General features: G+C 42.3%; 1 protein-coding gene across 1 annotated transcript; it reads right to left on the reverse strand.

The window, feature by feature from the left end:
- Positions 1 to 2,068: 2,068 nt before the first annotated feature.
- CXCL14 (C-X-C motif chemokine ligand 14) lies at positions 2,069 to 43,226 on the reverse strand. The gene is made up of 4 exons (XM_082255442.1): positions 42,929 to 43,226; positions 42,372 to 42,477; positions 9,834 to 9,944; positions 2,069 to 2,759 (listed from the first exon to the last, which is right to left on the reverse strand). The coding sequence occupies exons 1-4, from the start codon at positions 42,990 to 42,992 to the stop codon at positions 2,744 to 2,746; spliced, it is 297 nt and encodes a 98-aa protein (XP_082111568.1). The 5' UTR covers positions 42,993 to 43,226; the 3' UTR covers positions 2,069 to 2,743.
- Positions 43,227 to 72,089: the final 28,863 nt, after the last annotated feature.

Here is a 72,089-nt window from a genome sequence, read left to right on the forward strand (position 1 = left end):
CCTTCTAGGCCTTTTGGTGTAGTGGTTCTTCCAATCTACACCATAACTGGTCACGATTTTTGCCTTACATGTTGAAATTATTAGACTTTCAGTGTACGACGTTAATCTTACATGTTATTCAATTCTTGTGCTGAAATGTCTATATATTTTTTTTGCTGATGCTTCACCTTATTGTTTACATCATTATTTGTCACTGTTGACTAAATTTCTCAATAAAGCTTTTATTAAAAAAAAAAAACATTAAGTTAAAAAAAAAAAGAAACAACTGCAGTTTTTTTTTCCCCATTTTATTTTAAAAATGAATAAGAATCCAGTCCAACATGCATTTTCTACAAACTGAATGCATTTAAATAACCAGATAATGTATCCATACAATACATTACATATATAGATAATATACATATATTGATACAAACCTTTCTCATCATAGTTTATTTAAATATTATAAAACATTGATCTAACCATCTATGTTCTTTAAAGAAGAACTATACCCAACATTTGATGCACTACCATATCTTTATTGCTGTTAATGACAGGGAATGAGCAAATTGATTCACATAGAAGGTGATTTGCAAACTTTTTGATATGCCTAAATATATTCATGCAAGCTTGCCAAATCTTCAGAGAATCATTATAAATCACAATCACTTGTCTTTTGAATTGTTTAGTACTTTGCATCAGACAGATCTGCATAAAAAAAATCAGGTGTACCAAAATCAAAATAAAAAAACTGAATCCAGAAATTGTGGTTCTCTGCAGATTGAATATGACTGCATTAATAAGTTTAAGCAAACTGATATAAGTTTGTAATTTGTTTACTCTTTGCTCATCCTTATTCCGGGAACTCTCAATCCTTGAGATTTTCCCTTGCAACCTGATTAGGTTTTGGAAGAGACGTCTCTACCAAGGTCAATGACGACAACAAAGACTCAATTGGAAACCTAACTTCTCGCTCCATCCCAAAACTCCACAATTTGTAGGTTATATTTTGCTTTAAGAAAGGGCATTTATACTGTTTTATCTTTAGTGAAATACTGTCTATAAATCATTTACATGTAGCAACTGTGTATAAAGAGTAATAATCTGTGTACTACTGTATACTCATAGTTGATTTCTCTAATATGAAGTTCTGGATGTAGTGTTATAATAATTATGTAAGTTATGATAGGATATACTTAACAATAATTACACAATTTGATATTCTAGGATTCTAAAAAAGTTATTACTTTTTAAATTGAAGTCACATTAATAATAAAAAGTGGCCCTATTATGGAAATATATTTTATCCATATTTTCTTAAGTTTATACATTTAGTAATTGGTGCATGTTGAAGCACAGTAAAAGTAGATTGGTTAAAAAAGGTAAAACAGAAAGAAGAGGTAATAAAACCAAAAGGTTAAGGTTTATATATAATGGATTTAATCAGGTGTAGGGTAACAGTGATGTTTTCACTGCAAAAATTGGTTAAAAATGTTCAAACATGAGTTGGGGATATGTCTAGAACAGTTTAAAATTGAGTAGCCTTGTTGGGAATACATACTTTCCTTAAAAAGGAAGCAGTTTTGACCTTTTATAAACAGTGCCAATATTGAAAAACTTAAATTATAAAAACATAGAAAAATAAATTAAATTAACAATTTTGATAATTTGCATTGTCAGATTCAGCTTGTTTATGTTACCTTGCAATGTTAAAAATTGATACAGAATATGAATTTAAAATAGTATTATTCATTTATTTATTTTTTATAAAAAATAGTATTTTTTATATGAGCAGTGCAAGTGGCATAGTGCTTTTTATCCCAAATGGACCATCACACTTACAAAGCACTAAAGAACAATTGTTGTAGTATTCTACTGTAGGCATACAGAAAGAAGTGTCCTGATTACTAATTTATAGGACATTTTTTTTTTCATGGTTATAAATGACACCGTAGCTACTAGGTACATTTCTGTATACTGGATAGTGTTGACAGAATTAGGAGAATTCATAGATTAGATAATTTTTTATTGGCCTTAAATATCTGCAAAATTGCGGTATCTGTGAAAATGTCATGATTCAGAAAAGTCAGGTAATTGTGATACATGATTTGTTGGATTCTATGCAGATAAGACAAATATTATAAACTATAAACGTATATTCATTGGGAAAATGGCAATTTGCTAGTTGGTTGGATTGCTTAAATGCATCACTCATTGTTAATGCTGATGTCTGATGGGGATTTCTGATGGTGGCTAACTGCCTTCTGATAAATGTATCAGACTATGGTTATTACTGTTTGAAATGATAACTGAACACCTATTTTGTGACACTTAAAAAAATAATTCATTTTATTTATTTTTTTATTTTTTTAAAAAAGGACAAAGAAACAGGTATATACAATAAAATTATAATGCCGAGGCAGAAGAATAAAAGTAATTAAGGTCCCTTATCTATGATCTTTTACTTGATGAACTTATAAAGCTCATATGTACTGTTAATCTTTAACTCAAACACACACAACTTCTCATATAAAATGGCACAAAAGCTTTCCATTTTCAGAATTAGACAGACAATTAAATTCATGAGAATATGTAAAGTTATGAGTTTTAAGGGACATTTCATGCTACAAAACATAAAAATACACACCTCATAACAAGTGCTTAAATAGTCATAAATTTAGTCCCTATCTTAAAAAGTGGGAAAACATTTTTTGTCTTTTTTTTTGACATTCTTCATATTGATTGCTGTTGTCGTTGCAGTGTCTTAGTCTTCATAGACTCTATAAAGACAAAATAAAAAAAGAATATATTAACATTATCAACATTTTGGTCTGTACAAAACAGAGAACTGATCTTCAAAGCGAGTATTAAAAACTGGTCATTTGTAACAGAGGATTATAAAATGTTAAGAAACATATGCGCTGTATAGTGAAAATTGTTAGAGCACAGCATAAGCTGTGAACAGCAGGATGAAAAATATATTTAATACTTACACAGCTTTTCAATTAGGCTGGCCATTGGTGGAGCAATTTTCTTTCCTGCAACCATGGGTTGCAGGAAAGAAAATCGCTTGATTCCCCAAACAACGCAGTATTGAAGGAGGAATTTTGCTATTTTGTTTCCCCGGCAGGGAGGGGGCGTAGCTGTCCCCATCTGAAAGAACACAAAGATTACTGCTAGTGGCTATAACAGCCTCTAGCAATACATGTAAATCTGACAGGCTGGATGTACCCAAGTTGATCCATCGACCAAACCTGGGTACATTCAGCCTACCGATATATGCTTCGAATCTCGCCCCCTGCTAAAATGGCCGAGATTTGCACAATCTATGGCCAGCTATACATTGCAACAAAAGGTCTGAGTATGTCATAATTATATACTTTGTCAGATTGTCACATGGGTATACATAACTTAAAGCTGAACTCCAGGCACAAAAACTCTCATTCAAATATACTCCTCAAAAGCAGCAAACAATACAAATCTACTTTGTTTTCCCCAAATACCTTTGTAAACCCAGTTATTATCTTGTAAAATTAGTGGTGACATCATTACTGAGCTGTACATAGCCTTTGCAGGGAGCAAAGCTGTGGGAGGAGCCCAACTGGTCAACCTACCACAGGCTGTCTTAAGGAAACTACAGGAGGTGGCAATACAAGACCTGCACATGGAGAGAGCATCGGTGACTGGCCTTAAAAGAGGAAGCTCTTGCACAGAGGCAAAAGTTTAGACTGGATCCCTGCACAGATCAGGAAGAATCATGCAAAGATTCAGGTATGAATATACATGTCTCTTTTATTTAGACAATACTTGCTTTCTTGGAGTTCAGCTTTAAAATAAGGTTAGCAATATTAGTGTTTTTTTTACAACCATTTGTACAATTAGTAAGTGGAAAATTATAGTAGCTTATTAAAACTAGGTTTCAAGAATATTTAAAATGCCCTATTTATGTAGGGCTTTCTAAGGAGTTTTTCATCTGTAAATTATACCAATTTGTTGCATATTTATTTGAACGTAGGTATAATGAGATTAACATAATTTCAAATTTACATAAAAGCCTGAACATGTAAATCCTGAGTCAGACTGTTCAAGGAAGATTATTTTTGACAGGGGAGAATTAACTATTAACCCCTTAATGCTGTATGAAAGTAATTGATCAAAGTATTTATTATACCACTTCATCAGAGTTTCCAGTAATATGGGCTTAGAAGTTAGAACCTTGGCACTTTCCTTTACTTTCCTAGTGTCCTTCTTTATTACAAAAGAATGTGTTTCACAAGAACAGGGTTGTTAGAAACAAAACAGAAAACAAAAATGAATTGTCTCTGACAGTTATAATTTAACGTTTGAGGTATATATTAGAATTAAAAATCATTGCCAGTACAAGATTTAGAAGGTTGCAGAAGTATTCTGCCTAGTAGTTTAATCCCATCTTTGGGATGAACTACAAAAAGTTTTTAAAAATGGGTAGACTTAGATCAAATCCGGTGTGAATGAAAAGGCAAGAATTCTGTAGAATTTTAAATGGACAAGGCTCCAGAACAGTGGTTTGAAAACCGAATGCGGCCCTCGGATTGCTTTCATCCAGCCCTTGGGGCACAATTTAATTTATTGACACCAATAAAGGGGACAGAATTCCTTCCAATGACACTAACAATGGAGCCAATGACATCACCTATGGGACTTAATTCCTCCCAATTACACCATTGATGGGGCAGAATCTCCACCAATGACACCAATGATGGGGCAGAATCTCCACCAATGACACCAATGATGGGGCAGAATCTCCACCAATGACACCAATGATGGGGCACCATCTCTATCAATGGCACCAACAATGGGGCACCATTCCTACCAATGACACCAATGATGGGGCACAGTTCCTACCAATGACACCAATGATGGGGCACAATTCTTCCAATGACCCAAACAATGGGACACAATTCCTCACACTGACATTAAAGATGAGGCATTTTTTACTCCTACTGGGACATGATCTACTCCCACAGTCCGGCACAGTCCAGAAGATCTAGTATATACTCTATGTAGAGGGTTATATTTAGAAATAATGCTTCCTGCTTTTTTTCTGCCTTGTCAGTTTGTGAACTCAACAATTAAACAGCCAAAATGCAGCTCCATTTAATAAATAAACATTGCTTCTTGTAAAATTGGTTCTGGTGGTCTTCTGTGACCAAATATGGATGCAAACCAAATAATAGGGATTGTACATGAATAGGAGCCTTTTTTGGTCTAAAGAGACCAACATGCTTAGCAATCCCTAATGAAAACTGACTGAACACAATAAGATGTGGTCAGAAGATGGCTACCAACATTAAGTACTGGTCTTAGTCTAAGATCAATACACAACCTTGTAACTAGCATCTCATTTTTTTATTCAACAGGGGGGTCAAATGGTAAGTTCCTATCCAATGTGGCCACATAGATGTTACCAAATAAACAAATTATCCTCTCAGGTGGTGCTTATGCAAAGCAGAAGATTCATTTCTAAGGGACCAGCATTATGACCCTATTTTTTTATGTGTAACTATTCCTACTTACTGTATAGCTTATGATTATAGACCACACAATTTGTCCCAATTTAAAAATGCACAGAGCATGCTTTTAGATGTCAAAAACTATGCATATAATATATATCTAAAAACAGCTATATATATATATATATATATATATATATATATATATATAGCTCTTTGCATGCCTCAAAATTCCCGTCCACCATATTTTATTGATGTTGTACTATTGGTGCTACTCGCTGATGATCTAAGCTGTTCTTGAAGCATTGATACTCACAAGTTCATGACACAGACTAATTCTGCAGTGATTACTACTGCAGGTTTCAAGCACAGTGCCTCTGTTAAGGATAGATAGGTAGTCCTGCCCTAAGCTCTACAACAGCTGCATGAAAAACACAGTGGTTGTTTCAGCACAGCTTGACATTCTATAAACTATTAGATCTACTACTAATAGAAAGCTGCCCATTTTAAGTTTCTCTAATTTGGTTTAATGCAAAAGATCTAATTTTTTTGTGACTGGATGTGCAAATAATGTGGATTCTCAAGGGAAATTTACATGCTTACAGCTGGGGCTAAATGATGGACTGGCATATGCTTCCAAATAAAATAATTAGTATTCATTTTCTAGTCTAACTGGAACTTGCTGCCCTCAAGCAGAAAGTATGAAGTCTGCTGTAAGGTTCTATTAATAGATGTCAAATGCATCACATTATCGCATTCCTGACAAGGTTAGAATAGAAAGTGTCTGAGTAAAAGGATTTCGGTAACAAATCCAGTTACATTCCTTTTCCCTCCCTACAAATAATAAATATAACAGCAAAGTAAATGTTTCTCAGTATATCCAGGTACATTAACATGATCCAGCTAAGCTAGGTATTTCATAGAAATCTGTCAATCTAAGGGTCTCATATAATTACTGCAGCATTAGTGTCAAGTGTTTCCTAAATACCCCAAAAAGTGTACAGACTCCAACTCCACAAGATTTCATTGTATTTAAACATCACAAGCACACCATAGTAAATAAATGGACAAACATCTATTCTTGTTACAAACACTGAGATGTAGGGGTTTATTTACTAAAACTCTACAGTGCAAAATCTGGTACAACTCTGCATAGAAACCAGTCAGGTTCCAGGTTTTATTGCCAAAGCTTAATTGAACGATGAAGTTGGAGCCTGATTGTCTACCAGGCACAACTGCACCAGATTCTGGGTGCACCAGTTTTAGTAAATATACCCCATTATGTTTCCGGCCTTCAAATGAGCCCCCAGGGCGGCATTGATAGTAACATACAATATTATAATTCAGTATATAGAGTGGATGAAGGTATCTTGAGGCCTTGAACAGTCTGTGTCTGTGACAAGAATAAATGGTTGTACTTTTGATTTACTATGGTTTGTTGGTGACATATAGATATTAGGATACAGCTCAGCATATAATAGGACAGTCAGCAGATTTTCCAAATGTCAATTTTTCACCAGCAAAACCATTTTTTTGGACAAAGTGATAAAAGATGTGAACCTCTGTCAGGTTTTAATTCTCACTGTGTATTTGGGAAGTTTATGTGTGGATACTAAGTCAGGAAGTAGGCAACATGTTTCCAACAGGGGTCCAGTGAGTAATTAAACATTTTTTTTTAGAGGTGGGAAGAGTGAGAACCTCAGTCAAGTTGTCACTGTTGTCTGTGATGCTATAGGTCAATAGGACAGGAAGTGAGGCAAAATCTACCCAAACAAAATGCAGACAGCAAAAAAACCTTAAAGATGTTATAACCCTTCCTTACTCTAAATTATATTTTGGTTGGAGTTATGGTAAAATTAAAAAAAAATTCCTTTTCAACTGTTTACCTCTTTTTGCTGCAATGGACATAAGTACTATAAACCCTGTAAATGTAATCCTGGCTATAGCAGCTATAGCAGCCTGGAATCTATATCTCTTCAGCTGGCTGTTGGCTTTCTAGCCAAAGCGATTTAGATGACTGTAAGCCACCCGATCACGTCCACACATGATGCAAGGTGTTAATCCCCCCATCCCCACTGGACCCTGCCACTATGTGTCCTAGGCTCCATTGCCCCTTCTTGGCACCCAGGATTTACATGGCAGTTGTTGGCAGAAAGAATGGAGGACTTTCAAGGAATATCTGTTCTCTGATCCTCTCTGCACTGAATGAAGCTGGGAGCAACAAGTTTATTGTCAATTCCAAGTTTAGTGCTGTCATTTCTCAGTTGGTGTCACCGGGGAAGAAGATGATAAAGCACGATCTATGCTTATTCATCTTTGGGGTGCAAAGGTGACATTAGGGGTCTAATATAAAGTCTTCCTAATGAGGACTTGACAAGTTAAGTGAACAAAAATGTTTAAAAAATAAAAAAGGTACAGAAAATCAATAAACCAAATTATCAAAAAAATGTTTTTAAAGCCCTCCATCCACTCGTACACACACATACGAACATAAACGCATACATTGAGTATGCCTGTGTAGGAAAACAGCATTGTGTCACACATTAGTTATTTCTGTGAATTTCTGAGTGAGACCAATAGATCTGGGGACATCATTCATGGTTAACTCTAAATTGATGACCTGTATGGGCTTCAAAATGTCACCTATGGAAAAATGTTTGCACCGAATGTTAAACTAATGCGGTAAAATCACGTGGCATTTAAAATTGCAACTACTACTCTTTTATTCTCCAAAGTCTCTGCTTCTAGAAAATATATAATATTTAGGGACTTTAATCTTCAGGCCTAAAATGTACATTTAAAATGTGTTTAAAAAAATGTGAAAATTGCTGTGGCCAGTAAGCAGAGTTAAAGTGTATGTAAACCCATAAATAATTTTTCAGTTTAGCATCATGCTTTACTGTATATAGTTATCTTAAAATAGTACTAAAAGCTGGACATTTTTTTTACCCTAATGCATTTACAGCATTTAGGTAAAAAAAGCCACAGAACCCCTGTCACCACCAGACACCTGCTGTCCTTGTCACTGCCACCACCTCAGTGGAAGGATCATTGCTCTCCCACAGACTGTCTTGCTCCAGTGAAGACATGAGTGCAGTGGAGCATAAGTCAAATTGCTGGGAGGAGGAGACGGCAGGGAAAAGGCTTGTTGGGTCTTGTGTGTGTCTGTGAAAACGCACAGCCTGGCTCATGAACCTGACAGGAGCGCACACACACATGGATGTCTCCTTAGCACCCAACTAGTTAAAGGAGATACCTGCAAGCAGGGAGAAGGAGACAGTGGCCATGCGACAACCAGGATAAAGAAGGCATTGAGTTTAAGGCCCTGTTCACATCTAGGCGTCACAGATCGCGGGCAGAATCGCCGTGATTCTGCCCGCAATCCCGAAACGCCGCAAATTGTGGGACGCGCTTGCGATCCCTGTCACTTCCAATGGCACCCAGATCGCGATTGCTGCAATTGTTGCTTGACAAATTGGGGTAAAATTGGGATAAAATCGTGCAAACAGAATTGCAGGAAGCCTGTTGTCCAAAAGAAGTTCCGGAACTATGGTAAAGGCTCTTTTGTGGCACATCCTAATTAAATTAATAATGATTCAATATGTATTTACAAGTCTTTTCGGCAGAAATGTATTCAGATTGCCAATATCAAAAATAATATTTGCATTTTCCTTTTTAAACCGATAAATAATGGACAATGACCACTGCTGTGAAAAGTACTGTGGACTATTGGGTGAATTATTCACATGGCCTTCCAGTTCTTGTCACTTTATGGAATAAACATGATGCTTGAACAGATCAGTATTGGTATTTGTTCAGATAGCAGGGAGTGGTCCGAACATACACAGTTGGGTAAAAAAAAAAAACGAATTTTCAAATTGCACATGCAATCAGAGTGGAATGGCACTCACAGGACTTGCAAGGAACACAAAAGCAAGTAGGTCCATTTATTGTGAGACTAACATTTAGGTGGGGCATAGCCCACCTTTTTCAGACAATACAAATACGATGACTATTCTATGCCATCATTGTACATCAACATCATTCATATAAACTATACATTTATCAAAAATGATTTGTTATTTTTGGTCTATCCAAACAAATCAAATATATTTATTCGATTTTACAACAGCTTTAAACTTTTGTTTTGAAGCATAAAACACGTATATCAACATTGCTACCTCTAAGGCAGAGAGCTCTTCTCTGGTATTAGATTTGAAAATACATTATTCTTCATTCATGTACCTGTCATACCATATTTAGGGCATATTGAAAACAACTTGGAATGTGTATAGATAAAACAAATTATACATGTGCAATAAATATCTTGGTATTGTTTGATATTCATTTTATTACCCATACCTGCTCTTTTCTTTCCATATTGTATACCATTTAAGGAACTTCTTAGTACTGTGTAGTTTAGGATGCAAGCAATACTGTTGTCCTCTAAGTCGGGAAACATGCATGGTCACACTAAAAAAGAGAAAAAAGAAACAAATAAATATGGGATTAGTTATTGTTATTCAATATATTTTATATACAGTAAGTTGACAGCTTTTTACTATAGGAAATCACAAAGGTTTAAGTGGCAAAAAAAACCCATGCAGTTTGTTAATATTATGTTAGATATAAAAAAAACAAATTATTACAGCTCTGTAAACTTGAATGCTACACCATTAAGGGCTTGTTTCCACAGTGCATTGGATGCTGCTTTGCAGTGATAAGAATAAATAACTGAATGTGACGCTTCAAATGGAGTTAAGAAAAAAAAGTAATCAATGTGATGCTGAAACATAACTAGCTCTAGACACTCTGTTTTACAATGCGTCTAAGAAGTGTAAGTACCAGAATCTGACCTGGTATCAGTCTCCTGCTGTTCCTGTTCAGCAGGACTGGAGAATACGCTATAGATGCCGTACAAGGAGCCAATTAGCTTTTGTGTTGACAAGATCCTCTAAACATGCTGATAGAGGAGCGAGCAGAGATTAGCTTATCGCTGTGTTTTTCTTTCACTGCCCAGTCACAAGCTTGGGCATATCTAAGACAACCAAGGCTCAGGGAAAGTAGGTTGAATGAGCTGGCTGTCAGATTAAAAACATCTAGAGGCAGAAAAAGTTATTGCACTGGACATCTTTGGATCAAAGGTGAATATTGGAGCAAAAGTTGGTTTTGTCTTGTTAATTGGCTACTAATTTTATCCTGTTGTTTTCTGATGAAGTTCTACTTTATTGTCCACTCAAAAGAGGAAACTAAGCTGTGGTGATGTGAATGGACTGTCTTCTGGCCCCCTTACACACACCACAAGCTTGAGATGAGGAAGGGAACAGCCAGGAGCTAGCAGGGTTATCATGATTCCAACAAAATGTACGTTTTTTAACAAGAGAAGCCTTTTAATGAAAACAAATGTAGAGAGTTAGCCTGGGGTAGGTTAACAGAGGGTTAACTGAAGAGGGCAGATACCTTATCTTCAGACCTAAAGGGTTATTCGGGTTCAGTGCTTTATCCTGGATACTGCCATCATCCCTCTATGAAATGTAGAGCAAAAAGGGTTCCCCTGGGGGTGGGATTTTAAAGGAAGAAACCAGGACTTGAGTCATTCAAATAGTAAATTTTATTAGTATAGTTGACAGGTGATTGACACAAACTAAAAAATAGTGTTACATGTAACAAAACCACATGGAAAGCTAATAAACATGAAAGAAAACATGGTCATAGATACGTCTTTGGCAGAGGAGAACTGTCTGAGATGGCTGGAGAGGACCAGACGCGTTTCGGTTTTGCCTTTTTCAATAGTCCAGTGAAGAGAGCCAAATCTCAGACCGGATGGAAAGTTCTCTGTATGACAGATTGTAACTGACCATGTGGAGTGTTAAAATCCTATCGGAGTGTGGGCACATAGTGACAGAAGGCCGCCATTTAGTCTGTACTTGTTTGTGGTTGTCTAAAACGATGGAGTTGTTGGAAGAGTCACCCAAAAATTAAGTTACTGAGCAGAAGAAAAGATGAGGGGAACAAAAAAGGGGCCCCCCATGGGACGGTTCCACAATTTCCAGTCCCCAATCACCACAAGGATCCCAAAATAAGAAGGTCCGCAATATGGGGTATCATGGTTGTAGAGGGAGTAATGCTTATCATCTCATGGTTCTTGATGTGGTGGCGCCGCCATTATCTGTGTACCAGAGACCAACAGGAACACGTGCCCTTTTGGGGACCACCAATAGGAGTAACCCCATACACTCCACCACATCAAGAACCATGAGAAGATAAGCATTAATCCCTCTACAACCATGATACCCCATATTGCGGACCTTCTTATTTTGGGATCCTTGTGGTGATTGGGGACTGGAAATTGTGGAACCGTCCCATGGGGGGGCCCGTTTTTTGTTCCCCCCATCTTTTCTTCTGCTCAGTAGCTTAATTTTTGGGTAACTCTTCCAACAACTCCATCGTTTTAGACAACCACAAACAAGTACAGACTAAATGGCGGCCTTCTGGCACTATGTGCCCACACTCCGATAGGATTTTAACACTACACATGGTCAGTTACAATCTGTCATACAGAGAACTTTCCATCCGGTCTGAGATTTGGCTCTCTTCACTGGACTATTGAAAAAGGCAAAACCGAAACGCGTCTGGTCCTCTCCAGCCATCTCAGACAGTTCTCCTCTGCCAAAGACGTATCTATGACCATGTTTTCTTTCATGTTTATTAGCTTTCCATGTGGTTTTGTTACATGTAACACTATTTTTTAGTTTGCGTCAATCACCTGTCAACTATACTAATAAAATTTACTATTTGAATGACTCAAGTCCTGGTTTCTGCCTTTAAAATCCCACCCCGAGGGGAACCCTTTTGCTCTACTTCTCTTCAGACCTGGTTATTACTCAGCTGGTCTGAGTGTGAGTAGAGATGTTTGCTAGCAGCGAGGAGAGAGCTTCATGCTGTCTGAAGGCTCCACTTGTGGATTGTGACCTGTTGGGTAGGCTGGCATGTAACTGGGACTTGGTCATGTTTGTTTGGCTGGGATGCTAACATGATTTAAAGGATTGTGTTATAACTGATTAGCAGAGCACCTTGTGCTGTTTTGAACTGCCCATGAAGACAAAGTCTGTAATTTTTTTTTGTTGTTGCTTTTGCAGAACAAAACCTTTTTAAGTTGAATGAACTGTCTCACAGCTGCCTGTTAACCCCTCAGATCCCGACACCAAGTATAGAATTGTGGAACATCACTGTGCACAACAACACATATATATTCTTTTGTTTAAAACCTGAACTCTGGGCACAAAAACTTAATATAAAGGATTAGTTCACCTTTATCAAAAAGCCACTATACTGTCCCATATGGACAGCAGTGTGCTAAACTTGCCTTTCAGCCAGGGCTCCCTTTAGGTTGAATGACTGTAGGCCAAAACCGTAATTCTTCTACAGCTTGTGATGGTCTGTCTCGAGTTATTTTAAAGACAGAGAAGTCACTGGATAAAGCACCTTCTAGTGTCATGGGAGGGAGCCATCACAGGCTGTTGAAGTTTTTAGGATTTCTTTTTAATGCAGTTTTACAGTAGCATTAAAAAGAAGCAGAAAGCTGGCTGGAAGGTACCTATTGAAAATTACATACTTTTTTTCAGCACACTATGCTATACCTATATGGGACAGCATAGTGTGCTTTTTGGTAAAGGCGAACTTACACTTTTTTTTTTTTAATTATTATACAGGATATATATATATATATATATATATATATATATATAGCACCATCAATTTGCATGGCGCTTTACAAAATAAGGGGGGAAACAGCACAGGTACAATACAATACAAGAGGGATTAAAGAGCCCTGCTTGGTAGAGCTTATATATAAAAGAACGGAATGAGCAGATGGAGAAAATAAAAGTTTATTACTTAGAGAAGGGATAGGCCTTTCTGAAGAGTTGGGTTTTCGATGATTGCCTAAAGAAGGGTAGAGTAGTAGATAGTTGGATGGATAAGGAGATCCAAAGGATGGGAGAGGCTCTGAAGAAGTCTTTGAGGTGAGCATTGAAGGATTTAGGGAGCAGGAGGATTTGGGAGGAGTGAAGAGAACAGTTTGGTTGGTAATTTAAGATGAGGTTGGTGATGTCGCTGGGGGCAGAGTTGTGAATGAGATTACTGTTAGTATTTTAAATTGTATTTGTTGTGTGAGCAGAATCCAATGGAGAGAAGGGTAGCAAACACTAAATGTTTGCTAAGGTGGAGAAGTCTGACAGCAGCATTCATGATGGACTGAAAGAGGATAGCTTATGTAAAGGTAGGCTAATAAGGGGGAAGTTGCAATAGCCAAGGTGAGAGATAACCAGGGAGTGAAATAGTAGCTTTGTGGTGTCGTTGGTTAACCCTCCTCTTGTGTTAGGGTCAAAACTGACCCGTTTTCAGGTTTTGAATGTCTATAAGTATCACATAAATTTGTTTATTGCATCAAGATTTTTTTACTTTGTCAGGAACCTCTATTTAAACAATGTAATAGAAAAATAATCCTTTTCACTAAATTATAAAATACTGTGGTGAAAATTAAGACGTTCATGGTGTTAGAGTCAATTCTGACCCAGTTATAATATAGGATTTTAGGACACTAATAAGTGCCAAAACTGAAATCATAAACACTCTCTCTGCTTAGTAAAAGTGACAGCCAATCCCCTCTCAACCCTGTGAGCTGTAGTTAGGGAGGGGCCTATCTCTTTTCCTGCTTGTCTGCTTCTCTAAATAAAGTGAAGAAACATAGGACAAATTCATTTCAGAGTTGCTGACTTTATTTTACCATTTTTTAAATTTGACAATGAGAGGTATGCTATCAAAAGAAAGGTCTAGGGGTCACACCAAAAATATTAAAACCAATCTTTTCAAGGTAACCAAGAGGTAAGAAACACATTTGATGATAAATAATTATTCAGAGGGTATTTTATGGCTGATTTAAAACATGGGTCAAAACTGACCCTAACATCATGGATAGTAACGGAATTCTAACATAAGAGGAGGGTTAAGAAGGGGCGTGTTTTGGAGATGGTATGGTGGCAAGATTTGGACAGCTTACATGGACTCTTTAAATTCATCATTCATATACATGTGCCAAATGTCTTTGCAAACCAGTTAATACCCTGTGACATCATCGCTGCACTACATATATCCTGTACAGAAAGCAGAGCTGTGGGAGAAACCCATCAGACCCACCCACTGCAGGCTTCCTGCAAAAGCTACAGGGATAGGGGGTAAATACAAGACCAGATATCCTGCTCAAGAACATAAGCAGCATTTACCAGTCTTTATAAAAGGAAGCTCAATTATGGAGGCAATGTTTTACATTGGATTAATGCACTGATCTGGCATAAGTATAAAAAGCACTCCAAGATTCAAATATGAAAATGCATGCTTTTCTAATGAAAACAACTTTACTTATCCTGGAGTACAGTTTTAAAGGATAAGTTCACTTTTAGTAATATTTAGGATGTAATATGTTAGTAAATCACCTGCCGCCACCCCGATCTGATCCCTCATTGTGACAGCAGGCGAGGGATCCTATGCCCACACCGACTGTCACAATTCAAAAACAGCATGGCCATGCAGGGCTTTGCCCACACGGCCACGTCGTTTATTCACAGAGTACAACTACCATCCTCCTTTTCTGCTGCATGAACTGCTGGTGAATGTCCTCATAGTTCATCCGTTCTTTCTGGATTTCAGCAACTACCTGCCCCTATCAGAGGTATGGGCAGACAGTTTACTGCCAGTCTGCAGGATCCTTGCATTGCACTCGCGATCTGCTGATCACAGGTGCAATGCATTACAGGCTCTTAAAAAAAAAAAAAAAAAATGCAAATTTTTTTACCTGCCAAAAAATGTGCACTTTTTTTTTTTTAGGTGAACTTCTCCTTTAAAGCAGTTGTAAACGTCACACATGAAAGATGTACAAAGCAGATCCCTCTATAGTGTGTATTAGCTAGAATCCAAACCACCAAGATTTGTTCCTCTTTGATCCCTCAGCTATTTGCATGTGTAGCAGGATTTCCAGGCATTGGGCCTGATATGGGTCTGCCATTGTTACCGGTAACACTTCCAACACATTTAAGTTGAAAACCCAAGTGTGAGAGCTGAGACAATGACCATTCCAGCATCTTTGGTTTGTTTTGTTTATTGTGTAATGGGGATGGGAGAAGGGAATGAGTGGGATACTCCTCCGACTCAACTAGGTTTCACTGGGACACTTTGTAGAAAAATGCCTGTTAGCGCTGTCCTGACATCAGCTGAATGCCGACCAACGCTCCCTGGCACTTGAAAATACTGTTTTGCTGAAATGTGCTGAAACTCCGACTTTAACTCCTTGGTTAACTCAGAAGATCCAGGACTGTAGTAACAATTGACTTTTGACAATCTGTATAGCTTAAAAGTCCTGCGACTGGCTCCCACCAGCCCTTCACTGACTGAGGTAGCTCCTTGTAACTGCTTGTGCTGCTGTAACCCTTAACACTGTACTCTTCAGGGCCCAACCGCTGGCGCCCCTCTACACTTCTGGGTCCTCTCACTAGGCACCCCCTTTGACACTAGCTGGCTCCTGGATCCCTGGGATCTTCTCCGGAGTGGTCCCCTCTACACTAGGCAGACCCTCAAGGGCAATTCAGAGTACTCACAAACTTAGAATGCTTTCCTGGAACTGAACCCCTCTATCTCCACTGGTCCTCGGCACACCGGATCCTGTCTTCAGCTCAGCTCTCTCTCTGGACTCTCAGGCAGCCACCCAAGACACCCGATCCTTCTGACAGGAGGAGAGACAGCCATATCCTCCCTCCTGGGACTCTGCTTTCCGCCAAAGATGCTGCGTCATGCGTTCCCCTCAAACTTATACCCACTCCCAGAATCCTCTGCAGCAGAATTTACCTTCTGGGGTAGATACAGGCCTGAATGTGCCTCTGATTGAGTTTCCTCCACTACCCAATGAGAATCCTCTCATGGAGCCAGTGGGGAGACTCCTCTCTCAGCATCCACACCTGGGAGACATGACAGCCCAGCTGAAAATCATGGTGCTGCTGTTAGGCAGCCAAGGCCCACTATACTTCGCCTAGCACCTACCTTGTAGGGTGCTACACATGTGTCACTGAAAAAACACATCGGCCTCAAAAGGAAGACAGCCCCCCCCCACCAACACACATCAGATAACTCATAGCCTCAGATGTGTGTTTTTCTATGAGCATGTTGGGGAATAAGGGGTCTCTTCTCTCCCCTGCAATCAGTTATCAGATTTCACTAAGCTATTTGATCTAGGCTCTGCAGTATGTGTGACATCAGATCCCCGCACTGCTTAGTACGTCTTGAAAAAATCCTTTTATCTGTGTATTGTACAAGGCTGTACAGAAGAAATAGCTGCAGACAAACATTATCCAACTTATGTAAGAGGATTTGCTTTATTTCCTGAGGCTTGTGACGTCACTGGGTATATATGTAACAGTTTACAACTAGTTTAGAGTAGTTAGTCTAACTAAAGTACAAGGAAAGTACAAAGAGAAGAGAAAGTTGATCAGCTGACAAGATTTTTGGCAGGACTAACAGATATTTTTTCATGTATCAAACAAATATAACAAAAGGCTTTTAATGGTATATTTACAGGCCAAAGGGACCAAATAAGAGGTTAAAGGGGAATTCTGCCTCCCCCTAAAAATTAGCTGTAGCTGCTGACTTTTAATATTAGGACACTTTCCTGTCCTGGAGTCCAGTGATGTCGACACCGCAGCCAATGTTTCCATCGGCTGTCGGGTGCTGCCGCCACCATTGCCGGTGAGGGAACCCGGCAGTGAAGCCTTGCAGCTTCATGGGTGGGTCCCTACTGCACATGCACGAAGTGCGCTGCACATTCCTTTTGGCTCGGCGGCGGAGGAGGGAGAAGGGGGCCGAACTTCCAACAGACGGACTGTATCCCGGAAGTGGGGAAGGGTCCTGTCAAAAACAGGTACCAGTTCCCCCATCCCCCCTGAAAGGTGCCAAATGTGGCACCGGAGGGGGGGAGGAAACAAAAGAGCAGAAGTTCCACTTTTGGGTGGAACTCTGCTTTAATTGTTAGGGCTTGCCTACACTGTAAAATATTGTATTTGTGAGAAAAACTCAAACCAAAGAACCATGGTAAAGCAACATAAATAGTACATTCTCACTAATTTAAAAACATATGCATTAGGAATCAGAAAACATGACTTTTATTACTTCAGAATACTTCACAGCACTGTTTTTAATTAGCTATACAGCCCTGGGTCAGCTACTTGGAAAAGGCTAAAATGTGATATTCTTAGAATTTTAGTAGGTTAAGTGAACCAAACACAATTTGCTGACACTAAAGGTGAAATGTTCCACTCAGCAACACATCTCTGTTACAGAAGAACAATGAGGTAGCATGTAAATGAGCTTAAACAGAGACATATCTGTGTAGATGCACAGACACGTGAATTCAGCTCAGCTGGCTTTCACCGCTAAATTTACCTTTTTTACAAAAAGCATTTAACATATAAATCACATTGTTTATTAGACTGGGTTTCTTACAAAAGCCTGTATGAATACAAGGATGAGCTTTTTTGTGATCATCCCCATCATTTAACTTTTTAAATAGTTAACAGATATGCCTTACATAAACTAGCTTGTGTAAAAGGGTTTCCAAAGAAGAAAGCCTACCACCATTTGCCTTCATGATTTCTGATGGAAGACCCAGTGAGTGCAGAAAGTAGGCATACAGCAGTCAAAGTACACAAAACACACATTCAGAGCAAACTTACACACTGCTCAAAAAAATTAAAAGAATACTTTTTAATCAGAATATAGCATCATGTCAATTAAACTCCTGGGATATTGATCTGGTCAGTGAAGAAGCAGAGGGGGTTTTTAATCATTTTCAGCTGCTTTGATGTTAATGAAATTAACAGGGACACTAGATGGGCAACAATGAGTCGACCTCCAAAACAGAATGGTTTTACAGGTGAAGGTCCTGACATTTTTTTCCCTACTCATCTTTTCTGACTGTTTTTCATTAGTTTTGCATTTGGCCTAGGGTCAGTGTCACAGGCAGTTACTCTAGGAGAGCTGAACAGGGCTGCAGAATGTCCCTACCCTTCTGCAGGACAGATTTCTGTTCCTTTGTGCAAGGAGGAATAGGATTAGCACTCTCGGGCCCTACAAAAGGACCTCCAGCAGGCCACTGATGTGATTGTCTCTGATCAAAAAATCTGAAACAGACTTCATGAAGGTGGCCTGAGGGCCCAACATTCTCTAGTGGGGCATGTGCTCACTGCCCATGGAGCTTGATTGGCATTTGCCATTGAACACCAGAATTGACAGGTCCGCCACTGGCCCCCTGTGCTTTTCACAGATGAGAGCAGATTCACCCTGAGCACATGTAACAGACGTGAAAGGGTCTGGAGAAGCCGTGCAGAATGTTATGCTGCCTTTAACATCATTTAGCATGACCAGTTTGGTGGTGGGTCAGTGATGGTCTCAGAAGGCATATCCATGGAGGGATCCCCAGATGTTTACAGGCTAGACAATGGCACCCTGACTGCCATTAGGTATTGGGATAAAATCTTTGGACCCATTGTCAGACCTTACGCTGGTGCAGTGGGTCCTGGGTTCCTACTGGTGCACGACAATGTCTGGCCTCATGTGGCGAGAGTATGCAGCCAGTTCCTGGAGAATGAAGGAATTGATACCATTGAATGGCCCCCACGCTTGCCTGAAATAAATCCAATAGAACACCTTTGGGACATTATGTTTTGGTCCATCTGATGCCACTAGGTTGCATCTCAGTCTTTCCAGGAGCTCAGTGATGCCCTAGTCCAGATCTGGGAGCAAATACCCCAGGACACCATTCGTCATCTCATTAGGAGCATGCCCCCAGCATTGTCAGGCATGGCCACAAGCATGTGGGGGTCATACAAACAGCTGAGTACCATTTTGAGTTGCTGCAATGAAACTAGTCTGCTGCATCATTTTTTCACTTTGATTTTTAGGGTGTCTTTGAAATCAGCTCTCTGTAGGGTGACAATTTTAATTTCCATTAAACGATGTGGCATCCTTTTCGTTCCTAAAGCATTACCCAGTCCATATCTATATAGATATCCAGCATAATATTTTCACTATTGAGAAGATCTGATTTTCAAAGTGTTCCTTCAATTTTTTTAAGCAGTGTAATTTAAAATACCACCTGGTAATGATTTGGTGAACATTGTTAGAGGACCTTGTTTGCCACGTGCTGGAATTTTTATTTCTAGTTTAAACATTGCTCTGACTTGCATTTTATAAATAGGTTGCAACTAAAGAGATCTTGATATTGAAGGAATAAAGTCCTATTGAACTTTTACTTTAAATTAGCTAAATACATTCCAGGTGCAATAAAACAAAAGATGTGCCTACAGTTTATTTTCTTTAGAAAGCATGTACAGCCTAAATAGAAAAGCCTGCGTCCTACCAGCATGCTTTAGTGAAGAAATTTTGCTCTGTGTGGAAGCAGTGATCTCTCTCGAGGTCAGACACACGACCTTGCTAAGTCGTTGCTAAAGATCTCCAATTGGTAGGGAGCATGCTTTGCTGATTGCAGAGCTATAGGCTTTACTAAGCCGGGCACTTGTCTGATCTCTGCAGAGAGCTACTGCTTTCACACAGAAAGCAAGGGTCCTTCTCTTAAAGAGGAAGTAAACCCTCCTCAGGAAGTTGTACCTATAGGTAAGCCTATATTAAGGCTTACCTATAGGTACTGTAAATATCTCCTAAACATGTACCGTTTAGGAGATATTTACCTTTAATGCAGCCAGTGACGTCACTGGCGCATGCGCTCTGAAGGAACGGCAGATCGTGCCGTTCCTTCAGAGCCCCGTGCCGTGACCGTCGGCTCCCGCGCGCGTGCGCGGGAGTGACGGTCAGCGCGGCTCCGGCCAATCAGATGGCCGGATGCCGCGATCCCGGAAGACGGGCGACTATACATGTCGCCCGTCATACAGGTAAGCGGACGGCACGGCGGGGGCTCGTTCTAAGGTAAGTATTTCATAATGAGCTAGTATGCGATGCATACTAGCTCATTATGGGTTTCTCTTTCAGGATTTAAAGAAGAGAAAAAAAAAATTCTCGGTGTACAACCTCTTTAAGTATGCTGGCAGGAGACAGGCCTTTTTTACTCAAGTTTTATTTATAATAAAAAAGGTTGCACTTACAACAAAGCCCTTTAAAATTAGCATTTTTAAATTTAAATGTTAGAGTGCTTTGTTGTAAGTGCAACCTTTTTTATTCTAAATAAATTGTTTAAGGATTTTATGCTATGGCAAGTTAATATCTCTTTTGGGGATCTTCTATGATTGAGTCTTCTTAAGGGGGATCTCTTTATTGTAACATAAAGTTTCTTTGATGACGAATGGTGTGCATACCATTTGAAGGACTTTGTTTCAGCACAAATTAAACATTTCATTTATCTAATTTGTTTTATTTTACATTTTCTTTATTGGAACTTTGGAACTTAGCGCAACTCTATATGGGATTGTAATTTGTACTGTGTGTATCTCACAGGAAAGTTGCTGCTTCTAAGTACAATGTTGTAGGGAAATAGTGCAGTTTTTCCCTCCTTATAATATCTATCTATCTATCTATCTATCTATCTATCTATCTATCTATCTATCTATCTATCTATCTATCTATCTATCTATCTATCTATCTATCTATCTATCTATCTATCTATCTATCTATCTATCTATCTATCTATCTATCTATCTATCTATCTATCTATCTATCTATCTATCTATCTATCTATCTATCTATCTATCTATCTATCTATCTATCTATCTATCTATCTATCTATCTATCTATCTATCTATCTATCTATCTATCTATCTATCTATCTATCTATCTATCTATCTATCTATCTATCTATCTATCTATCTATCTATCTATCTATCTATCTATCTATCTATCTATCTATCTATCTATCTATCTATCTATCTATCTATCTATCTATCTATCTATCTATCTATCTATCTATCTATCTATCTATCTATCTATCTATCTATCTATCTATCTATCTATCTATCTATCTATCTATCTATCTATCTATCTATCTATCTATCTATCTATCTATCTATCTATCTATCTATCTATCTATCTATCTATCTATCTATCTATCTATCTATCTATCTATCTATCTATCTATCTATCTATCTATCTATCTATCTATCTATCTATCTATCTATCTATCTATCTATCTATCTATCTATCTATCTATCTATCTATCTATCTATCTATCTATCTATCTATCTATCTATCTATCTATCTATCTATCTATCTATCTATCTATCTATCTATCTATCTATCTATCTATCTATCTATCTATCTATCTATCTATCTATCTATCTATCTATCTATCTATCTATCTATCTATCTATCTATCTATCTATCTATCTATCTATCTATCTATCTATCTATCTATCTATCTATCTATCTATCTATCTATCTATCTATCTATCTATCTATCTATCTATCTATCTATCTATCTATCTATCTATCTATCTATCTATCTATCTATCTATCTATCTATCTATCTATCTATCTATCTATCTATCTATCTATCTATCTATCTATCTATCTATCTATCTATCTATCTATCTATCTATCTATCTATCTATCTATCTATCTATCTATCTATCTATCTATCTATCTATCTATCTATCTATCTATCTATCTATCTATCTATCTATCTATCTATCTATCTATCTATCTATCTATCTATCTATCTATCTATCTATCTATCTATCTATCTATCTATCTATCTATCTATCTATCTATCTATCTATCTATCTATCTATCTATCTATCTATCTATCTATCTATCTATCTATCTATCTATCTATCTCAGTTAGGGTTGAAGAGTGAAAATGAAAATACATGGGACTGAATCTGAATGGAGCATTGGGGAGGAAAAGAAGCCAAAAGATCAGACTTGATAGAGAAAAGTAAGAAAAAATAGGCAGAGGAGGGAACTGGATAGAGAAGGGGGTAAGGGCTGGATAGACGGAGGATGATTAGAGTGAGTAAGATTGAACTGTTTAAAGGAGAGGAAGAAAAAAGGCCATGTGATGAGACTGGGTAGGTAAGGGAGGAAGAGAAGGAACTAAAATAGAACTTGACAGAGGAAGAAATAAGAGAATATATATTTGTGTGAAACTGAATAGAGGTAGAAGAGAAAAGGCAGTGGAATGAAAGTGGATAGAGAAAAGGGAAGTAAGAAGTACAGTATGATGAGACGGGGGGGGGGGGGGGGGAGAGGCATAGGGTTAGGACTAGACAGAGGAAGGGGAAAAGAATTGGAAGTAGGATGAGACTATACAAGGAAGAGGGACAAGCGTGACAGTAGGATGGGAACAGATGGGTGGGTGTGGGGGTGGGGGTGGGGGGGGGGGTAGAAGTGTGAGTCTGAAGGATAGAGAATAGGGGAAGAGAAGAGTCAATGGAATAGAATTGTACAGATGAGGGTGAAGAGAACAAAGAGTGGAATTTAACTGGATAGAGGAAGGGGAAAGAGACGAAGTAGTAAGATGGGATAAAATAGGGAAGGGAGCAGAGAAGGAGCAGAGGGGTAGTATTAAACAGAGATGGGAGGATAATGTAATAGGATTACATGGGGGAGGGGGTAGATAAAGTTGAATGGGACTTGAAAGAGAAGGGTAGAAGAGAAGAGACAGCTGGAGTGAGCTGGAACTGAAAAGAGAAAGGAGGAAAAGAAAAGGGAGTAGGATGGGACTGAATAGAGAAGGGGGAAGGGAAGAAGCAAAGGGATGTGATGGGATAGAGCAGGGGTGTCAAACTCTACTTCCATCTCGGGCCGCATCAGCATTATGGTTTCCCTCAAAGGGCCGGTTATATCTGTAAGATTAGATGTCCAGAGCACCCCACGCCCCCTTACATCACAATGCACCCCCTTACCAGAGGGTGGATCTGGGAAGAAGTGCAGGGTCTGAAGGAGAACCAGAGAAGGGCTGGAGTCAGCTTCCAGAGTCTGCTGAATGCTGAGACCAGGGGAGGCAGAGACAAGGTGGTGTTGTGGCTGCACAGAGAGGTGCAGGATCTGAAGGAGGAGTTCTACCCCCCTCTCTGATGCGGACTGCTGAGGGGGGGGGGGCAAAGAAAAGCCTTTATGCAGCTGCACAGAGTACTGCAGGATCTGGCAAAGGTCTTCTGTCCTCTCTGCTGCTGACTACAGAGAAAAGGTGGGGGCAAAGATAAGGGGACTGCCACAGCTGCATGAGAGGTGCGAGGGCCACATGAAATGGCCTGGGGGGCCGCATTCGTCCCACGGACCTTGTGTTTGACACCTGTGGGATAGAGGAAGGAGAGAAGAGAAGAGGCAGTTGGATGAGACTTGATAGAGGAGGTAAGAAGAGAAGAGAAAGTCAAATGGGCCTAGATAGGAAAGATTGAAAGCGAAGAGACAATGGAATGGGAGTAGATAAAGGAGGGAAGAGGAGATGAGATGAAGCAGTGAGATGGCCCAGTATCGTCTTCCATACTGAATGTATTTCTTTCCTATCTCATTTTCAGTGTCCAGGTATAATTTATCCTACCCTCTATGCACTCTCTTTCCTGCATGTCTCAGATTCTTTTTTTTTTTTTTCTTTTTTTTTTGTTGAATAACTGTTTTTTGGAAAATAATAATACATGCAAATTAAAAGAACAGTTTGTCTTTTACATTTTCTAAATACACAGTAAAATATCTCCAGGTTCACAAGAAATGTTATATGTAGAAGAAAAGAAAATAATAAAGGAAAAAATCCATAAGAAGCAACAAGTCTACTGAATCTCGGAACACCAAAATAAACCTAGGAAGGTGCCTGGGTTTGGGTCAGTATCGGCACATGAAAAAAAGTAAAACATGTTCCAGTTTAGGAAAAGTGGAAGAGGACTAGAAGTCAAAGCAGGAGGTAGGAGAAGAGGGGGAGAAAAGAAGAGAGAGAAATGGGGGGAGATTGAGAATATGGGTGGGAAGGGGAGGGGGAGCCGATTTGAGGTGGGGTAGACCCCAATTGCTAAGGGTAACATAGAAATGCCATTTAGTATGTAAACAATGTATGGTTATGTCTCAGGTTCTTGTATCTGTAACTGCCACAAATACAGGTAGGAGTTAACTGAGGGAGAAGGGCAAGCAAGGAAAGATAAGCTATACAGAGCTTCTCTAAAGTGGGGTTTTAGAGACATTAAAGCTCAGCTAATCAGAAAATTCCTTTTCTTACATTATGATTTGATTCCAGGCTGTCACAAGCCAGTTAGAACCAAACTTGATTATCCAAACCCAAAACCTGAGTGCAGCCTGTTTGCCCTCTCTGTTGTGTTATCTGCTGTAGACTCTGCACATTGTATACACTAGACTGCAGAATGTGGACTTCACACCTGTCTCTACTTAGTCAAAGATTTGCCTCCTACCCTCTGCCGGAGTACAGGCATTCTGACATTAGTGTTTGTATACTATGACCCGCATCACCAGGTAAGCTAAACATCTCTCTTTGGTGGTACAGTGTATGCACTTACTCTGTGACACAGACATGTCCTCTGTACTTGTGGGGTTCTGCTCATTTGCCATTTGTCCAATACTGTTAACCCCTTCCCTGCCAGTGTCATTTTTGCAGTAACAGTGCATATATATAGCACTGATTACTGCAGTAATGTCACTGGTACCCCCAAAAGTGTCAAAAATGTCAGTCAAGGGTCCGATCTGTCCGCCGCAATGTCGCAGTACCGCAAAAAAAATCGCAGATCGCCGCCATTACTCGTTAAAAAAAAAAACACCAAAAATGACAAAAATCTTTCCCTTTGTTAGTAAACGCGATAACTTTTGCGCAAACCAATCAAAATACGCTTTTTGCGATTTTTTTTTTACCAAACATAGGTAGCGTAAAACAAATTGGCCGAAAATGTTAAAAAATTTTGATTTTTACATTTTTTTTGGGGGGAATTTCATATAAAAAAAAAGTGAAAAATATTGTTGTTTTTGCAAAAATTACGCTCTTTTTTTGTTTATAGCGCGTGATCAAAAAATTGCACAGGTGATCAAATACCACCAAAAAAAAGCTCTGTTTGTGGGAAAAAAAGGACATGAAATTCGTTTAGGTACAGCATTGCACGACCGCGCAATTGTCCGTTAAAGTCACGCAGTAAAAAATCGCAAAAAACCCCCTGGTCTTTTAGCAGGAAAATCCTCCGGTGGTAAAGTGGTTAAATGATCATATGCTCTAATACCTTTTCTTGCCTGACTTCTTTCTCTACCAGTGACTCTAGGAAATGTTACTGGTTTTCTAACCATGACCTTTCATAACATGTTCTTGCTCAATTACAAGGTGTACCAGCCACTCCAACCTTTAACAATCCCCTGCTGGCCTTTAAAGACAGTAATTGAATGTCTATGGGACAACCGTAAGCACTTCTAACTTCTTTGTACCTTTTTATAGTATTTGCTTTGTGGAGTGATTTTTCTAAGAGCTAATTTTATAGTATAGATTCACTTTGAAGTTAGTGTAAAGGCCCGTACACACGTACCGATCGTCGGCATACAAACGTCGGCGGACGAAAGATCTGCCGATTGTACGCGTGTTAGTATGGTGCCTCCGACAGATGTCTGCGCACAATCCGCGGACAAAAGTCTTTCGTGCAAACATGAAAATTTTTGTCTGCGGACACCAGAACGGACGATTGTTCGCCTGTCAGTACAGAATTCGGCCGACAGACCGCAGATTTGCAAGACTGGGCATGCTCAGAAAATTAAAAACACAGGGAAAGTTAACCATTACATGACATCACTTCTGCAGTCAGCTGAAGTCTGCAGACAAAATTCTTGTGCTGTCCTTGTGCTGTCTTTGCACTTTTCAACAGACACCGACATCCCGGGGAGAAAAGAGGAACATTTGTATGCCGACCATCGGTACGTGTGTACGGGGCTTTACACATGACACTTTGTGTTTGTGATTCTGTCTTCCTCTAAATAATGCTATACATGTAACCAGAACAGATTGTTTACCAATGATCTGTAATATAATGCTGCTGAGAATTTCTGTCTACCATGAAGACTTTCTCTGCATGATTGCTAATTGAACAATTACTAACATGAGGAGCTCACTTGTGACCTTGCCCTAAACCAAAACAGCCAGCTCTATATAAATTGGCTTGTGACCACCTACATGGTTGGTCAGGAGATTGGCCCTGCTGTTCACCACTTCTGCCAAGCAACAGATGCTGCCCATGTACTTAAAATATATTGCTTGTGCAGTATTAGGTAAACCTCTCTCTTTGTAAAATCTGCTGCCAATTTTAGCATTGTTTAGAAAAATGATTTAGTATCATTTAGTATCATTGGTTTATATGTTTACCCAGAAGCTCTCCTTGAAGAATATATTTGGCTCTAGTAAGACACTAAGTAAGCACGCATACCAGCTGTGCCGCACAAAATGTAGGTCATCTACAGTTAAACATTTGGAAGATCTGGCACAACTACAAAAAAAAAACAAAAAAAAACAATTTATTATGTAAACAGCCGTGTGATTAATTTTCCTCTGTAAGATGTGACAATGACTTTGCACTTCGCTAACAGATTTGTGGATTGCCCACATAGGTATTTAATCCTCCTGTAATTAAATGCCAGCTTGTATTTCCTATTTGTTTTAGTCCACTAAATTTTGCATTCAACTTCGTATTTGATGGTTTTGTTTAAAATAAGGTTTTGTTTAATATGTGTTTATAAATAACATTCTGTTTTTTGATGTACTTAATGCTTAGCTGATGTTCAAAAACAAAACCATTTATAGGACACTAAAAATCTGATTTATTCAGTTCCTCTGGGGACCACATGTCTGCCCTGACTGGTACATTGTATCATGTTAAAAGACACATGTGATTTTCTTTCTTTGCACAGAAATTACTTTAAACATATGTGACAAAAATGTACAAAGTATATTTTTGCATGCAAGTGTAAAATCCCATTTTTGTTCAAGTTTTAGTGTAACATATATGGGACACTGTACCCCCTGCTGCAAGTTATAGGGATATTAGGTTTCACCAAGTAGTTACGTGACCATGTAAATGCACAAGGCTGCAGGCCATATCAAAAGGCCCTGAATTCCAGAAGGAATACTAACATTCTTAATTTCTTGCAGAAGGTCAGTTATTCCTTAAGATACAACCTTTCAGACACTGACATACACAGATAAAGGGATCACATGGATCGCGATAACTCACAGATTTGGTTAAACTCATACTGCGGTGCACTGACGCAAAGTGGTAAATATTGAGTAACACAGACCGAAACAGGCAGACATACACCAACACAAGATAAACATGCCTCTGGGAACTCCCAGTTTAAATGGGTTTCTGACAGCTGTACAAAAAGTCACCCCCACCTACAAAATCGGTGCCCACTTTTGTTTAAATAATTCTCCTCTAGTAAAAAGGGCTTTAGACCAGGTAGGCAAACCTGGTAGGCAGAACTTACTGCAATGATAATTGAACCTTAATGTAATGAAGTGTAGCACCTAATTTTGCAGGTTTGAGATCATGTTGAGACTGTATATACAGCATATTCTGAAGTAATGATGTAATAATAATGTGTAGTTAGTTTCATAGGGCACTAAAAAGGAGTGCAATATACTGACTAGGGTCCATTATGAAGTTATAATTTAAAGACACCTTAATACAAATCTTTTTCTATACTGATAACCAAAAATAATTAAAGTGGTTCTAAAAGGCAGAAGGTTTTTTACATTAAAAAAGATATATGAGGTACGTAAAAAAAAAAAAAAAAAAAGATATTCACCTAGGGGGAAGCAGCATCGGTCTGATGCTTCATCTATCCTCTGCCAGCTCCATACCAAATCAAACACTGATGATCGCTCAACTCTCAGTCTACAGGCTGCAGAGAGCTGGTGACTGTCATTCACTGGCTCTGCGCTCTGCCCCTCCAGCGCTCAATGGGAGGTCAGGGCTGTTGGGGGAGCGGGAGAGGCTGGCTCAGGCTCTCAGCAGCTCCCCAAGAAGCTGAGCTAGCTGCTGATCCAGGCTTCTGGGTCAGGATATGGTCAGGATTTTTTTCAGAACCTGTGTCAGGTCTGTGACATAAGCCTGGACTTCAGCCTTCTGTCAGCTGAAAACGAGTCAAAGGAGGGCAGAACGAACTGCACTCATGTGATGCATTGGAGATGTGCAGCCCAAAAAGCTTTGGTTATACTTCTCCTGTAATGCGTTCTCTGCATTAAGGTAAAAAAAACCTTTGGAGTGCAGCCCTGCTACTTTAAAACACAGTGGGGAGCAAGTTAATGGACCCACAGAGCTGGCTCAGGAGTGAGCCCGCAAAAGTGCCCCACATAGCAAGCAGCTTGTTATGATGGGCACTTGATGGTGAGAAGGAGCCAGGAGTGTCAGCAGGGGATCCGAGAAAAGAAGGATCGGGGATGCTCTGTGCACAACCATTGCACGGAGCAGGTAAGTATAACATATAACAAAGTATGCATTTATAATCACTTAAAAAAATGTACTAATTAAAAATTGAACAAATTATGCATTTTCTTCTTCAAAAAAAGCAGATTATGTTTTTTTTTTTTTCTAAAAAGAGGCATTTTACCAAGTCAAAGGAAAGCAGGAAAGAAACAGCTGATAAAATAACAAAATATACACAGTTGTTTTTTTTTACTAGAAAGAGGAAAGTTAATATGTACTTTTTCCACAATGTTTCCCTTGCCCCCTGAAAGTTTTGTGTCTGTACATAAAAGAACAGAAGGCAAAAAGAAGCTGGAATTGTGAACAGTTTTGGCCACACACAGGTCCAATTTGTTTTTTAATTGCTCCAAATGTTCTTGTGTGTTGAGGGAAGTCATAAACATAAAACGTTTATAGTTCTCTTGAAAGGATATTAGGAATGGTTAAAGTGGGTATGAACTGGGTAAGTAAAGACTTGGTATGTTATATATGACATCTAAAAATGTTAAATGTGCCTATGCGGTACCCCGAAAGATGTACCTTCTGTCTTGAATTCCTCCTGAGCAATAGCCAAGCACTGTCTACAGCCTCCCATTGGTATAATTGCAGCATCAGTCTAATGTACTGTGCCTATGACTGTTATTTTGGATTTTCAGTGAGATTCAGTGAGATTTGGTGATGTCATTACTGTCACTCGCCGTATTTCTTGCTGGACAGAACATTGCAGTGCAAGGATCTCCCAGCTTCTGCTTCATTAATTCTGTAAATCTGTGCTTCCTTTACCTTTGCTGTTTCCTGATTATTCATCAACCAGTGAACAGATCACCAGTCAGTGCCTCCACACAAACAGTGTAGAACAGGGTTAGGCAACCTTTGAGAACCAGAGATCTACCTGAAAAACATGAAAGAGGTCAAAGACCACTGGGGCCTGTGCCCCCCCCCCCTATTTTTTAGAGAAATTAATTAGCAAGGTCTAATTAAATACTAAGGAAAAATATAATAAAACACATGTCACTGTAAAAATATAAACTCAAATTACTTTTACAATAAACAGTGTCAATAGGGCAGTGGACAGTGTCAGTAGGGTAGTGGACGGTGTCAGTAGAGCAGTGCACAGTGTCAGTAGAGCACTGGACAGTTTAGCAGGGCAGAGGTTGGTGTCAGTAGGGCAGTGGATGGTGTCAGTCAGTAAAGCAGTGGACATGTATGTAAGGCAGAGGTTGGTTTCAGCAGAACAGTGGATGGTGCCGGTAGGGAGGTGGACTTTGTCATTAGGGCAGAGGACGGTGCCAGTAGAGCAGTGTATGGTGTCCGTAGGGCAGTTGACTTTGTTATTACCTTTTCTTTTTTACAGTTATTTTTATTATTTTTTTACTATACATTTTTTACATTTTTTTTTTACAATGTTTTAGGAGCCCTTTTGGGAGGCTTTGGTGAAATATCAGGGGGTCTAAACTGATGTCTCACTTTTGAGAAAGAGAAAGGGACTGAGGACAGAGATTCCCCAGTCCCTTTCTCTGCAGCCTCAGCTGCACTGAACAGTGAATGAATGGGAAGTGCTCTGTGTTTAGAGGTTTCCTGTTCATTGACAAACTGAAGCATAGTAAACACAATTTACTATACTTCAATTATGAACACAGTAACATGAAATTACATACCTACAGGCCCCTTTCCCCACTCTCCATCCTGGAACATGACCCGCAAGAGCCATCGGGAGAGGAAAGGAGGGAAGCTGGTAGCACTGCCGGGAGGGGGGGGGACCAGATCAAGTTGGCACACAGGGGGCCTGGGCAACCAAAAGAAGAGGAACAGTGACAGGAGGGGCGGTGGGGATGGCATTTACTGTCACCAATCCCCTTTCCTCCTGCACCCACCGAATGCCAGCAGGAGTAGAGTAGAGGTGGTTGTTTTCAGTGGCTGCAGGAGGAAACAGAATCAGTGACAGTTAATCCCGCTCCCACCACCTCTCCTGTCCCTGTTCCCAGGTTTGGCAAGGCATAATTGCACTCCACCTGTCACCTACCAGCGATCAGTAGGACTAAACCCATCTATTTAAAATCCCAGCTTGCCACATTTGCTTGTGCTCCTAATCAAACTGTCAAACCATCAAATGACTGGTGCCAAAACTGATCACGTGTGCAGCACCTTGGCAGTTTCTGAACAGAGGATAAGATGGCAACTTGGCTAAAAAGGATAGGAATTTTTAACTACATACTAAATAGTAGAATTCTAAGAATTTTAACAGAAAATATTCCATCAAACCTAATCCATTGATTACTGGCATTTCATAAGACATAACAATTCTGTCTTATCAATAATCACATATATATCAAATAGCTGAAATAGAGTGTGCTACTAGAATATTGCAGGCAAATTTATTTGACTCGTGGTAAGTGTGAGTCTGGAACCTGGGTCAGGGTTTATTGCAGGTCAGGTTGGATGACTCATACAGGCAGGTCTCTGGTGTCTCCCCCTGGTTCTGGAAGTTTGGAGTAACTTCTAGAAGTTAGTGGGTGGATGCCAGGAGGGTTGATCTGCATACTTAGCGGAACTTGGCCATCCTCAGGTGTACTGTCCTGGCAGATTGGCTAGGCTAGTCCTTAAATATGGATAACTCATACTAGTAGGTGAGTCAGGAAGATGGAGTGCTGGGGAGGCTGTCAGTGGCCTTGGAAGGGTCTCTTAGGTCCAGTGGAGACCCCAGACTGGGCTTGGGCTGGCTCAGGAGGATCCATTCAGCAGAACGATTTTATTTGGAATCTTGCCTGAGAGCAGTGGGAGCAAGAGTGAGTACATCAGCACACCAAGGGATTTTCAAGGAGAGAGACTGCCACATATAGCAAGCTTTCTAAAGGACAGCATTATGCTTAACCCTTTTATCCTTGCCCTGGGGATCTCCAGATCAGCCAGGAGGGCTGGTAGTGCCTTCAAACAGTATAGCTGGGAGCAGTTCTACACAAGGAGAGGATATACTCCTGCATGCAGTTTGCCTTATCTTTTCTATGCTATTTACAAAAGGGGCTGAGAGCTCCTAGTCAGTAATGGGCTTTTGCTACTAATCTACTAAGGACAGTGTAAAGAAAGGAAAGAAAGTAGCTCAGGATCTTTTTGTGAATTTGTCCCCTTCTTTGTTGTCATTGGCTTCAAGTTGGGCATCCCATAATATCCTTTACTCCCTCCAAGTTATTACCCCTAATAAAACATGAAAAACAAAGTCAAGGGACTGACTTCCAGTGTTTGGATGCAAACAAAGAATGCATGTTGCCTTACTGTGCAGGACTAGGGGAGCCAGTTGCCAGCAGTCCCTACAGGGGAAGTGCTATAAGATAAACTAAAAAAAAAAAGCACGATTGTATGCCTGCATATGTTACAGTGGGGCAGCCATTTCTCTTGTCTCCAGCACAACTGGGATTGTTTCTCTCGAGTTCCAAAGTCCTAAATCATTAGATCTTACATATTTTGCAATATATACAGGCAATACAGGGCTGGTGAAAACACTTCTGACACCCTAGGTGAAACCTCATTATACCCACTGGCTCTGCCCCAGACTCCACCCCTTTTGCCCTGCCTGTGCAAGCTGCAAAAAACTTAGACATAAGGCCCCACTCATGCCCATCAGCTTAAGATGACCAAGTTTCTAAACTGCCATTCAGGGACCCCCCCCCCATCTTCCCCCAAAAAATATGATTTCAAAACCCTCGCTGACCATGGCATCTGTCACTCCTTTCCCTCCTGCATGGCTATCTATAGCATAGAGCGCTGGTAGGAAGTGATGTCACCTTAGAGCAGTGGTCCCCAACCCTTTTGGCATAGGGGACCAGCTTTGTGGAAGAAAATTTAGCTAAGGACTGGAAGGGGGATGTAGTCTTGGGGTTGACATGAAATTCAGCGGTGGGTGATATGTCAGGCAAATGGCTGGTGTTAGAACTTAAATCATCCTGATACCATGCTTGATATGATGTCAAGATGATTGAAACAAATTATTTCTATTACTACATTGTAATATATAATAAATAGTTAAACTCACCATAATGCAGAATCAGTGGAAGCCCTGAGCTTGTCACTTGCCACCAGATGCAACGTGCCACCGTCGCTTGCCACCAGATGCAGCCTGTCACTTGTCACCAGATGCAGCTTGTTACTTGCCACCATTGCCTGCCACCAGATGCAGCTTGTCACTTGCCACAGTCGCTTCCACCAGATGCAGCATCCCACCGTTGCCTGCCAGCAGATGCAGCTTGTCACTTATCACCAGATGCAGCTTATCACTTGTCACCATCGCCTGCCACCAGATGCAGCTTGCCACTTGCCACAGTCATCTGCCACCAGATTCAGAATGTCACTTGCCACCATTGCCTGCCACCAGATGCAGCTTGTCACTTGCCACAGTCGCCTGCCCCCAGATACAGCGTCCCACCATTGCCTGCCAGCAGATGCAGCTTGTCACTTGTCACCAGATGCAGCTTGTCACTTGCCACTGTCGCCTGCCAGCAGATGCAGCTTGCCACTTGCCACAGTCGTCTGCCACCAGATGCAGCTTGTCACCATTTCCTGTCACCAGATGCATCCTATTACCATTACCTCTCACCAGATTCAGCTTGTCATTTCCCAATGTCACCTGCCACCAGATGCAGAGTGTCACTTGCTCCTGTCATCTGCCACCAGATGCAGTGTGTCATCATTGCCTGTCACCAGATGCAGTTTGTCACCATTGCCTGCCAGCAGATGCAGCTTGTCACCATTGCCTGTCACCAGATGCATTGTGTCACCATTGCCTGTCACCATTCCCTGTCACCAGATGCAGCATGTCACCATGTCACCATTGCCTGTCACCAGATGCAGCGTGTCACAATTGCCTGCCAGCAGATGCAGCTTGTCACTTGTCACCAGATGCAGCTTGTAACTTGCCACCATTGCCTGTCACCAGATGCATCGTGTCACCATTGCCTGTCATCAGAAGCAGTTTGTCACCATTGCCTGCCAGCAGATGCAGCTTGTAACCATTGCCTGTCACCAGATGCATCGTGTCACCATTGCCTGTCACCAGATGCATTGTGTCATCATTGCCTGTCACCAGATGCATTGTCACCATTGCCTGTCACCAGATGCATTGTCACAATTGCCTGCCAGCAGATGCAGCTTGTCACTTGTCACCAGATGCAGCTTGTAACTTGCCACCGTCGCCTGCGACCAGATGCAGCTTGCCACTTGCCACAGTCACCTGCCATCAGATGCAGCGTGTCACCATTGCCTGCCACCAGATGCATCGTGTCACTATTGCCTGCCACCAGATGCAGCGTGTCACCATTGCCTGTCACCAGATGCAGTGTGCAACTTGCCACCCAATGCAGTTTGTCACTTGCCACCCGAAGCCTGCAGTGTTCCACTTCACCCATGGCCTGGCTCTCTCTCTCTCCCCTTTAGCTGGGCATGCTGGGGACTGCAGTTTCCCCCAGTCTGTTCCATGATCCTCTCTGCTCCTTTTACATTTTCTTTCCTCGCCAATAGGTAGGAGAGGGGCGAAACATCATTCCGGCAAGCTCCGCTCCCTAATACAGCTGCAGGAAGAGGAGAGGGAGGGGGAAAGAAGAGCCCACAGCTGCTCTCTCTCCACACAGCCACTCCGATCTCCTGCTGTTCTACTCCCTGCTGCTGACAGAAGGAGGGAGGGAGAACAGGCAGGAACAGACAGTGGCGGCTCGAGCAGAGGCGAGGTAGCACAGTTTCTCCTTCTCGTGCCACAGGGGAGAGAAAGCAGGAGGGGGATCCGCGGTGCCTGCTGGGCAAATTGAGGAGCCACCTCTGCCCATGGCGACATCGCCCCCGGCTGATGTGCGCTCTAGGCCGGCGCCTACCTTTCCTATAGGTAGCGCTGGCCCTGTGTGTGTACAGCAACATTTATTATGGATCAGACAAAATCCGTCATTTGTTAACCTGGTTGACTGTGTGAACAGACGTTTACTTAGCTGGTCCAAAATATGAGCCCTTTAATACATCCATAATTTCAAAATGAGATGCCCTAAATCATGTACCTTTTGGTACATTATTCATTTGGAACAGCAGTCTCCAGCCAATCAGTCAGAAGTTGCATGACATTCCAGTGTCTCCAGAGCTGAAAATGAAAGGCAAATCACCACTGCTCTCCAGTTCACACAATGTAATGCACTGTATCATTTAGACTATGTTGACGACACAAAGGGATATCTCAGATAGTTTGCATGGCAGTAATTCCACTGTTTGAAATGACCTTAAAGTCATTGTACACTGAAATAATTCAACATGAGAGCAGGTCTAAATAACTTTAATCTGTCAGGCATTTTAAACTCTTTGGGAGTAAAAGTCCAAGTTAAGACATACTGTATATCAATTGAAAAAAAAAAAAAACATATGCAGCACTCTGCAATGCATGCACTTTACCCATTTCATAATTACATGTTAATCTGCCATGTATGCAGTCTGCTCCTTAAAGCTGCAGTAAAGAGAAATACAAAAAATCCAGTCCCCCTGCAACTTAATGTCATAATGTGCTAGTATGCATCACATACTAGCATATTATGAAAGGCTTACCTGTAAAATAAAGCCCTCCAGCATCATGCTGTCACAGTTGACAGGGCTTCCATCACCCAATCTTTCCTCTGAGTTCCCTGACTTCACCTGAGCCGCGATGAAATCACTCCTGTGTCACGGCACAGAGCTCTGGACTGATGGCACATTCACTGTGCCCTCAATTCAGAGCACAGTGCACATGCGCTGGTGACAAGCATGTTTAGGAAATTTTAATTTTGCCTACAGGTAAGCTTTATTATGAGCTTACCTGTAGGTAAATGTGACAAAGCGGAGTTTGCTACCACTTTATGTCTTGTTGTGGGCAGACCACACACAGCTTTTTCTAGCCTGAGCGTTGTCAGCCCTGCTCAGTGTTTTTTGCTAAACTACTCAATTATTCCTAATCTCACAGCATAAAGGCTAATCATTCTGTAATCCAAGATAAGAATGTTGAGATAACTTGGGAAGTTTGCAAAAGGGACACAGGTCAACCCTGTATTTCTGACTAGATAATTTTTCTGGCATTTATCAAGGAGATATCACAGAATGCTTCTAATGGTATAATAAAAAGACTAAAAAGCAGCAAATGAGAGAAGTTCAGTTTACATAAATGTTAAGACCGTGCATCGCAAGATGCCAAAATCTTCTTTTGTGCATTGCTCTGATCTAGTTTTCACATTTCCTACTATCAGATCTTAACCTCCTCAACTTTAATGTGTAGTAGTAGCCAAAGCTGGCCATACACAAAAATATTCCATCCTGTTTCTTCCAATTTTATTCTCACTATGGTTGAAGATAAATGTTGATTTGACCCCACTAGCAATTAGAAAATCAAAAGAACGTTCTTAAAACTAAATTCTAGGGGGGCGGAGCCGGCATCTAGAGCGGATGGACGTGTAATACCGCCGCTCTGCAACAACGAGCTGAAACAAGCTATACCCAGCGTTACCACAGCTTCTAAAACCGACCAGGCACCCCGGCAGAGTACCGGAGAAGAGGACGGCGCATGTTGGCAAACGCAAGCAGCGGGACCGGCGGAAGAAGCTCACGGAGTTCTTCTCCCCGGCTGTAGGCCGCAACAGCAAAGATGGCGCCGGCGCCTGGTCCCACGCTGCTGCCTCACCGGGAGCCGCCGCAGCACTTTCAAGAATGGAGGATGATGAGGTAGGAGGGTTGCATAGCGATCCCCATCAGACGCACCCATCCCCCTTCACCAGCCGTGTAAAACAGCGGAGAAACCTGACAGGAGAAGGGGATGACAGGGAGCTGGAGGATTCTATACATGATAAGGGGGAAGCTATGGAACAAACAGTGTCCTATGGGCAGCAGCTAGATGCATATCCCACTACAGGCCAAACCATCACTGACACAGCCATGAAGGACATGATGAGAACCTTAAGGGGAGCACTTCAACAAGATATGTCTTAAACAAAATTCTACTAGTATATGGCCAGCTTAAAGTGGTTTTAAACCTCAAACATGAAATAAAAAACAAAGTATATCCCTCTATGTACTTGGCTCAATGAGGAGCACTAAGTGTCACTTTTGTCTGCTGCTTCATTCCTATGCTATTAACATGCATCACTTCTGACAATTTTTCCTGACACCAAGAGAAAAATGGGGACAGGGGAGGGACCGCCAGCTGATTGGCAGCCTCAGCTCTGTTCCTGTGTGCTGTGTGGAAGGGGGAGGGGGGGTGTTTCTTTTCTCCAATCAGCTGTCAGAGCTCTCCTCGCTGAGCTTTGCAGAGTGTGACTTCAGCTTTCTACCTCCTTTTTTCTGAACTCTCAGACAAGCTTAATAATTCAGCACTTTGATGGATGTAGAAAATAGGCTGTAGATAGAAAGGTACAACTTAAGTAGGAGGATTTGTTTCATCTCTGTATATCACCTATGGCCAGTCTCTTTACTAGGTATACCGTATGGAAGGGTTTATAACCACTTTAAGCCTAATCTATTCATCATCCCATGTCAAACAAGGATGTCTAAATGGCCAATAAGGATACTTTCACTCAGCAGAGAGATGGTGTGCAGGCATTTCTTTTATCTATAGGGAAAGGATTAGCACTGAGGTTGAACCCTTAATTGTAATGTAAAGCTGGGTTTAGGGAAGTACACATGAGATCATCTAGCTAACAAAGGTAATAGCAGACAACCTATGTTGTCTAATTTTGGATAAATCTTTTACTTTTATAGGTTTAACGTGCTGTAAGATTATTTTAGCAACTTCATTTATAGTATATTATACTTCCCATTACAATACAATATAATTTTGACTTCTTTTAATAATGCCTCTCAGCAGCAAGTGCTATAATATTGGACATATAGAACCATGTGTTCCAATTCCTTTCTGTAAAGCTCAGCAGATGCACAGATGGCAGAGAATTTGCATTGTAGGCATTGTAAAGCTTGCTTGTTGATGTAATGCTATGGTAGCAGTGACGTGCTTGTGCCACTGCCCTGATAGCAACAAACCTCCCTGGCATGCTGGTGGTGTTCATAATAAAAATGTACTACATATTGTGGGTACTCAAAGGTGCTTTTCAGAACAGGACAAGGATGTAGTGATAGCCTTAAATATAATTGTGTGTCTTTTTTCAACCTGACTAACTATGTAACTATGTAATACTAAACCTACTTTTTTCTTGCTGGTGCACTGCCTGAAAAGACAAATGGTACTACTGCAAATAATAAAGGAAATTTCAATTTGTTTTGAGGCATTTGCTGTAAATGACTATTAAATATAAACCTGGTTTTGAAAAATACATTTTTAATAACTTTAGGGTTAAAATCTGCACCGATGACTTTTGGTTCAGCCATGCTTAGGAGAAAGCCGAAATGTCAGTGCCTTTTTATCTAACGTGGCAGTTGACATACAGCAATCAGCTAAATGAACATAGTTATAGACATATCAACTGACTATATAGCCTCTGTGTAAATATGAGTAATTTACATATGCACAGTAATTATCATTTCTATTGGTAATTTACATATGTACAGTAATTGTAATTTCTATTGGTAGCTCTTTCACAGTAATCTCCACTCCACCTTCGAGTCCTGTGCTGAGTAGCTGGCCTGATGCATTTTAAGCTAAGGAGGCTGGCACGGCATCATTTAGAGAATGCTTTGCATTTTCTGAATGAATGCAAATTGCTTTCTGATTGAATGAGGTGGAGAGCAGGACATCACAGCCCCACCTCTCCAGCTCATCCAATCAGAGAACACTTTGCATTCTCTAAATTGCACCTGTGCTGAGCGGATGACCCCCTGTGCTCCAAATGCATCAGGCCAGCCTTTCATCACGGAACCCAGAAGCAAGTGGAGATCGTGGTGTCTACAGTCATTTCCAGCTTCCAGGGGCATTGGGCAGGTATGGCACATACATAGTTGTATTGGTCCTATGTTGACCAATGTAACTATGTAAAATATACCAGACCTGTGGTTTTTCCTTAAAGCTATATTAAGAATGAGACTGATGTTTTGTTTTGCAGGCCCAAACTGGTAATCTGACAGCTCAAGTCTTTGTCAGAAAAACTATGTCTGATAGCATGTTTTTGAAGATTTTTAACTCCTGTATATAGTTACATAGTTACATAGTAGGTGAGGTTGAATAAAGACAATAGTCCATCCAGTTCAACCTGTGTAGGTGTGTGTGGCTGTAATCATCTAATATAGCCCTGAATGTTCTGATCCTTGAGATGTACTTCTAAGAGTCTTTTGAAAGCCACCATACTTCCCGCAGAAACCACCTCTTGTGGTAGAGAATTCCACAATCTTGTAGCCCTCACAGTAAAGAACCCCCCACGTTGCCTGAGGTTAAAACGCTTCTCCTCTAATCGCATTGTATGCCCTCGAGTCCTCGTGCAATCCCTTCAACTGAACAGCTTTTTTTCTAAGCTGAGATCCCCATTGAGATATTCATAAATTGCTATCATGTCCCTCCTCAGGCGTCTCTTCTCCAGGGAGAATAAATCGAGCGATTGCAGACGCTCTTCATAATTAAGGTCCTCCAATCCCCTAATTAGTTTAGTTGCCCTTCTCTGGAATCTCTCCAGCTCCAACTGTATGGTTTTTTTTTACCTAAAAAAAGTCAAAGTGTGTTGAAAAAAAAAGAAAATTTGCTGCAGCCAATATTTATTTGGTTCATATTCTTTACAGGTGTAAAGTTAAACCTAAATATATCAGTGTCCAGAAGACATACTTCATAGTTACATAGTTACATAGTTAGTGAGGTTGAAAAAAGACACCAGTCCATCCAGTTCAACCTATGATGTGTGTGTGTGTTTGCTTTTAACCGTACATTGTATACCCCTGTATGTTGTGGTCTCTAAGGTGCCCATCTAACAGTTTTTTGAAACTATCAATGCTCCCTGCTGATACGACTTCATAGATACAAAAACTGGTAGTAAATAACTTTTTTTTTCAGCAGTCACATGACCGGGGTCTTCTTTTCTTTTTTGAATGGGCAAGGGTTGTGTTAGGAGAGAGAGAGAGACATCCACAGATTGTCACTTTCTCTGATATAATCAGCCAATCTTGGACTGTCAATCATGCTGTACAGTTCAGGGCCGAGGGCAAGGAAGACATTGATTGGCAGTTTTTTGTAGTACAGGGCAGGAGAGAGGGTTTGGAAAGGGTGGAGTTTTAAATGTTTGCAGCATGAGCAGGCAATATGTGTATTGGCACATACAGCTGCCATCCTGCTATGGCAGTGCTGAGATTGGTGAAAACTGCATGCTATTACTAACAATAACTGACAAAGCCATCCACAACTTGACCCCTAACTATATCACTAACCTAGTCTCAAAATACTCAAATCATTCTCTTCGTTCCTCCCAAGACCTCCTGCTCTCTAGTTCCCTTGTCACCTCCTCCCATGCTCATTTCCAGGACTTCTCCCAAGCATCTCCTATCCTTTCAAATTCCCTACCCCAATCTGTCTATTTACAACTCTATCTACTTTCAGGTGATCCCTGAAAACTTTTCTCTTCAAAGAAGCCTATCCTGCCTCCACCTAACAATTATATATTTTTATTTTCTCCATCAGCTCATTTCTCACAGTTGTTACCTTTGTTTCACTTGACCCTCCCTTTTAAAATTGTAAGCTCTAACAAGCAGGGCCCTCTGATTCCTCCTTATTGAATTGTGTTATAACTATACGTTGTAAAGCACTGCACAAACTATTGGTGCTGTAAAAATCCTGCATTATAATAAAAATAATAATAATCAGTAAATCCTAAGAAATAGGCTGCATAATATAATATTTGGGGAAAAATGATATGTTAATATTGACTTTTCCTAAAATAGTTGCATTTTGCAACGCCTTCTCTTACCTGACAATCCTCTATATTTGTTGGTTTAGCCACATATCACTTTACTTCCTGCACACTTGATCCATAACAGTGACTCATATATACATTAAAGTAAACCTGTCACGGGTCTGGAAAAGTTAAACAGTGCCAAACCAGGTGACCGTTGCATCCAAAAATGATAAGTAGATTCAGAAATACATGCAATCTTAACTTCCCCTGTAAATATCAAGTTTGACCCCATCATTATTACCTTCTGAGCCTCGCTATTGGTCTTTCAATGTGAAAGATATCCATATTGTCTGATAGGAAGTGGGCATGAGAAAGGCAAGATCAACATTTACATAAAATTGGTTATTTACAAATGAATTAAACTGCATCTCTTTGTATCTTTTGGTGGCTTTGACATGCAGTTGAAAACCACCTCTATCATTTTTGGTAATATGCTTTATCTGAATTGCCTAGGTTTTAGGACTTTACATAGGATTAGTATCAACATAGTTGATCAAGATGTACTAAAACCCATCAATGGCCACACCTGATGAAGATGAATTAAGAATCTGCACTGTTAAGGGCTCATTCACACCAGATGCAGTGTTCATGCAGGTAAAATGCATGGATTTGAGAAAATTCACCCTTTTAATTGTGACTGTTCCCATTAAACATCTTGCCTGCTTGTTTTTTGATCTGTTAACCTGTGTACAATTTCTTTGAAGACCAGCTAAATGCACAGCAACGTGTTAACCTAGATGTCCTAGTGACCTTAGTATGTAAACTTGCTGCTCCTCTCTTCTTGGATGGAACTAAAGTACTGTATGGTCCTATTTGCTACAGCAGAAAGCATGCACAGTGAAACTTTTTGCTATGCAGATTGTGAATAAATGTGAAAAAGAATACTAAAGCATTGAATAAACTGCAATACACTATTGTAAATAAATCTGTAAATCTTGCAATGTCCCTTTTTATAAATATTTAGGAGGCATTCACTTTCATTAATCAAACCTGAGAACATAGACAAAAGCAAAAATGTAGAAGTGAAGGTAACTAAAATTCTACATGTTATAGGGTCAGTTCACCCAGAACTAATTATGTAGGGTACTGGAACAGTGCAGGTTGGCAAGAACACCCAAAACACCACAGCTAGAAACTAGGTTATGTGAATCTTGCTGCTGTAGAGATAGGCTGAATAAGGAAACTCTGCAATTTGTACATTTGCATGCTGACCTGTGTGGTCTACAAATAATAATGAAATTTAGGCAACCACAATTCATTACCAGACTTTACCTACAAGACTACTGAAAAATAGGAGGACTTATCTCTAAAGAATACAGTTGCCCCATAGGAAAAAATAAAGCTGTATATCTCAAATTTTAGTTTCCAAATGTAATACTGGTCTAGCCTGGATCTGTCCTTCAGTCTAAGCAGTCTTGTTGAACCTGTTTTAAATCGGCATGGAAATTAAAACAGCATGAATTAGCACAAACATTCTGTTAAATTTTAACTTTACATATTAACTGTCATGCTTAAAAATAAAAATTACAGGTAAATAGATAAATACATACATAATCATCTTTTCCTCACAATATGGATGTCTTGGTTTGATTTCCAGTTTCTGAACATCTGTGAATCTGATTTTTGGACCCTTTCGAGAACATTTGCATTTTGATCCTGGGGAAAAAAATATGAAAAAGGATGTCACAGAGGAAACTAAAACACACAAATATATTGTATATATTCATATATTGTGTGTTTTATTTGTATCAGTGCCACACTATCATATTTATTACTGTGTGTTGATTTACATCAGTTTTCCAAAATTTCAAAAAATGTAATGCTAAAGCATAGCTTAATAATGCATTTCAGACTTAAGGCTACAGAGATAGGTTCACTTGTTAAAATATAACATCAGGTAAAAGTCCTATGCAGACTGCAAAAAAGAGTATTGCTTTTCAGGGAATACATAACTATGTCATACATAACAAGGTGCGTTATCCCTTGTCGCTACACTTATACATTTAGTCGTTTCTAGCAAAATGCAACTAGCAGACTATTCAGTGTTCTATTCTGAAATGAAATAACTGTAGAAGAGAAATGACATTAAAAAAAAATAGTAACTTACCTTCCACATGGAGTGTGCAGATTGCTAGAATGAGTAATAGGATTGCTGCATAAAGAGGTTTCATGTCCAAATTCCTATTCTCTTACTTATAATGTGGAGATCAGTTTTAAACTGTGCTACCTGGAGGTCTGCCTGCGTGTGGAGTTCACAGAAGCTACGCTCACACTGTTTCTGTGCTGATGCCTTCACTGCCTGTTTTCCACCTTCACTCTGAGCTTCGCCTTGCTTGCTTGTCCTCTTTTAAAACAGATCCTACAGCTCAGGGTACAAAGTCATTAACATGCATAGCAACCAAACTACTCACTGCAATTTCTTCACTCTGTGGAGGGTGGAGATTTCTAGCCTACCCTATCCTGTTCAGCCTGAATGGAATGACTGAAAAACAGCACAGTCTAGATTTGTAACCCACACTTGGTTTTTTTTCCTCAAGTGAATTGTCAATAAATAAACTTCCTGATTGATTGTGTATTTGCTACTTTCTCCTTTAGCAGAAATTCACAAATTCATATATGTATACATCAGCACTGCTTTACTTTTTGTGTTTGATCTAATTAGGGAAAATCTGATCATTTCAAGTAGCCAATAAGTTTGAGTTAAAGAAAAAAATTGTTATGTAAGGTGTGTGTGTATGTATGTGTGCGTGTGTATATATATGTATATATATATATAATATATATATATGTGTGTGTGTGTCTTCCTGTGTGTGTGTGTGTATATAGATGATCTTACTCTTTTCCCAGTTAGTTATTTTTTACAAATACAAGTTGTTTTCCATTGCTTTAATATAAAAATGAGCTTCTGAATAATTTGTATACCCTCTCCTACTGTACCTAATATATATTACAAAGTAGGGATGGTGTTCATGTTTGCTGCCATTCAGGGTTCGTCCGAACTTTGTTTGCATTTTGACAAACGAAATCAGAGGTTTGCCTGTCCAACTAAACAAACCTCTGACTGCAGCAAGAAGTCATTCATTTATTGCTGGTATTAATGGTGCCACTAAATGACAATTTCCTACTGTAAGTACATTTTGTTTTTAAGATGCAAGTGGTTGCCTGCCTCCTAGCAACCAAGGATGCTGTGTGAGCCGCTGCCTGTCTTCCAACAACAATAATGTTACCTGTTGCTAGCACAGCGGCGGACGTGTGGTCATTTATGATTATAATGCATCATAACAGCCAGAACAAAAAACGTTTTGGAGCAACACCAAAATGTATATTAGACCCTTATTCTATGTAGGGGTCTAATCTTAAATTAAGAGGTCATGCCATTTAAAAACAAGAAAGCAAATTGCATTGGGTCCCCTAAAATACATACCGAAACCCTTATGGAAAGGAGGGGTATCCTTAATCATACCAAGCCACATGTCCTCAGCATAGTGAGGGTACCTTGCCAAGATCCTCTTCCACCCCCCAATCCCTGCCCTGTTGAATGTGAGGGTCGGAGGAGGGGATGGGAGCTTTCTAGAATCTGGAAGCCCTTTTTTTGAATAGGAACCCCCTCAGATACTCTTATTCATTTGAGTGCATGGCACCCCTTATTACTCATTCACAAAGAAAACAATTTAAATTGTAATATCATTTATTAAAAAAGCCTTTATTCTAAAATGTGTCCAATGGTGTAAATCCATCAATAATCATATCATCCAGTTATGTAGATCCACAGCAATCACAATAAAAGTTGATCCCGGCAACCTATATTTAGCCAGTGACGTCACCATCAGAACTAGATGTGTTAAGGGGCGTGTTTTGTTTCGGTGGGTGCTTGGGATCTTTGGCATTGTGGTTGACATAGGTTGACATAGATCTACTATATATCTCTGAAAAACATTATTAACAATGGACGTGTGGCTTTTTTTTCCTGTTAGCTGCCACCTATTATTTTTTCTTTGTAAATGTCACTTTTACTTGTGTACAATTTACAGGTGTGCTACTTCACAGTTAGGTTTAAGGCATCCCCAAGCATGTTATGTAAAGGAGTTATGCATTGTAATGTTTCGCTTTGAGCGTAAATAAGGGTGCTTTCACACTGATGTGGTGCGGTTTTCCCTCTATGGCAAAGCTTAGGCAACCTGCACACATTCGGGTTGCATAAGCTTTGCCATAGAGGGAAAACCGCACAAAGCTTAGGTAACCAGCACCCGCAACCCGGCACACATTCAATCACTATTTGCAGATTTTTGGATGTGTTTGCGGAATCTGCCCTGAATTCATTCCAAATAAATCAGCACTATTAGACAGGGCTTGTCGGTTTTGCTTACCATAGACCTATTGATATACTCCACACTGCTGAAGACAAAATAACAATATACACACAGTGGGATGGTGCACATACAGGGGGACCATTACTAAAATCTATGTACCCCATCAGAATGTGTTTGTTTGTGGGTTTCTGTAATGGGTAAGGATGGGTGATTCTACCTAGGTTCCATTTGAAGTCATTGGGGTGAATCCTGTTAAGCTTTTTTAGCTAAACGGCAAACTGCTATAACAAAAAAAAGCATGGGAAGCTGGGAACTGCCATGGGGGACATGTACCAAGTCAAACATTTAAGGAAAAAAAAACATACAGCAGGAGGAGGATCTTTTCATGGGGCATTGAGGGGAAAATATACATTTTTAAAAATAACATGCTTGCGGGATGTCCTAAAGCTGTACATGGTGTTTTGCAACACTACGATTTTCACAGACTGTCACAGCGACTGCAAATGCAAGCAGTGCATATTTGGCTATGAAATTGATATCTTTCTTTTACAATTAGCTTGGCTTACATTGTAGCAGCAGTACTTTAGCAGTAATTTATATAATTTCAGGTAAATTTAGCAGTGACATGCTTTTTCATCAAACATTATTAGGCCAGCATTAACCAGTGAATAGAAATTGGCCAATGGTCTGTAGTTTACTGAGTCTGTCCCTGTTCTTAATTATGCAAAGCTGTTCTTCAGCTGGTCAATTTATATTAAAGCAGTATTAAACCCAAAAGCAAACATTTATTATATTGCAGTTTACCAGTGACTGATTATAAAATGTGAGCTGGATTTTGGCTTAAATTTGTTAATGTAATCAAATCTGCTAATCCATTTAACCCCCTCCCCCCATTACCGACTGACAATGCTGCTGTCTGCTTTGTGTCCTATGCTCATTCCTCCAGACTTGTGTTTCACTAATAATGGAGGTGCGTTACTTGCCAGATCAGAAGATGAAAAAAGATGAAAAGCTAAAGAAAAGAAAGCTGATGCAGCCATCACATCTAATAATTGATAAGCTAAAATATATAAAATTTTGACTTTGGGTTTAATATCGCTTTAAACTCTCATTTAGAATTAGGAGATCACAGAAGATGTAGCAATGTAAAATTAGTCAGCAGGAGGCTCATTTCTATAAAGGAGAAATGGCCAAAATGTACTAGAGAAAAAGATTACAGGCAACTATTTTTGTGCAAAAGGTAAAGATTGCAAATGACATCATAATACATTTGGCCAACAACAGGACAATGTTAAAGAGGTTGTAAACCCATGAAACTTTTTTTTTTTTTTGCAACCTGAAAGACAAACACATAATGAGCTAGTATGCATCGCATACTAGCTCATTATGAAATACTTACCTTAGAACAAGCCCCCGCCATGCCGCCCGCTTACCTGTATGACGGGCGACATGTCCAGTCGCCCGTCTTCCGGGATCGCGGCATCCGGCCATCTGATTGGCCGGAGCCGCGGTGACGTCACTCCCGCGCACGCGCGCTGGAGCTGACGGTCACGGCACAGAGCTCTGAAGGAATGACACCAGCAGCCGTTCCTTCAGAGCGCATGCGCCAGTGACATCACTGGCTGCATGTAAGGTAAATATCTCCTAAATGGTGCATGTTTAGGAGATATTTACAGTACCTATAGGTAAGCCTTATCATAGGCTTACCTATAGGTAAAAGTGTCAGAGGAGGGTTTACTTCCTCTTTAAATAGCTAGGCTAGGCCCAAATTTAATAGAGATGAGGCTGAGTCTTTACTACAAGAATTAAAATACTTTAGAGGAAAAAGCAGTTTGATACTGTCCAGCAGCAGGACAGTTTTAATTAAGGATATTAGGCCTGATGTATCCCTAAAAGCCGGTTCATACTACCGCAACCAGAAAGTCACCCCATGAAGGAGCGACTTTTTAGCGTGACTTTGAATAGACTTGAAGAGACTTGTTTAGAGACTTGTGAAGAGACTTGGAAGAGACTTGTGCACTACTTTGAAGAGACTTAAATGATAGGCGACTTTGTCTGTGGGGAATGCCTGGCTAATCTTTTTCTTCTTCCTGGAAAGTCTGATAACAAGTCGCTTGAAAATAGATAAGGATCCGACTTAGAGGCGACTCCCATTGAAGTCTATGTGCACAAGTCGGATAGAGGTCGCCTTAAAGTAGTACAGGAACCTTTTCTGAAGTGGAGCGACTTCAGTAGTGTATATTAAGACGGCTCTCATTCATTTACATTGAATTTGTGATGACAAGAGACTTGGGGCGACTTGAGGGCACACAAGTCATGTCCCAAGTTGAAGTAGTGTGAACCGGCTCAAAGGGTCCTTTCCATCCCTTGGACTCTGTTTTGCTCAGCGGGGATCGATCCGCCGATCCTCACTGAGCAGGCAGATGACAGGTCCATCTCCACTCACTGTGCAGAGAAGGACCTGTCAGAGCCTTGCTCTCTTCTATGGGAGATTGGATGAAAACAGACTGACTGTCTGTTTTTTTCTGATCCCATCCCATCCGATTCTCTAGATGGAAAATAGGGTTACCATCTGTCTGGACTTCACGGACAGGATCGGATCGGATAGCAGCGGGTGTCAGAGGACATATCGCTGCTGACATCCACTGCTCTATAGGGGTGGATGGAGTATCCGATCAGGTCTGCCTGAAAAACTGACAGGAGGACCTGATCAGATAGCTTGTGTGAAAGGGACCTAAGATTTTTGTTGGGATAGAGGTTATGGTAAATGTCAGTGATACAGGGGGGCATGGTTTAGGTGCACACTGGTGTTGCACTAGGCTTTTTTTTTTTTCAAATGATGTAGCAGTGTGCATTGTACAAAAGCCAGCTCTAAGAACACATGGTCAATAATATGTAAATACTGCACTATGAGCACCTTAATCTTAAAAAAAGGGTGCAACAAAAATAGAACCTCTGGAAAAAAAAACACTTTTTTTAAGAGAAGTCTTAGAAGAAAATACAGTTTAACCTAAAAAAGAAGACCCTGTGGACTGACATTAACCACTTAAGCCCCGGAGGATTTTCCTGCTAAACGACCAGGGGGTATTTTGCGATTCGGCACTGCGTGACTTTAACGGACAATTGCGCGGTCGTGCGACGCTGTACCTAAACAAATTTGACGTCCTTTTTTCCCACAAACAGAGCTTTGTTTGGTGGTATTTGATCACCCGTGCGATTTTTACTTTTTGCGCTATAAACAAAAAAAGAGCGTACATTTTGCAAAAATAGCAATATTTTTCACATTTTTTTATATGAAATTCCCCCCAAAAAAATGTAAAAATCAAAATTTTTTAACATTTTCGGGCCAATTTGTTTTATGCTACCTATGTTTGGTAAAAAAAATCGCAAAAAGCGTATTTTGATTGGTTTGCGCAAAAGTTATCGCGTTTACTAACAAAGGGAAAGATTTTTGTCATTTTTGTTGGGTTTTTTTTAACGTGTAATGGCGGCGATCTGCGATTTTTTTTGCGGTACTGCGACATTGCAGCGGACAGATCGGACCCTTGACTGACATTTTTGACACTTTTGGGGTTACCAGTGACATTTCTACAGTAATCAGTGCTATACATATGCACTGTGACTGTAAAAATACACTGGTAGTGAAGGGGTTAACTTTATTTGGGAGAGAGGGGCTGTGTGTATCCCTAGGGGCATGCTTTCTACTGTGATTGGCTGTGGCTTGAGCTGTAAGGACACTGATCAACGGATCTACATACTAGATCTGTGTGATCAGTGTCTTTACAGCGAGGAGAATGACAGGTGGCTTGTTTACACAAGCTGCCTGACATTCTCCCTCTTCCCCGCCGATCGCCGAGTGACCGGCGGACATCGGGTCCGCTGGTCACACGCGCGGGGGGGGGGTCCGTGACCGCGCGGGAGCGGGAGCGTGCCTCCGCGGGCGCGCGCTCGCTCCCCAGAACCTCACAAGCGAGCGACGTAGACCTACGTCACTCTGCCTGTGAGGGGCTGACCGCCGCAGTAAATATACTGTAAGCAGTCGGCAAGCGGTTAAAAACTCATATACACCAAGGATAAATATGAAATCCTTAATAATATCCCCTGAAGCAAAAGCCCACTTTCTGTTATAAAAGGGAAATGCAACTTTTGCACTAAAGTAGCACAACACTAACTGTAGAATTTGACATTGTATGTTGTTTTGAATGGCATAAAATGTGAGCAGCAACTAAGAAATTAATGTACCCAAATTAGGGTAAAGCAGTTTAGCCTAAAATAAAGGTCGCCAATAACATACAATAATAATAAAATAACCCCAGAATGAAAACACCAGAATACCAACATAAGACAAAAAAATAGCAAAAAAGCAGGAAAGGTGTTAATTGTACAAAGAGAGTAATCATAATTAACATGCAATATCCTAAATTACAATACTGTAATCTCTCCCTATGAAGTGTGTTAGCTTTCCCTATGAAGTGTATTAGCTTTCCTTTTTCTTTCTCTACAGCAGCTTACAATACAATAGTACTATAGCTGCCCTGTGCCACCCCCACACACACACACACACGTCTAAGCTTGCTGGTCATAGTTTATAAGCCATGCAGTGTATTTAGCTTTGAAAAAAAAAAAATTACCCGAAAGAATGTGCACATAACTTTACCAGGATCATGACTCTCATCATAGATACAAACCCAACCTCTTGCCCAATAATGAGCACAGTGCAGATGGGAAACAGCTGTTTACACCTCCCCATATAATGATGTTATTCAATATGGAATTTGTTTGAAAAAAAAAAAAAAACATGAAAAACTTAATTAGTGTTTATGATGCAATTTTCACTTGCTTGTACCATATTTCAATTGTGATAAATACCTATTTGTAGATCTGACTCTAGTGACTCATTGTATTTCAGTCTAATCACTGATCAAAAACTGACAAGATCCTTTAACTGCCTCTCCCTACAGCAGCAGATTACTCCTATTGTGATCTATTGTTGGCTGGTTGCAGCGAGCAGTAGCTTACTATTAGAAGAGATCTGTTGATGCACATCTACTTGTGACATCTAGATCAGTTTTCCACTGATCAAATCCAAACTCACTTAATAATAAAAAAAAATGAAAAAGTAAAACTAAGACATGAAAAATGAGAAATGTGCATTTAAAATATATTTTTTAAAATGAAACAAATACCTTCCACAGATTTATTCTGACTTCCTTACAATTATGTCTAGTGATCAGAACGACAAATGGTGAATGCAAAGTCATTCAGAATTTTACTGGTTGCAAAACTGTAAAAAAAAAAATTGTAATCTGACATTTAGGGGAATGTAATAATTACATAGGTTGTTTTTTGTTTTTCATATTTCTTTCTGCTTTAATCGTGGGACCCTTACTTTTTAATATCTTCATAAATGATATAGGGTCTGGGATTAAAAGTACAATTTCAGACTTTGCAGATGACACCAAGCTTTGCAGTGGAATAACTTCTTTACAGGATGTCTCCAACTTACAAGCTGACCTCAATGCGCAGTTTTATTGGGCAAATATATGGCAAATGAGGTTTAAAAGTTGATAAATGTAAAGTTATGCACTTGGGGGCTAAGAATATGCATGCATCATACATACTAGGTGGTTGTACGGCGGTTCGCGGGAGCGCTGGCCCCCACTAGGCAGTGGGGATGCCGAACCACAGGACCGGCAGCACAGATTGCCGTTGGGCACCCACGATCACTCCCCGCTGGGAGAGAACGAAGGTCTGCTGTTGTAAATAGAGCAGACCGTTGTTCTATCTAAAATGATCACAGAGCGTCTGTGATCTTCCTATATAGGATCACAGGTTTCTGTGTTCATTTCACAAGTCCCTCCCCCCGACAGTTAGTAAACACTCCCCTAAGCTCACACTTAACCCTTTGATCACCCCTAGGTTAACCCCCTTCCCTGCCAGTGTCATTATTACAGTAACAGTGCAATTTTTATCACTGATTACTGTCGTAATGTCACTGGTCCCCCAAAAGTGTCGAAAATGTCAGTTAGGGGTTCAATCTAAGATATAAATCTTTTCCCTAGTTTGTAAGACGCGATAGATTAAAATATAATTAAAATATATACGCAAACCAATAAAAATACACTTATTGGACATTTTTTTACCAAAAATATGTAGTAGATTACAACAGGATGAAAAAAAAAAATGATTTTTACATTTTTTTTTGGGGGGGGGGGGGGGGATGTTATATAGCAGAAAGTGACAAATATTTTTTTTTCAGAATTGTCACTCTTTCTTTGTTAATAGCGCAAAAAATAAAAATCGCACAGGTATTCAAACACCACCAAAAGAAAGCTTTATTTGTGGGAAAAAAGGACATCTTATTTAGGTACAATGTAGCACAACCGCTCAATTTTCTGTTAAATTAACGCAGTGCCGAATCGCAAAAAATGGCCTGGTCATTAAGGGGGCAAATCATTCCGGTCCAGAAATGGTTAAAGTGTAGAGAAGAAACATCACTAAAATAAATTTAAATTCACACACTTGGATACGTGCCTGGCAAATATAGGCATGGCATGGAATGACAACTGGTGTTTTTTAAAATAATGTTGTTAAGCATTCTCTTGCTTCATTTTACAGAAAAGATTGGAGAATAAAGGCCTGAATTCATTTGATAACAGTATTCATTTTTTGTGTCTTATTTTTTTTTCCTATAAAGTTATAGATACGATGTTTGATAATGTGTATTTTAATAAGTACAACCTTTATTGTTAGTATTTATAAAAAAAATATATATAGCAGGGTTTAAAAAATAAAACAGCTCTCGTACAGTTTAAATATTTGGTGTTAACAATGAAACTGCAAAAACAGATGAGTAAAACTTGTGATTTATAGCATTACTATACTACATAATACCCTGTAGAATACATAGTGGAAATTGTAGATGCCAGCCAAGCAATGCTGTCATTAGCAGAAAATTGTTTGCATAGATTCAGTTCCGTTGCACAGTGGCAAATAATGTGAGATTATTTGCTTTGACTACTGATGACTTTATTGCCACTACAAAGTCACCCGTGTGAACATTTCATGGAGCTCTTAAGGTCACACTGCATGTATACCATATGTCTTATCAGTCTTTCTTATGTTCTTTACGTAAGTAAAATAAAAAATAGGTATACAGCACATTCCTTAACATCAGATTACTGTACTTTTAGCTCTTTGAAATGGGCAGTTAGTATAAGCCATTATCAAATTCCTTGCATAAAAGAGAACCTGTCATTTCTTGTCAGTGAATATTTATTCTCAGCTATTATAGTAAAGTTTTCCTGAAGTGTATATAATTATTCACATTTGATTTGCTTGTTGCCCCGTGTGCTACCAGCCACATAATATGCAAAGCAAATAATAATAATAATACAAATATTCATAATAATAATAATAATAATAATACACAAAGCTACTTAAGTGTTCTTTTTTTTTAGCAGAGTTTTATTGGGATAAAGGTATGAGGACAATACTATGTGGATTGGAAGCAGTACAAAGCATTACAAATTCAATACATCCATTAACAATAAAGGTCTACACTTGGGAATATAATACAGCCAGTTGAATACAAGTTTCCTCACTTCTTTGAAAGAAAAGTACAGCTGAAATTTTTTTTGTTGTATTTCTTTTGAGGATCACATTAGTACATTTACTTTTGTATTGCTTGCTATCAGCTGAGAGGAGCTGAACCAGACCTAAGCAATCCTAACAATATCCACCCAGCTGCCTAATTGACAGGTGTCTCTGCCTCTCAGCATGAAAGCCAGAGCCAACCATGCCTATGTCCTCCCCAGCCTGACGGTCCATTGAGAGCTGGAGGAACAGAAAGAAGAGCAGTGAGTGACAATGAATAGTCATTCATTGAAAAAAGGGAAAGCATTCCTGGCATGAGACTGGGTATTCTCTGTAAAGTGAGATTTCACCACATTCAGTAGGCTCTGAGGCAAAATACCTTGCAAAGTGCAACTTCCCTTGTTAAATTAACAACCTTTTTATCTTAAGTGCCGTATTTATCGGCGTATAACATGCACCTTTTCCTCCTAAAAATGTAGGGTAAAACACCAGTGGGTGTTATACGCCGATATGTAGGAGCTGAGCAGAAGAAAGGATGAGCGGTTGCTGTCATAGGAAGTCCCGTCTCCTATGACAGACAGCACAGTGGCCCAATGCCGGGACGTGTGACGTCTATCATAGGTGCTGAGACGTCAGATGACAGTGGCGGCTTGTCCTCTCTTCTCCTCGGCCCGGCCTGCCCCCCTCTGCCTCAGCGCTGCCTGGCCTTTTTTTAAAAAATATATCGCCGCTCTGTGCAATGGCGCTGGCTAGGCTGCTTTGGGGACACTGTGCTGGAAAGGCTGCTTTGGGGACACTGTGCTGGCGAGGCTGTTTTGGGGTCACTGCGCTGGCAAGGCTGCTTTGGGGACACTGTGCTGGCGAGGCTGCATTGGTGGACAATGTGCAGGCGAGGCTGCATTGGTGGACACTGCTGGCGAGGCTGCATTGGTGAACACTGTGCTGGCGAGGCTGCATTGGTGAACACTGTGCTGGCAAGGCTGCATTGGTGGACACTGTGCTGGCAAGGCTGAATTGGTGGACACTGTGCAGGCGAGGCTGCATTGGTGGACACTGTGCAGGGAGGCTGCATTGGTGGACACTGTGCTGGCAAGGCTGCATTGGTGGACACTGTGCTGGCAAGGCTGCATTGGTGGACACTGTGCAGGCGAGGCTGCATTGGTGGACACTGTGCAGGGAGGCTGCATTGGTGGACACTGTGCAGGCGAGGCTGCATTGGTGGACACTGTGCAGGGAGGCTGCATTGGTGGACACTGTGCAGGCGAGGCTGCATTGGTGGACACTGTGCAGGCGAGGCTGCATTGGTGGACACTGTGCAGGCGAGGCTGCATTGGTGGACACTGTGCAGGCGAGGCTGCATTGGTGGACACTGTGCTGGCAAGGCTGCATTGGTGGACACTGTGCTGGCAAGGCTGCATTGGTGGACACTGGGATGGCGAGGCTGAATTTATGAACACTGCGCTGATGAGGCTGCATTCACTGACACTGGTAAGACTGCATTTGATTCAAAAAAAAAGTTCTGAGTTCAATGCTGTTTATTTAAAATATAAGCTTTTTGCCTAAAATTTCTCTCCTAAATTTAAAGTGCGTGTTATACAAATCATATATATAATCAATATAAATCAAACCCATGGAGTAAAAACAGGTCTTTAAACTATGGTTTGCATAAGATTTTTTTTGCTTTATTTTCCAGAATAGATCAGGGAATGAAAGCCAAAACGTTACCGGCCTCATTTGATAACAGTCCTATTTTTACTTGCCTAATTTTCCCTTGACAAAAAGTTATATTGATGTTTTAAAATGACAATTTATAAAGTACAATTGTAATCAGTATTTATAAAATGTAAATTATACCAATTACTTTTGTGCAGAGATTAACTATTTGGTATTAACAGTTCAACTGCAAAAACATATGAAACTTGTGATTTATAACATAACTATATATTACATAATACCCTGTAGAATGGATATTGAAATTTGAAGATGCCAAACATTAGCAGATAATGGTATGCCTTCATTCAGTTCCATTGCACAGTGGCAAATGTGAAATTATTTGCTTTGACTACTGATGACTTTATTGCCACTACAAAGTCACCTGTGTGAACAATCTTTGAAGCTCTTAAGTTCATACTACATTTATGTGTCTTATCTACCTCTCTTGTGCTCTTTACGTAAGTAAAAGAAATAAAAATGGTCTATATTAGGTACAGCACATTCCTTAACATCAGATTACTATGCTTTTGACTCTAAAAGACAGTTAGTATGAGCCATTATCAAATTTTCTGTTTAAAGACATACCTATTATGTATTCTCAATAAAAATGAATTCTCAGTTATTATTGTAAAGTTTCCCCAAAATATATCATTTTTTTTTTTTTTTTTTATGCTTGTTGCTCTATATACTACTAGCTACACATCAAGCAGAAATGTTTTCGTGTTCTCTCTTGCTTTGCTATCTAGGGGCAAAACAACCTTGGCTGAACAACTCTTGTATAAAAACTATATACAGTATCTCACAAAAGTGAGTACACCCCTCACATTTGTGTAAATATTTTATTACTGTATATCTTTTCATGTGACAATACTGAAGAAATGACACTTTGCTACAATGTAAAGTGGTGAGTGTACAGCTTGTATAACAGTGTAAATTTGCTGTCTCCTCAAAATAACTCAACACACAGCCATTAATGTCTAAACCGCTGGTAACAAAAGTAAGTACACCCCTAAGTGAAAATGTCCAAATTGGGCCCAATTAGCCATTTCCCCTCCCCGATGTCATGTGCCTCGTTAGTGTGAGAAGGTCTCAGCTGTGAATGGGGAGCAGGTGTGTTAAATTTGGTGTTATCGCTCTAACTCTCTCATACCGGTCACTGGAAGTTCAACATGGCACCTCGTAGCAAAGAACTCTCTGGGGTTCTGAAAAAAAGAATTGTTGCTCTACATTAAGATGGCCTAGGCTGAGGGGCGTGTCCTGAACATGGCGGAGTGAGGTCGCACATCTCTGGAGCTCCTGCTGTCTTCCCCTGTCCATGACATTTTGACTGCCTATCTCTGCCCCGGAATGAGCACCAGCCGCCGGAGGGGACCCAGGAAGCCTCTCCGCACCTCACCCGGCTCCGAGCTACACCGCTACTTCCCCGAGACTCGATCCTCTTCAGCCCGCGCGGGACAGGCCCGGACACGTGTGGCACCCCCGGCCCTCATGGCGTCAGCCCCGGCCTCACCAATTGTGCCCTCCCTTTTGGAACTGGGGTCACGGCTCCCGACACCCGTGGTACCCTCCATGAACTCTCCCTCTGCCAATCTGCCCCTTGGAGACACGAGTGACCTGCGGGCTCTGATCCAGGCCTTACCTTCTAAGCGGGACTTTGAAGCCTTGGCACTACGCCTGGAGGAGGCTCACGCCAAGGACATACAGGCGGTCCGTACGGATGTACAAGTGCTGACTGAGTGGGTGACTGTTGGTGAGTCCTCCGTCCAGTCGTTGGAGGCCCGGGTGGCCCTTTTAGAGACCGCTCGAGCAGCACAAGACCTGCATGTCATGGAGCTGCAGCTGCGCTTGGAGGAGATGGAGGACCACAGTCGCAGGAACAATCTGCGACTGCGAGGGATCCCGGAGGCCACAGACCAGGAATTGCTGCTGCCCACGGTACATGCCATCTGTCACCGCCTGGCACCGGACATACCGCCGGCCTCCCTGGAGTTTGACCGGGTGCACAGAGCCTTAGGGCCCCAGTCCTCCGATGCGGAAAGACCGCGTGATTTGGTCTGCCGCCTGCACAGATACACGAAAAAAGGGCACGATCGTACGCCAGGCCTGGGAGGCGGGAGAAATAGACTTCGATGGGGCCAAGGTTCGGATCCTTCCCGACCTGTCCCGGGCCACCCTCCAACGCAGAGCACTACTGAGGCCCCTCCTGGAAAGGATTCGGCAGCTAGGCTGTACATATCGCTGGGGCTTCCCCTTTGCCCTGACAGTGAGGAAGGGTCCATCCTCGATGACAGTGCGCCACCCGGATGACTTGCCAGCACTCTTCACCTTCCTAGAGGTCCCTCCGATTTGATGTTTCTAACTGGCTACAGCATCTCCAGACCCCGGGGCGCAGAGGCCCTCCTACACCCGGGAGGGAGCGGGGTCTCCCGCCGTGCACCCCCAGAAGACGTCGCAGACTGGTTCCGGAGCCGGCGACGGCGGAGAGGGAGGACTGATGTCTGCGTTCTACTGCTGCTGACTGTTCTCTTCCTGAGGTGAGACCGTGTTGTTCTCTGGCCCTGTTAGACCTGATCGCCCCCCCTGCCCTCTTCCAAGCTGTGCCACGGGACACTTCTGACTGCTGGAGCAGCCCAGTGGCGATCTGGGGCTCCCTGGTCCCCGATATCTCCCCTGACGTTCTGCACCCTGATCATGGGGGATGGTCCCCCCGGGGGGTCGCCCTCCATCCCCTTCTCTGGAGCCATGACTTATTGCGAGCAGGACCGCGATTGGCGGCTGCCGAGGTGTCCCCTGCACCCTGACTTTCTTACATGCAAGCTTGCCGGAACTGACTTGGTTCCCCACCCGCCCCCCCCCGATTCCACCAGGTGCTGCCGAGGCCCCCCCACTGTTGTTGCCCGTTTGTGCTGGTTTCGCTCCTCTGACCGCGGGACGCCTCAGGGGGAATTACACGCTCTGGCAGTTGCAGTTACTCTCAGGATTGTATCTACCATTCACTGTGCTCACGTGGACTCGCATCTGCCTTTTCACTGGATGTATTGCTTCTAGGTTATCCCCCTTGGGTTAATTGCTGCCGTTAGCGGGTGGGGGTGGTATTGGCTGGGTCATGTAGGGGACTTGCTCATTTTGGGCTAAGACTGGTGTGTTTGAGTGGGGACTGATCCCTGCTCTCTGCACTCATCCGCCTCGGCCCAGGTGACTGTGCCGCTAGCGGGTTGTGTTTGGAGGACTGGGAGGGAGACGACGGGTGGTGACTCCCCTGGGAGGTGACGGGAGATATGGGTAAGGGAGGGGTGTGGGGGGGGGGCAGGTCCTTAGGGGATTTCGTTGGCTCTCACCTCTGAATGTTACCTCCATTATGTTTGTGTTTCTTAGGTGTGTCGGTCAGTCACCAGATCTGCGCCCCTGGACGCACTATATTGACGTCCGCGCCCCACTTTTGGGGTGAGCAATCTATAGAGCCAACCCGGAGGGGTCGTGTTCTTGCGGGCGATGGAGTCCAGGGGGCGCAGTTCCTCGTGACTGGCACCCGATGATACGGTGGCGGCCCCCATCGCCCCCCTCTTCCTGGAGTCTCAGGGGGGGTGGCGGCCAAAGCTGTATGTGCTCATTTCCATCAGGTTATGTGACATGTATTCTGTTATAAGGCAGTCCTATTTGATGTGTTGGGGCGGGGATTGCGGGGGGGGGGGGGCTCCTCCCTCTGTCCTCGCCTGCCCCTTCCCCCTCTTTTTGGTTTTTTCATAATTGGACGGGGGAAGCTCAGGCCCATGAGCTCTGCTATCACGGTTCCGTTTTCTTTTTTCAGGTTCTTGCCCCCACTAGGCCTGCGCTCCAGATAGTGGTCCCTTCCCTATTCGGGGGGACTTGCGGGGCGTCTTAACCCTCGGTTTTTTGGTCCTGTAACTACCTACCCCCTCTTGTTGTCTGTCTTTTCCCCCCATTTTTGTGTCCCTCCACCTTCCTCCTGATCTATCCCCCCCTACTCCTGCTCTTCACCTCCCCCTGCTTTCTGCCCCCTTCTTTCTCTCCTTGTCCTACCCCCTTCTCTACCGGTCAGACTTTTCCAACCTAGTTCCCCCCAATGGATCCCGTGCGGGTGACCTCGATTAATGCCAGAGGGCTCAATGTGCCCGAGAAGCGCCGTGTCCTGTTGGGTGAACTAAAACGGCTCCATGCAGACGTCGCCTTCATCCAGGAGACTCATTTCAGGGAGGGTGCTTTCCCCCTCCTCCAGAACAGGTTTTTTCCATGCGTGTATCACGCCCCAAATGCAGAATCCAAGTCCAAGGGGGTATCTATTCTGATCTCCAATCGGCTTCCCTGGACCCTGCAGGACCGCAAGATCGACCCGCGGGGCAGGTTTCTGTTCTTGAAGGGCCTTCTGGGTGAGGTTAAGATCACCCTGGCCACGATTTATGCCCCGAATTCTCATCAGGAGGTCTTCCTCCGTAAGACGCTAACTGCTCTGGTGGACTTCGCGGAGGGCAGACTCATCTTGGGCGGAGACTGCAATATCCTGCTGGACCCGTCTTTGGATACCTCTGCGGGCATCTCTTCGGTCCCTCGTGGCACCCGGCGGCAGGTCCATACGCTGTTGCATGATCTCCAGTTGGTGGATGTGTGGCGTATCCTGCACGCAGGTGAACGAGATTACACATTCTTCTCGGCGCCTTACCAGGGGTATTCCTGCATCGACCTCTTCCTGCTACCCCACAGGCTCCTTCAGTCTGTCATGGGGGTAGAAGTGGGATCCATTACTTGGTCAGATCATGCCCCAGTGACCCTGACGGTCAACCTCAGTGGCACTACCAGGGCTTCTGACTGGCACTGGAGGTTGAACGAGAGTCTCCTCCAGGTACCGGAGGTGTTGGCGGACGTCACACAACAACTGCAACTATACTTTCAGACAAACCCGGAACAGGACAGTGACCCGGGGGTGATTTGGGAGGCTCATAAGGAGGTGATCCGGGGGGTCCTCATCCGACATGGGTCGAGCCTTAAAAGGAAGAGAGAGGCCAAACTCAACTCGCTGCTCGCGGAGGTTGCCCTCTTAGAGGACCGCCACAAACTGAGCCTTGACCCGACTGATGGGGCGGCATTGACGCGCCTCCGAGATCAGATAGCGGATTTCCTGCGCTACCGAGCCAAAGCGGCGCTCCAGCGCTGTGGGAAGATCTTTTATGAATCCGGAGACATGTGCGGGAAGGTCTTGGCTCGGTCCCTTAGAGAGCGTCAAGCGGCCTCATACGTTCCATATCTGGTTAATGCTGATGGCTCCAAGGTGCATTTACCTAAGGAAATCGCACAGTCCTTTGGGGCATCCCACAAACGCCTTCGCATCTTCTCCCCCTTTCCTCCTATTTGGATGAGATCTCGTTGCCACGATTCTCCTCGCCGGATCGGGAGGCCCTAGACTCCCCCTTCACCCGGGAGGAACTGTCGGCGGTGATTTCCTCGGCAAAGAAGGGTAAAGCCCCGGGACCGGACGGCTTTACGGTCTCCTACTACCAGACCTTGCAATCCTTGCTGGCTCCCCCTCTGCTGTGCCTCTTTAACGCAGTAGGCCGAACCTGCGGGTTCCGTGATGAAACGCTGAGCGCCCATATTTCGGTCATCCCCAAGGAGGGTAAGGATCCCTCGGCGTGCGGCAGTTACCGCCCGATTTCGCTCCTCAATGCTGACCTGAAGTTTTTTACGAAACTTTTGGCCCTTCGCCTCCAATCCCATCTTCCGGGTCTGGTTCATTGGGACCAGGTGGGCTTTGTTCCCTCCCGAGAGGCGAGGGACAATACGACTAAGGTCATTGACTTAATCCACCAAGCGCGGGTCGGTAATGTCCCTTCTATCTTCCTGAGCACCGACGCCGAAAAGGCATTTGATAGGGTCAGTTGGCCCTACATGTTTGAGGTGCTTCGGCGTTTCGGTTTCGGTCGACAGATGTTAGCCTGGATTCAGGGAGTGTACACTAATCCGGGGGCGAGAGTAAAGGCGAACGGGGTCCTTTCGGACCCGATTCGTATTTTTAATGGTACCCGTCAAGGTTGCCCCCTCTCGCCTTTGCTCTTTGCCCTATCCCTGGAGCCCTTTCTGGCGAGGGTCCGTTCAAACCCGAATATATCCGGGATCCTTCAAGGTGTCTGCCTACGCGGATGACCTTCTCTTTACACTCTCTCAACCTTTGATCTCCCTACCCTGCCTCATGAAGGAGTTTGAGACGTTTGGGTCACTGTCTAATTTGAAAATAAACTTCTCCAAGTCAGAGATCATGGGGGTGGCCCTCCCTGCTGCATTGCGGGATTTGCTTGCACTTGACTTTCCGTTCTGATGGGCCACGGCTGGCCTCCGTTACCTAGGCATCTGGCTATCTCCGGACCCGGCGGACTTATACAAACTGAACTTCCCGCCCCTTCTCTCGACGATCCGCTCTCTGCTTGATAAATGGTCGAGGGGCTTGCACTCGTGGTTTGGACGGTGCAATATCTTGAAAATGTCGGTCCTACCGAAGCTTCTCTATTTGTTCCAAACCCTCCCAGTGAGCATCCCGACCTCCTTCTTCAGACAGGTCGATACCGCCTTCACGCGCTTTGTCTGGGTTGGGGGGAGGCCGCGGTTGGCCCGCCGCCTACTGGTTCTGCCTAAACATCACGGCGTCATAGCTCTTCCTGACACTCGCCGTTACCATCAGGCCGCCCTTATGACGATATGGATTGACTGGGCGCGACACGCCGAACTGAAACAGTGTGTGAGTTTAGAGGGATCTCTCTTTCCAATCTGCCTTCCCAGGGCTCCCTTGATTTGGCGGGACCTGCCGGCGGATGTCAAGCGTCACCCTACCATTGGCCCGACGTTGCGGACGTGTGCCTCGGTGGTGGCTAGCAAGAGTCTTTCGGATGGACACTCTCCGCTACTCCCGGTTTTGGGGAACCCGAGGTTCCCTCCGGGGTGCGCGGGGGACAGGTTTGCTGATCTTGTCACAGAGGGCTACTTCCAGGTGTCGCACTTTCGGGAAGGTAATGACTGGGTGCCTCTCTCGCAGCTGACCTCACAGACGGGAAGTTTCCGTCTGTCCCGGTGGCAGGCGCTGCAACTTCTCCACTTTCTCAGAAGCCTGGGCTCTCCGTCGCAGTTCGAGAGAGACCAGACCTCGCTGGAACAAATGCTGGATACGAGTGGTGTTATGCCCCACACTCTCTCCCAGCTGTATGCTCTTCTTTCCACCCCGCCCGAGGATTTTGTCCTTCCGGGAATTTTTAAATGGGAGCGGGAGCTGCAGAAAACGTTCTCAGCTCCAGAGAGAGGCAATATTACCCGTTTTGCGCTAAAGTCGTCTATCTGCACCCGCATTCAAGAATGTAACTACAAGATACTCATGCACTGGTACTATTCTCCGGAGAAGCTGAATTTGTACTGCCCTCTGATTCGGGGGTTTTGGTTGGAAGTACGAAGGGTCTCACAAATGATGACCCGGCCTTCTTCCTATTACATTGCACGGGCATTGCTCCTAAGCGATATAAAAAATCTGTGCTCAGACACCTTGCGGATGCAGCTAAATCATGTGTTACCCTCTGTTGGAAGAGCACATCCCCACCTACGATCTCGCTATGGCTCCGCAGAGTCAAATGGCTTAATGACCTGGAAGATTTGGTGCTCACGGCGCAGGGGTGGAAAGAGCAATACACCCAAACCTGGGCATGCTGGAACGCCTTCATCCTGTCCCCTGAGGGATTGACTCTGAGTGGAGCCCCTGGTTCTCCTGCTGTATGACTGGTGTTGAGTTCACCCGCACGGGTTGGGCTCTCCTTGATTCCTCTCCTTCGGCCAAACGTTTTCTAATTGCCATATGTCTCAGGACCGGCTCGCTGTTTCCCGCCACTTCCCCCCCTCCTTTTCACCCCCCTCTGGCCTTCCCCTCCCCCTTCCTATCCGGCTCTTGTTTACCTTACCCTTGTCTACCCCCCCCGCATGTTTTTACCCAACTTTACCCGTCGAGGTCCAGGTTCTCTTTCTCATTTATACCCCCCTTTTTTTTTATTAATGTTATTTTTCTGAACATCCTTCTTTTTTGGGTCCTATGAGGATGCTGATCCGGATACCATTGTTTACATCATTTACGTTTTCTTGTTGCTGTTGACACAGACCAGGCCCCAGGCTACATGTGGCTAGGGATTGCATTACCACTTATTTCTGTAGTGCCTTTGCTGAGATTTTTGACATGACCTTTTCTGTAATGTGTTTTTGGTTTGCTGTACGGATCACTGACTCAGATGCATTTTCTGTTATAGTCTGGACTTCTATGTTTATCATACATACCTGTTACGTGTTTAATAAAGAAATTTGAAAAAAAAAGATGGCCTAGGCTATAAGAAGATTGCCAAGACCCTGAAACTGAGCTGCAGCTTGGTGGCCAAGACCGTACAGTGGTTCAACAAGACAGGTTCCACTCTGAACAGGCCTCGCCATGGTTGAAGTAGTTGAGGAAGTTTAGTGCACTTACTCAGTGTCATATCCAGAGGTTGTCTTTGGGAAATAGAGGTATGAGTGCTGCCAGCATTGCTGCAGAGGTTGAAGGGGTGGGGGGGTCAGCCTGTCAGTACTCAGACCATACGCCGCACACTGTATCAAATTGGTCTGCATGGCTGTCATCCCAGAAGGAAGCCTCTTCTAAAGATGATGCACAAGAAAACCCGCAAACAGTTTGCTGAAGACAAGCAGACTAAGGACATGGATCACTGGAACCATGTTCTCTGGTCTGATGAGACCAAGATAAACATATTTGGTTCAGATGGTGTCAAGTGTGTGTGCCAGAAACCAGGTGAGTATAAAGTCAGAGTATAAAGACAAGTGTGTCTTGCCTACAGTCAAGCATGTTGGTGGGAGTGTCATGGTCTGGGGCTGCATTAGTGCTGACGGCACTGGGAAGCTACAGTTCATTGAGGGAACCATGAATGCCAACATGTACTGTGACATACTGAAGCAGAGCATGATCCCCTCCCTTCAGAGACTGGGCCACAGGGTAATATTCCAACATGATAACAACCCCAAACATACCTCCAAGACGACCACTGCCTTGAGTCAACAGTCCTATCCACTATATTAGTGGAGTCTAGCACGTGGTGTCTATAGGCTATTCTCAAGTTACTGAGATTGGTCTATCCTTCTTTCCACTTTCTTTCTTTAGCGTTCACGCATTGGCTTGAACCAAACATTTCAATACTGCGTTTTTTCTGTCTCCTTATGGACATAAGGTTTGTTGGTCCTGATATCGACCTAATCTTCAGTTCACCAGTCCTGGCTACTCCAGCAGCCACCCCTTAGCCCTGTCATGAGACACTACAGGGGACATATACAAGTACACTGTATTTGGTAAGTTCTCCTCCTACTATGGAGCTGACATATACAAGCATGTACGCAACTATCCCATTTTGATTATATACTTCTCAATATCCAGAATTCAGTTACCTTAAACGTTGTGATTTGGACCCCTATTTGGTGTGGACTGCTCCCATGTCCGCCGGGGGGGGGGTACTAGTCCCAGTCGTGATCCCCTAGGTCTCCAGTTGCTTTTAGAACCGGCTATACAGGTGGGTTATATGTTGGCTGGCGCTTACCTCTGTTTTGACCTACCGTTATGAGATTTATTATGTGACATGTTTCCCAAATAGATATGCACTGATTTTGTTTTCTCTTAATAATTCTAGTAGCATTGTTGATATACATACCCACGTTATTTGCCCCTGAGGAAGCGGTCACCCGCGAAACATGTCGGGCTGGGTTTGGGTTTAGACACCCAGGTCCATCACACCAGACCCACCAGTCTTACCATCTCTGGCATAGGTCTGCAGTGGACAGCGTGATCTACACCCACCCTCCGTGGATATTTGGCTCTCCCAAAGCCTGTATATTGTATGTACTGCCCAATTGCTCTGTATGCTGTAATATTATTAGTGTTTTGTCAACACGATAATAGTTACTTTTAATGTTTTTCTTCTTTATTTTTGGTTTTGTATCAATAAAATTTGTGTATTTTTACATATATGTGGATTTTCTGCTATTTGTCTCGATGACAGTATCCCTTTAAAAGTCCCCTTGGCCCATCCATTTTCCTTCTTTACCTATCCACTATATTGGGGCGGCTGGTGATGTGGCAGTGACACAACAGGGTGATGGACGTGGCGGCAGAAGGTGCCCATTACACCTATATTCATTTATGAGAGTTCCAAAGGTCCCGGTCTGATTAACTTCCTTGCCATCGTCTGGTTTCCCTGTATGGATCCTATGAGAGTGTTATATGCCTGATTTACTTAACATCTGGTAAGCAGTTTGGTTGGTCATCACAATTGGGTGTTATATTGCTCCTGACTCCAGCACTGGTATCCAGGACTTCCTCTTGGTTTCTTCCTACCTTACACATTGGAAATTTGTGGACTGTATTGCTTTGGGACTTTTTGTTCCATTTTTATCTTATAGGCGCTGCTTTTATTTTCTTTTTATGTTCATGAGTTTGTAATCCACTTACCTAGCTGGCTGCCTTGATCAACTTTTAACCCTAATTTGTCTGAGCGCAGGTTTCCAACTTTTTGTATTTGTATTACCATTCAAAGAATGCTTTGCATCTTCTGAATGAATTCATTTTTCTGAATGCAACGCATTTTCTGATTGAACAAGGCGGAAAGGTCGACCCTCTGTATTCACAATGCATCAGGCTGGCCGCCTGGCACGGGGCCTAGAAGTAAGTAGAGTAGCAGTGTCTACTTCAGAGATTTCCAGATTCCAGGGGCATTAGCCGGGTATAGTGTAGGCATATTTACAAGGGTCCAAGCTGGTTCAATGTAACTATGTAACATATACCATGCCTGGAATTCATTTTTAATTTCTTAATACACAGAGGTGATTGCCTTCAAAAATATTAGCTGCCTGGCTGTTTAGGAATGCAGAATCTTCTGCAATATTCAGATCAGGAAAGTCGGAGAACTGTCCAAAACTTTGTTCTTCATACATGTTCGGATTCTAACCCTGATTAGGCTAGGTAACTAGCATTTTCAGAGGAACATGTCAGCAGTGGAACACTTTTTCTCTCATCATGGGTTTACTTTCCTTTTCCTTAGCCTTTGAAGACTGGAAAGGGTAATATTCCTATACATTATACAGAGAAAAAGGATATTTATTTGTTGACATTTCAAACTGGACAATATTAGTTATGGTATTTATCCTTAGGGGGCCATAGCAAATTAATGCTGCCAATTTTATGGAATATTATTGTAATAGATCTTAGATGTGGTGGCTTTTTCCAGGCTAGCTACATTCCTGCAATTACAGTACATATAATTATCTGTTGATCCTGTCAGAAACCCAGTGTCCTTGTAACTTTCTGTGCACTGAGCTGAAAGCTCAACTGTGGTATCAGCTCTCACCAGCTCCCTTCTGTGAACTACAGAACACCTACCACCATGTTATAGAGACAAGGTGAACAGCCTTGGGTGCCAAAGCTGCTGCTTTATTTATTCCATACTTCCCAAATTTCTGAGATGGGTGGGAATGACTGACTAGCAAAAGTATGTAGGCATAGGACACATCCCCCCCCCCCCTGTCCGTCCGTCCATTAAAGGAGAATTCTATAAAAAAAATATTGGTTGAACCCACATGTCTTATTTTTTGACCACTACAATCCCTTTATATTGGCTTTTGGAATTTACACATACCCCAATATAGAAATTGGATGAAAGGTTTAGCATTGCAAAACACTTTTTGGTAGATAGGTAGTGCATTTTAATATACATCTTAATGAATCGGACCAAAAATGGGGGACAAATGAGGAAGAAAGAGGGACGATCCCTTGAAATCAGACACAGTTGGGAGTTATGAGTGTCTGCAATCTTGTGAGTGAGCGTTGTCTCCCTAGGAGGGAAAGTGTGCTAACTAGAGTTGATCGAACAGCTGGATGTACGGGTTCGGCGGGTCCGGCTGAACTTGAAAAATAAAGTCCGGGTTCGTGACCCGGACTTAACCCGAACTTTACCCTGATCCCGAACCCCATTGAAGTCAATGGTGACCCAAACTTTTGAGCACTAAAATGGCTCTAAAAACACATGGAAAGGGCTAGGGGGCTGTAAATGGCAGCAAAATCATCTTAAGAGCATGGCAAGTGCTCTGCAAACAAATGTGGATAGGGAAATAACTTAAAATAACATAAAAAACATAAAAATAAAAAATAATAATCTTGAATGATGTAGGAGGAGGACGAGGCCCATATGGAGTAGGAGGTTGAGGTGGCGGTGGATGTGGCAGTGTAGGTGGAAGCGGCGGTGGAGGAGGACGAGGTAGCCAACATTGTTTTTAATTTTATTTCTTTTTAAATTAGGGTACACCCCAAAAGAGTTAGAAAGATCAAATACGACAATGGCTGGGTAAGGCCGGTATACATGTCTATTCTGCACAAGGTAAGGACAAGTCCTGTGGGATCCATGCCTGGTTCATTTTAATGAATGTGAGCTTGTCCACATTGGCTCTGGACAGGCGGCTGCGCTTGTCTGTGATAACGCCCCCAGCCGTGCTAAATACACGTTCAGATAATACACTGGCTGCAGGGCAGGCCAGCACCTCCAAGGCGTAAAGGGCAAGCTCAGGCCATGTGCCCAATTTGGAGACCCAGAAGTTGAAGGGGGCAGACCCGTCATTCAGTACATCTAGGCGTGTGCACACATACCGCTCCACCATGTTAGTGCTGGGTAGTGGTGCTGCTGGTGGAGGTCCTGTTGCAAGGAGAGGACGTGGTTGATCTGTGCCAGCTACACGCACAAGTGAAACACCTTTTTCAACTGCGAGTAGGCGACAGAACCTTACAGCAGTATTTGGAAGGGCCTAATGCGCCTCTACAAATGTTGAGGCCAGAACAAGTACAGGTGATAGTAGATTGGGTTGCTGACAGTGCCTCCAGTTCTTTCACATTGTCTCCCACCCAGTCTTCTGCTGAAAGGTCAGAGTTGGCACCTGTAGCCGATGTCCATCAATCTTTCACCTCACCCCCTTGCAAATCAGCCAAGCAGTCTGAGCCCCAAGTCATGCAGCAGTCTCTTCTTCTTTTTGATGACTCTATTAGCATGGTTTCCCAGGGCCATCCACCTAGCCCTGCCCCAAAAGTGGAAGAGATTGAGTGCACTGAAGCCCAACCACTTATGTCTCAAGATGAGTACATGGGAGGACCATCACAGCACGTCTCGGATGATGACAAAACACAGGTGCCAACTGCTGCGGAATTCCGAATTGTGGAGACTGACAAGGAGGGCAGGGGTGGAGGATGATGTGGAGGACGATGAGGTCCTCGACCCCACATGCAATGAACATCATGCAGGTGACCTGAGTAGTTTGGAGGAAGAGGCGGTGGTTGCACAGAGCCACCAGCACAGGAGAAGGGGGAGCAGGGTGCAAAAGCGGAGCGGGCGTGCCCTAGACACTACGCCTGCTACTGCCCAACGCAGCAAGGGACCGAGCACACCAAAGCCAGATCTAAGGAGTTCCCTAGCGTGGCAGTTCTTCAGACAATGTGCTGATGACAGGACACGAGTGGTTTGCACACTGTGCAATCAGAGCCTGAAGCGAGGCATAAACATTCTCAACCTTAGCACAACCTGCATGACCAGGCATCTAAGTGCAAAGCAGTGGAGTAGACCCCTCAAAAAACCAAGAAAGGTCTCTGGCTCCTCCTGCTTCCTCTTCTGCTGCAGTCTTGGCCTCTTCATCCACCTCTGTAGTGAGACCGGCACCTGCCACCCCGCAAACAGAGGATCTGCCAGCAACACCACCACCTGGGTCGCCGACAACCATCTCCACAATGTCCCGTGGAAGCGTTCAGCTTTCTATCTCCCAAACACTGGAGCAGAAGAGGAAGTACCCCCCTGACCACCCGCGATCCCTGGCCCTGAATGCCAGCATTTCAAAATTCCTGGCCTTTGAAATGCTGTCATTCTGTCTGGTGGAGACGTAGAGTTTTAAAAGCCTTATGGTGGTGGCTGTACCACAGTACATCATGCCCAGCCACCACTACTTTTCCAAGCAAGCCATCCCTTCCCTGCACAACCAAGTGGGTGACAAAATCAGGTGTGCACTGCGCAACGCCATCTGTGGCAAGGTCCACCTAACTACAGATACGTGGACCAGTAAGCATGGTCAGGGACGTTATATCTCCCTTACAGCACACTGGGTAAATGCAGTGGCGGTTGGGCCTGAGGCGGATAGCAGTTTGGCGCATGTCCTTCCACCACCGAGGATTGCAGTGCGCTTCAGTTTGCCTCCTGTTCCTAACTCCTCCTACTCTGCTTACTCATCCTCTACCGCCTCCTCATCCGGTCAGCGTAACACCTTCACCACCAAGTTCAGCACAGCCAGGGGTAAACAATTGCAGGCAGTTTTAAAACTTGCCTGTTTGGGGGAAAAAAACACACACCGCGCAAGAGTTGTGTAGGGGCATTCAACAGCAGACCGATGAGTGGTTGCTGCCAGTGAGCCTCAAGCTTGGCCTGGTAGTGTGCGATAATGGGCAGCTCTGGGCCTAGCCGGTTTGACACACATCCCTTGCCTGGCGCATGTGCTGAATTTGGTGGTGCAGAGGTTCCTTAGAAATTACCCCGATATGTCAGAGCTGCTGCAGAAAGTGTGGGCCGTCTGTGCGCACTTTCGGCGTTCTCACCCTGCTGCTGCTCGCCTGTCAGCGCTGCAGCGTAACTTCGGCCTTCCCGCTCACCGCCTCATATATGACGTGCCCACAAAGTGAAACTCCACCTTGTACATGCTGGCCAGACTGTGTGAGCAGCAGCAGGCCATAGTGGCGTTTCAGCTGCAGCATGCACGCATGAGTCGCTCTGCGGAACAGCACCACTTCACCGCTAATAACTGGGCCTCCATGCGAGACCTGTGTTCCTTGTTGTGCTGTAACATATGCAGACTAGGCCGCAATTTATTTTTTTTCCCCTAAATGGGTTTTTATTGATAAGCGGAATACAACAACGGTATCCAAAGGGTGTATCTCTCAGTAAAATATGCAGACTAGGCCGCAATTTTTTTTCCCCTTAAATGGGTGTTTATTGAATAGCAGAATAGAACAACAGTATCTAAAGGGTGTATCTCACACGTACAGATACAGACAAGGCCGCCATTTAATATCGTTTCCCTAAAAGGGTGTTTATTGAATAGCGGAATACAACAACAGTATACAAAGGGTGTATCTCACAGTAAAATATGCAGACTAGGCCGCAATTTTTTTTTTCCCCCTAAATGGGTTTCTATTGATAAGCGTAATACAACAACAGTATCCAATGGGTGTAGCTCACTGTAACATATGCAGACTAGGCCGCAATTATATTTTTTCCCCTAAATGGGTTTTTATTGATAAGCGGAATTCAACAACAGTATCCAATGTGTATAGCTCACTGTAACATATGCAGACTAGGCCGCAATTAATTTTTTTTCCCCTAAATGGGTTTTTATTGATAAGCGAAATACAACAACAGTATCCAATGGGTGTATCTCACTGTAACGTATGAATGAAAAATTTCTATCTTTCCCTTAATTGGTGATTTTTGAAGAGCAGATTTGAACAGCAGTGTCTAAACGCTGTATGACAGTGTCACAGTAAAGTATGAATGAAAAACTGAAAATAATTATTTTCCCCTTACTTTGGTGCTTTTTGAAGAGCAGATTAGAAAAAGCAGTGTCTAAACAATGTATGAGTAAAAAAAAAAACAAAGTGATTGGGATTATATAGCGCTTGCTGTTGGGGAACCGGGGTACACAATATTCTGAATAAATTATGTGAAGTCAATATACATATATAAATATATAAAAAAACGTTAATATGTGACTAAAATATCATATACTGGATAATGGTGTATCATACAATATTGCAGTGTAAAATCAATAAATATTCATACAATGTCAGATTAAAAATAAATCACATAGGTGCCATTAAAGTGCAGATTAAGCGTCAAATGAAGTTCAATCAGAGTTCATATGTGACTATAGTGCAAAAAAAGTAAACTTCCGTGCCAAAAAAGGAGAAAGTGCAGGTGCTGTGTGTTCGGTCCTCCAGTGGTCCAAACGCCAATACTAGAAGTGGCTTTAGAGAATAGTAAAGATGTAAACTCACCAGAGATTGTGGGTCTTGATTACCTTATGGCAAAAAGACCTATAAAGCCTGATGGCCTTCTCGGCTGGAGAGATGGCAACTGCTGGGCTTTGTAGTCCCCCAAGATCCGAAATCCCCTTCCTGGACCCTGAGGATTGATGTGCACCCCCACACAATATAATCAATGTAGATCGCTGTCTGATTAAAGAAGATTGTTCCTATTCTTTCCCTGAAAGCAATCTCCAGCCTACAACTACAATAATCTCCTATCTCTCCCTCAGGGAAAAAAGATTGTGCACTGCACCCCCACACATTAAAATTAATGTAGATCGCTGTCTGATTAAAGAAGATTCTTCCTTTTTCTTTCTCTAAACGTAATCTCCAGCCTGCCCCTACAATAATCTCTTATCTCTCCCTCAGCAGCTGCATCAGGCGCTATGTGACTCCAGCTTATATAGAGTCTGGGTCACATGCTGCACTGGCCAATCACAGCTTGCCATTAGTAGGCATGGCTGTGATGGCTTCTAAGGGCACACTAGTTAAATGCTTGCTGATTGGCTGTCTTGCACCTGTTGAAACAGCGCCATTAAAACCATGCCAAAGCATCATATAACATTACCGAACAACGGACAGTATTCAGAACATACAATGAAGTGTTTAGGTCCACGTCCGGGTACCGAATACCAAAAAGTCTGGTACGATCCCAAACAATACAGTCTGGGTTCGCTCAACACTAGTGCTAACAAAAAGATAAAGGAAAAAAAAATCTGAAAAAAGAAAATGAAGCTAATCAACACTAACTGCTAAGTTGTAATATATATTTTTTTTATTCTTGGGTTTAGATACAGTAAAGCTAAATCATAGTCTGGTGCTGAAGTACAAAGGCATCTGCAGTACACACATATTATTTGCACAAAGTTGATAAATTAACCACTTGCCGACCGCCCGCCGCAGATATACTGCGGCAGGCTGGCTCGGCTGGGCGAACTGCCGTACCTGTACAGCAGTTTGCGGGAGCGCTCCTAGGGAAGCGTGCACCGCCGGAGACACACCTGCCTCCATAAGGCAGAAGCGAAGCCGATCCCCGGGCCGGCGGCCGTGATTGCCCGCGGACACCCGCGATCGCTCCCCGTGGAGAGAAAACGACGGTCTACTGTTGTAAACACAGCAGACGGTTGTTCTCTTTGGAATGAGGATCACAGGTCTCTGTGTTGATTCCACAAGTCCCTCCCCCATACAGTTAGAAAACCTCCCCTAGGCTCACACGTAACCCTTTGATCGCTCCTGGGTTAACTCCTTCCCTGCCAGTGTCTACTATAGTAACAGTGCATATTTTTACCACTGATTACTGTAGTAATGTCACTGGTCCCCCCAAAGTGTCAAAAATGTCAGTTAGGGGTCCAATCTTTCCACCGCAATGTTGCTGTCCCGCTAAAAATCGCAGATCGCTGCCATTACCAGTAGAAAAAAAAATACTATAAATTACATAAATCTTTCCCCTAATTCCCCATAATTTTTGCGCAAACCAT

Source organism: Pelophylax lessonae, assembly GCF_965119305.1.
Source record: "Pelophylax lessonae genome assembly, chromosome: 4".
Lineage (NCBI taxonomy): Eukaryota > Metazoa > Chordata > Amphibia > Anura > Ranidae > Pelophylax > Pelophylax lessonae.

Excerpts from the sequence above, each read along its gene's own strand:
- CXCL14 (XM_082255442.1), bottom strand. The coding sequence starts at position 42,992 with ATGAAACCTCTTTATGCAGCAATCCTATTACTCATTCTAGCAATCTGC. Across the intron at positions 42,478-42,928 it reads CTGCACACTCCATGTGGAAG|GATCAAAATGCAAATGTTCT; the intron begins GTAAGTTACTAT and ends TTTTTTCCCCAG. Across the intron at positions 9,945-42,371 it reads TGTGAGGAAAAGATGATTAT|TGTGACCATGCATGTTTCCC; the intron begins GTATGTATTTAT and ends TCTCTTTTTTAG.